This window comes from Cynocephalus volans, chromosome 5 (assembly GCF_027409185.1).
Source record: "Cynocephalus volans isolate mCynVol1 chromosome 5, mCynVol1.pri, whole genome shotgun sequence".
Classification (NCBI taxonomy): Eukaryota; Metazoa; Chordata; class Mammalia; order Dermoptera; family Cynocephalidae; genus Cynocephalus; species Cynocephalus volans.
The window spans coordinates 36550041-36610988 of record NC_084464.1 but is presented as its reverse complement, the minus strand read 5'-3'; the positions used below and the strand labels follow the sequence as shown (position 1 = coordinate 36610988).

The window sequence follows — 60948 nt, the reverse complement described above, 5'->3', positions numbered from 1 at the left end:
GGGTAAGTTCCAAGTAGGGGCTGCCTAAAGCAAAGGTGTAAAGACAGGAATGAGTTTAGTGTGTGTTAAGGGAACCCCTTTAAATTGAAGTTTTGTGCATCAGAGAAATGAAAGTAATCTTGGTTTAGTTCAAATTGTAGAAGGCCTTTGATGCCAGGCTGAAGAACTTAGGTGTATATTGCTTTCCCCTGGATTGTATATTCCCTTCTAGAGTGTTGCTAAGTGATGCATTCCAGAGTTCTTGTTGCTGCCAGTGGTGTACCTGAAGCACCACTGACCTTTTTACACAATGGCTAAGAGCCAGTCTTTCTGTATGCAAATTTGGGTTCAGATATATGGGTATTTCGTGGGGCTGGGTCAGCGCCTCCAGGACTTCTGGAATGCCACTGTTAAGAGTTATTTTGCTAAGAAGAAGGAGGAACCACAAGTCCCTTCAGCTGAGAGTATTTTTCACAAAGAAAAAATCATGGTACTTGGCCACATGTTGCAGGATGAATCTCTACCCATTGAAGAGAGAGCTCAAGCTGCCCAGAAAATTGGACTGTTAGCCTTCACAGGTACTGATTTAAACAGTTGTGCTAAATTAGATGTCCAATAATCTTGCTTGTTATAGAACTGTAATTTAGTGATTTTTCTTAGCTCTTGTCTTAAAATTCCAATAACATTTCTTTTGATTAAATTACTAGTTTTTTGTCTTTGCACCACCAGATATTTTTATTTTATCCTCAAGGATCTTATGTTTTAAAGGCATGTGTCCATCAAACAAATTACTAATTAAATGTTTCCCATTTTTATTAAAAATATTTATTCTGAAATGCCTATCAAAGTTCTCACTAACATAAAAAAATCAGAGTCCATACTGAGATGATGTAATTCCAACCTAGTAATATGATTCCAATACAGAGTAAAACTATCTGATATTTTACTTTTTATCTTGTAAAAATGCATTACACAGAAAATATCTTAGAAAAATCAGTAAGAGCTTAATGCTCCTAAGACAACTACTAGGAAAGCCAACAGGTGCATCCGTGAAAGGCAACAATTAATGCATATTTGGCTAGAAAATAAAGTGGTAAACCATTTAAACACACCCTGCTCTAGTGACTGTCAAATCCAAACTCACTTCACTTTTTTTTCCTAATAAATTTTAGGATACATAGTGAAATTTTATAGATAGTTCTTAGCAACACGTCTCCTAAGCAGCAGCTCTGGCTGGTGACTACGTGATTTTTTTTTTTTTAAGTGAGAAAATGCATTATTTTGATAGACTAAGTCTTTCAAAGAATGGTGTCCATGAAAGAAAACAGCAAAAGGAGTCCTTGGTGCCAAGAATGTTTGGGAACTGCTGGCATGGAGCTAGAGAGGAGACAAGAAACTCAGGAGATACTCACATGCAAACAAAAGTAAATGGCACCCACCACATGGGACAGGCTCACTTCCTTATAGCTGCATTCACTATGCAGGGGAAGTGCTAGCTAATTATACAAGGGTCAGAATTCTTTAGTTTAATATTATTTAGCCTTAGCTGTCCTGTTGGGAAGCAAGGGAGTGGGCTCATGCCCAAGCTTCAGCTAAAGCTTTAATGTTGAATAAAATAGTCTTAAGACCTTGGGACTGTGGTAGTGCAAGTAAGAGAATCCAAGCAGAATCTAAACTCCAGTGGCTAGAATCTGCCCAGCTATGTCAGCTATTCTTTACCATCTAAATAGTCTCCATCCAGTGCCTTCTTGGCTAGTACCTTGTTAGAGTTTGAGAGGTGAAATGGGAAGACCTGGGGCTCAGGTATATGGTGGAAATAGAGTCTAGGATCAGCCTGGGTCAGTAGCCAAAGCGAGAAAAATCTTGTAAAGTCACGTTGGTCCCAGATCTGCAAAAGAGTCAGGGCGAGAAATGTGTTAGAACAGGATAGCGATGGCCAACAACTCATGAAAACCTTTCTCCTAACAGTCAGATCCTAACTTTGGTGCTCAACCTTTGGATTTTCTCTTTGCTCTGATGGTCTGTTTCCTTCCATTTTTTTCCCAGTACTGAAGACAATCGGGAATGAGTCCATGAGGGAGATTAGCTAAATGAACACATCTGGGTTTTATTCACCTTGAAATACTCACTCCTAGGTCCTTGATTAAAGGAACCAGAGAGGAGCCTTAGGCAGGCAGTGACCTTCCCATGCTTTTCAACATACAGTCCTTGCTTATCAACACACACTTTCTCATCTTTCCAGAAGCACAGGAGGTGGGGAAAAAGAAAGACAGGAAAATTCAAAGTATCCAAAGTGTCGCCATATGGCAACAGGAATATGAACACATTTGAACACTCCCAAATGTTCCCAATATACCAAATACTTCTGGAAATGCAAATGCTTGTTTTACAGGAGGACCAACCGCTGGGAAATTTGCAACTGAGTATATGAAAGAAGTAGCTTACTTGTTGCAAGATCAAGAGATGGCACCAGAAATAAAGATCCTTCTGCTACAAAGTATAGCATGTTGGTGTCACTTAAACCCTGTCAGCCAGAAAAAAGCCAAACATCTGCGACTTGTTCCTATTCTCATTTGTTTTCTTGAAAGCAAACTTGAGTCTACCATCAAAAATGAAATAAACAGTGACCTCCTCGTTAAATTTTGGACTTGTTATGCTCTCTCTGTCATGACATGCAATAACGTGTCTTTCGTGAAAGAGCTTGAAGACCACACTATTCTAAAATATCACTTGCAAGTATTGGCTACTGAGAATTGGTCTGGATGGCCTGAGAATTTTGCGGAGGTGCTATATTTTCTAATTGGTTTTCACAGAAATTAATTTCTCTATGTCCAGTTACATGATGCAGCTATCTGTGCCGTTGTATTACCCTGGAAAACTGAAATAAATAATAAAAGTCAATATATTATTCGTCAGTGTTTTCTTTTGTAGTTGAAAAGTTCTAGATAAATTTTGTATACATAATTAATTCAATAACCAAACTTCTGAAAAGTACTGTTGTTTAAAATGACCTCATAAATAGAGCTCTTTGAGCTTGCTCATGTGTGTATCCTCTCCCATTAAGAAATAAAGGTGTGAAAGCCTGAAGTTAGAGATAATGGGAAGTATGAATCGTTGTAAAATTATAGAGCTGGAATACTACTTTACAAAGACCAGAGAGAATGTCTATCTCCAATGTCTACCATTAAATGATGCAACTTTTATTTTCTAATATCTGTGTCATTTTGTTTTTCTTTTGATTTTCTTTTTGTTTCTTTGCAGCTGTATGGTACGGGGATCCAAATATCTCTCATTTTGAATTTGATTAAAAACATGTATAATTGATTCCACACTGAAAAAAAGTCTATGCTGGGTTCTCATAATACCACATGGCTTTGTGTAGTAAAAAATGTATTGAAAATAAAAAAACAATGACCTCATAAAAATAAAGTTCATAAAATGGGAATTCATTGGAAGATGCATTATGTATATAACAGTTAAGAGCAGTGGTGTGCTTCGGGGGTTATTAGATAACATTAAGACAAGGCATTGAAAATGTCAAATCCTAGACCAACCCACAACCACTCCCTGTAGTGGTCGGTTGAGCATCCAAACCCTTTCAGCTCTGTTTCAGTACAGTTGCCATGGTTTTGATGAGCACAGGGCTGGCTGGAAGTGTGGGGAATTAACTCTGAATGGGAACAGCCCTCAACTCCATGGCACAGGTCTGGATGGAGGTGGAATGCCATGTGCTCAGACATCTAAAGACAGGCAAGTTAGGAAGGCCCTTAGGTTTCCATGAAAAGATTTTCATTCTATTTTACCTGTTAGAGAATATGTAACAGAATACCAGCACTTGATATGTGTGTTGACTAGCTTCATCAAAAGTTTTATTACAAAAAATAATATTGATGGAAAAGTGCCTAAAGGATATTTACCTGTTTGTTTCTCTGTGCTAACATCTGCCTCTAGCTGAAGTTCCAACCATCATAGATTGAGTTATGTACCTTTGTCTTTCACACACTTGCTTTGACTGAGTTGTGCGTTAGTGCTACGCTTCCACTTTTCACGGAGGAGGCTATTTTAAAAAGTAATGTATCCAGAGGTGGTGGCAGGGACAAAAAAAAAAGTAGTGTGGTGATCCTCACTTGTATGTATTGTAGCAAGGTTGTGAGGAATGATAATCACATCATCACATGGGGTCCCCTTCAGCAGGACCCTGGGGTAAATTTTCTGAGACCTCAGAACCAGGAACAGCTATGTTCTGCTGAGCAACCATGTGTTTTCATCCTTTGCGGATTTTGTGGATTGTGTAATGCAGAGTTTCTCAAATTGGAATAGTTTATAGGAATAGAGTAAGGGTTGGCCATCAGAGGTCCCATTTAGAGACTGGCTCAATGTCAGGAATTACTTTTTTTTAAGTGCTTTTTAGATTAAATTTTTTCTCCAAGTAATACATATATATAGTCTAAAAAGTCAAATTATGCAAGACCTCTAGTGAGAAACAGCAGTCCCCAGCCCTCTTTTCATTCATACTCCCAGATGTAACCCTTTGAATTCTTTCAGCTGTTTCCTCTATTTATTTTTTCTTTTTGTTTTTCTTTTTTCTTTTTGTTGTTTTTTTTGTTTTTTCCTCTGCTATTTATTTACCTCCATATTTCTAAATAATTCACATACATTGCTGATTCTTTACTTTTTTTTTTTTTTCAATTTTTCCTTTTGCTGCTTAATAGGACAGACGAGGACTTGGCATTCTAACATTCCCCTTGCCTACCTCTACTTGCCTTTCTCTTCCTCTCTCAATATAATCTTATCACAACTGCTGATTAAAACAATATGATTCTTTCAGTATTTTTCATGGCTAAGTCACATAGAATAATATGATTACCTTTCCTCCCTTGTACACTGTTTTCCCTGGAGTTTTGTTTCTCTGTTTTTGTTTCTTGCTTAGTTTTCTACATACCTAACACTAGTTTATTCCCATACCCTCTTTATGTTCGACATCTCTCCATACAATTACACACTGAGTAATTGTCAGCTGCAGTTTGTTCTTGAAGAAAGCCCACCATCCTCTTGCTCCAATCTGAGCCTACCATACAGCTAACAAATATTTTAGGGGTTCACTCCCACAACCAGGAACCCCCATCCTCTCAGGTTGGATCCTCTGTTTCCTGTACACTATCTCTTCCCTTTTCCTGTTTCATTCCCATATTTGAATTTACCAGTACTTTACTGAGAATGAATGGGAGGTAAATTTTTTGAGAATTTGCATGCCCAACAATGTCTTTATTCTTCACTTGATTGATAATTTGACTTCAGCTGGTCCCTGAACCAAGAGGAGCAGCAGAGAACTTCAATGCTCTATGTGAGCCCTCACTTCCCAGAGGAAGAAGAGAAGAGCTCAGCCAAGCATATGAAGTTTATTTTTCCCAAAGTCACCAATCAGGTAAGTCACTCACCTTGACTAAAACCAGGAGTATTACAGCTGTTGGAGCTTCTTACCCCTGGAAGAAAACATTAGATATGGAACAGAAGCATATATGCAATTAATTTAAAATGTATAAATTAATGTAAGGGGGGAAAAAAGGAAAAAAGAAAGGATGTCCATATCTTTCCAGAGGTATTCCATCTACATGCAAGAAAATATACACATATCCCTTCCTTAGTCCTTTTTGTTTTAACACAATGTAGTATTCTATGCACACTAATAACTTATCTCAGATTTGGTTCTACGAGAGTTTATTTATTCTTTTCTACTGTTTCAGAGTATTCCATGGTATGACTGTACCATAATTTATATAACCAGTTGTAGGGTAAATGTTGGACATAGCCCTATTCCCCCTCCCTGTGCATACCAGACACCCTTTCTCCCACCTGGGAATCAACCCCCAGCCAAGGTAATTACCCAAGGAAAGGCACGTCTCCTTTAAGACAAATGGAAGACTGGAGCAAGCTGGGACCCTAAGTAAATTAATTAGCACATGGGCACTAAAGCACTCTGGTGCCAGGAGAGTAGCGAATAGATTAACTTACCTACTCAGCCAGATCTTCCACACGCTTTGAGTTATGTGAGCTAGGTGAGGGTCTGTGTACAAGCATGCAAATGATTTACATCCCTACATTGATTTGTTCACTATATAACTGTTGTATGTACCCTGTGGCGGCACAGATATCCAGCTGACCAGCTGCCATCAGTAACTCTCATTAAGTCCAATAAACCAATGTCTCTACTCATTGGGCCACTGGGTGAGTTCTTTGGAATAGGCAAACGCTACATGAGTACCCTCTCAGATTTGAGGTTCCCGTGTTATACCAATCCTATAATGATGAACATTTAGGTCATTTGCAATCTTTTGATCATTCAAAGTTGTAATGAATAACCTTAAATATATGTCATTTCACACAGGGGTGAGTATATCTGTGGAATAAATATCTACAAATAGAATTGCTTGGCAATACTTATATTTTTTGTTATTTTATTCTGTTCCCTGCATTGTCACTTTTTCCTCATCTTCTGTTGACTCTTTGTCAGTGTGAAATTATGTCTTTTATAGTTTACTGTCATTTTAATGGGGTTTAAGGAGAGAAAGAAACTGTTCAATTAACATGTTTGTAGTGGATTGAAAATGTCCCCCCAAAACTCACTGAAGCTTGAATAATGTCCCCTAAGTTTTATGTATTAGAAACTTGGCCCCCACTCTGTTAAGAGGGTAGGAAATCCTATTATGGTAATTGAAAGGTGGAGACTTGAAGAGGTGATTGGATTGTAGGACCACGCAGTAGTGAATGGATTAAAAATGGTGGTGAGGGGTGTGATTCTGAGGGCTTTAAAAGAAGAGAGTCTGCTGCTCTCTCTGCCCTCTCTGCTCCCACCATCTTGCTCCCCTGGGTCACTGTCACCACCACCAGATGGACTTTGGACTTCCCAGCCTCAGAAACTGTAAGCAGTAAATTTCATTTTTCCTTATAAATCACCCAGTTTCAGGTATTTTATTATAAGCAACATGAATGGACTAATACAATGTTTAACCAGAAATTGCCGAAGGCCTCTCTTCCGACAATGCTTACAGAACCTTTGGTTAATATTTTATCTACAAAAGAGTAGCTTAATAATGCAGTATAGCCATAATTGTCCTATTCAAATTCCTTTTTGGTCTCTGGAGCCTCTTTAAGTTGAAGGAGTAAAATATAAGGTTCAGGTTTAAGCCCTGAGGCATTTTTAGGCTAAGCCTTGAATTGTGAATTGGCTTACCAAAGCTTTAACAACCCTTACTTTGTTTTCCCTTGCTGTCCCTTCTAGGTTCACCTCTACCTAAACATTTGGGTTTCCCCAGAAGCAAATCAGAGATACGGATTTGAGTGCAAGGACTTTACTTGGGAGGTAACCTCAGGAACTAGCAATAGGGAAAGGAAGGAAGCCAATAAAAGACGTGTTATCAAGAAAGTTACCACTGTAGAGATGGCTGGTTTGCTCAGTTGGTTAGAGTGTGGTGCTGACAAGGTTCTGGGGCTCAGCTAGCAAAAAAAAAAAAAAAGTTTCCACTGTAGGTAAATGAAACTTTTAATCCTGCTGGAGAACCATCCTGGTAAATATATAACACACACCAAAGTTATCCCATCCAGAGGTGCCAGGAGCTCATATATTTTATACACTGATAGCTATCCTTTCTGGTGGACCTAACTAGCTAAAACTTAAAAGTCAACTGAAATATCTTGAAGGGAATGGGGGAAGCAGGCAGCAGTTTTCTAAACAAAGCAAAGATCAAAGGGCCCTAAGGCAGTGTAGTGGACATTTGTTGCCTTTTGGCTCACTAGAATCTATTCTTTCTGGCAACACTTCCATTTTCTTCTGGGGGGATATCTTGCCCATGGTGTACAGTTTTAAGGGAACTGTCAATCGACCCTCTGCAAGAATGGTAACATAAGCCACGTTATGCCAATCTTACTGTCTCAGGAAACTGAATATGTTAAGCGATGAAATGAGAAAAAATCATTTCAGAGACAGCACCAAGAAAATGTTAATTAGCACCTGTCACAGGATCCCTAGAGTTGCCCTTCTCCCTCAGAGCCACCATGTTCTTTCAATTCCACTTTTGCTTATGTCAGCCAGAATCAGTTCCTGTTTCTTACAAAGAACTCTGAGAAAAGCAAGAAGAAAAATGTTTGAGAACTTCTTTTCAGAAAAATTTTTTTCCACATCTTTTAGTAAGGTTTTAGTTCTTTCTGTATATCCTCTCCCTATCCCCCACACCCATTGTTTTCAAACTTGTTTGTGCTGATATACAGAAATTAACTTGGGGTTATTACTCTTAAATCCAGCCACTTAGTTTCTAGGTGCTCTTGGATTTGTGTATGTAAATGAGTCTTTTCTCTTCCCTTCCTATAATTATCCTCTTTATTTGGTCTTATTGCACCAGCCTGAGACCTCCAAAAGAATATAGAATAATTGTAGTTTATCCTTCTTTAGTTCTTGACCTTGCAACTAATTTCAAAGCTTCACCATTAAGTGTTATGTTACCTATGCCTACATTGGTACGTAGCTTCCATTAGGTTAAAATTTTTTTCTTTTCCTCTTACTAAGGGTTTTTGTTTGAAACTAGGAGATGGTGTTGAATTTTATAAATGCCATTATACCATCTGTTAAGATGATGTGCTTTTTTCCTTTTAAAGAACTTCAAGTGTTTACTAATATTGAAACAGTCCTGCATACCTCGGATAAACCCCAATTTAGCCATCATATTTTCTTTTCAATACATAACTGGATTAGATTTGCCGTTTTACTTAGGACTTTTCAATCTGTACCAATAGCCCTATTAGGGCTCTAGATTGCTTCACTCTGACCTTATGGGCCATCCTGGTTATTTTGGTATCTGTAATGCTGACACCAAACATATTAACAAGTCAGTTCAGTCTAATCCAGGCTTCACACGTTTTTCCAACTGACTCTTTTGACATTTTCCTTAAGGAAGCTCAACTGCATTTTTTAAACCAACTTCAAAGAATTTATTCTAACTGGTCTGGGCTGACTGATCTTTGACCACATCTCCAAGGCATTTTCACTGAGATGTTACACTGACATTTGATACTTTATTGAGAATCAGACTCATCATCTGAAGAAAATTTTTCCAAGTTCTCCATCACTAGGGTCACAGTTCCCAGGAGCCAGAAGCTTAAAATCCATCATCCCAAGTTTCCTCTTAAAATTCATCCTCCAAATCACCATCCACACAATCCCTAGGCAACTACTAATCTTTCTCATTTGTGGGACTGTGAGCATAACTGACTCCCATCTTAGGCCCTTACTGCTCATTATGTCTTTGTGAAAGCTTTGTCCATAAAGTTATACAGTAATTAGGGGAAAGGTAGTTAGAATAGATAGGAACAACTTACTGACTGTAAGGAATGATTAAGTACCAGTGTGGCAATAAGCTGGCCTGGCTACCTACATCATTTGTAGTTAGTTACAGTAAACTTGTTTATGAACTACCTATATAAACCTGAGCTCAGCCTTAAGACAGTGCAGAGAATCTTGGAATATGCCTTCAGGTCACCACTTGCCTGACCCATTACTCTAAGTTACCCTCTGATAAAGTTTTTCACTTTATTGCATGGAATAGCCTATTCCATTGTTTGGCCTCAAGACACCTTTCCAGTTAAGTGGACAATCTTGGTTTACCTTCAGACACTCACTACGCTTTGCAGTTTTATAATTTTATATAAATGGAAAGATATATAGCATGTATTCTTACCTGGCTTTGTTCACTTGGCATAATTGAAATCCATCCATGTTGTGCACATTAATTATGTGTGCCTTTTTTATTGCTAAGTAGTATTCCAATGTATGGATATACCATAATTTTGTTACTTGCCAATGGACATTTAGGCTATTACAAGTAAAGCTATGAAACCCTGGCAATCCATTTCTGGCATTTTTCAGAATTCTGTCTTTAGGATAGTGGCCCATACCTAAAATATAGAGCTGCACTGTCTTAATACAGTAGTCCCTAACCTCACGTGGCTACTTAAATATAAATTAAAATTTCCATACCTCATCCACACTAGCTACACTTCAAGAACTCAACAGCCACAGTGGTAGGCTAATAGCTACCATACTGGACAGCACAGATAGTCCTATCATCACAGAAAGCTCTACGGGACAATGTTGCTATAGTTTAATAATAGCTTCCATTCTATTTTTTAAAGCACCTAGTTCAGGCAGTAAATGTTTTAATTCTCACAATAACACTATGAGGTAGGCTTTATCTCAATATTAGAGATTAAAAAATTAAGGTTCTGTAAGAATAAAAAACTCACCTATAGTACTCCTTTAACGCTTAACATTGCTCTGGTCAATTTATGCAAAATTACTCGTATGCTTCTCACAGAACTTATTCAATCCCAATGCTATATACTTTGCAAACAATGTCCCTTATTTTGTCCTTTTCTTTCTTCAAATACATGGGAAATCCCTAATTAATCTCACCCTACTCTTTTCATTCCTTCAATATTTACATACTTTGCACTATACCAGTATGTAAAATGTGTGAAGAAAAAAGTTTCATAACTTTCAGATACCTCTGTGTTTCTTCATTGGAGTTTCACCTGCCCCCACCACTTTGCTTCTCTAGAGGACTGTCATCATCATCCATCATTTTAAGATTCCAAGAAGAGTCCGATCAAACCAGCCAGTTGAATCTTTACCTGGCTAATCAGATTCACTTGGGGAGCTTTTGGAAAACAGATTTTCATAATCCATTCCAAAAACTACCCAGTAAGAATATCTGGGCATGAGGTCCAGAAATCGATAGCGCCTACAGTGAGCTTGAGGTACAACCAGGTTTGGGAGGTAAAACCTCAGATATCTCAGTCTAAATAAGGATAAATTCATTTTCCCCTTGTCTCCTCCAAGATAGCTGCAGAAGAATAGGAAGAAAACAATATAAAAAAATAGAAATAAGCCAAGTTTTAAAGATAGATTCCTTATACTTCATTCTTCTGATACACACAAAGATACACACAATGTTCAATAGGAGATTGAAGTTTATTTAATCATATACTCAAGTCATGTCTGACAACTGAGAAAATACTATTTACATAAAACATCATAGATTAAAAATACATAGTATTTGTATTTTAACATGATAGGGCCCCAGGATTCAAACAAGAAAATTTGATTCCAGAGTTTGCATTCTGTAGTTATGTACTCAGCTATGAAGATCTATAGTGGAGGTAAACTTTGGCAGTGTATTTCTCAAGAATTATATATCAATGAATGTCATATACATGGTTTTGCGTCCGTAGAGGAAGATACAATTTCTTCAGCATATGTGCCAATTTCTGAGTCTTCCACTTCAGAATCCTCACCAGTTTCTTCCTCAGAATCAAATTCCTGACTATCCGGTGATTCAAAGCTATCCAGAGGTTCATCACTTAGTCTCTTTTAAAGAATAAACCAATAATTTATTGTAAAAACTTTAAAATCCAAGCTCATTATCAGTATGCTGATATAGGTGGCCCTCAATGTTGTAATGAGATTCTTTTCATCTTGCCCCTCAATAAATTCACTTACAGTGTTATATCAAAGTCTCTACCATGCTAGATCATATTTTAGCAAAGTCACAGTGTTTAATAATTTGCCCATTTTTAAAAAGCACTAAAATGTTTTCAGAGTACAATTTGAATTGATACTTCTCCAGCTAGCTGTAGTGAAGAATCAGGTGTTCTAAATTTCCAATCAGCCATGAACCAATACTTTTAAAACAGTTAAGAGAGCTACCTCAAACCTCAGTACTTCCAAATGAAAATTTCAAACATTAATTCTATTATAGCTCTAAAATATAAGGCAGCAATTCAGTACATAAAAAAGCTTTGATTTGAAAAACTTTCTGTCGCCAAGATGGACTTTTTGCAAATATAAGTTTAAAGACCTATTTTAGGCCAAGCCTGGTAAAGTTAAACACTTATTAGGCTAACTCTTATAAACTCATTACTTCTAAATTTCAAATAAGTCAGATAAAACCACCAAACTTATTTGGGCACCAATTAACAATTTTATAAATGATAGCAATGTCACGCTGGTATTAAAATTAGAGTAAAAACTGCCTAAAAATGTTTGAACTAGGAAATGTAGTAATTTTCAATTTATTTTTGAGATAAAAGTTAATTCCTTTTAATAACTCTACAAGAAAACAGATGTTCTTTTGCTTCATAATAATACATAGTAGCTAACGGTTATTGGATACTTACTATGTGCAAATATTCCTCTCAACTGTCCATCTGTTATAACTCCTTTAACTCTCATAATAAGCCTATTAAGTAGGCATTATTATTCCCATTTTACAGATGAGGAAAATGAAGCCCTGACAGGATAAATAACCCACTCTACTCAACAAACTTAATGGTGCTAGGCAGGGAAATAAGACTCAAACCCAGGAAATCTGATTCTAGAGCCCAAACACTAATCACACTACTGCCACAACTTTATAAAAAATAGATGATTTTGAGTAAGGTGAACATTAAATTACCTACCTCTATTACCTCTGCCATATACTGTACGTGTTCCGCTACTTCTGCTAATTCTTTATTCTCCTTTTTCAGGCGGGCAATTTCATTGTCCTTCTGTTCAATTTCTTTATGAAGCTATATAACATAAATAAAGTTCAGTATTCCATAGATTTGCTATGCTATAAACCAAAGTATATGCCTCCAAGTATATAAGTGATTAAACACAGGTAGCACAAAGTTGGCTCTCAACACAACAGGATTCATTTTGTACAATAATTCTGGAAACAAAGTTACCGTTCTCTTTTAACTTTTCTTAGGCCAACATTAAAGCTAGTTTACATTGCTCTGACCAAACACGCTAAGCAGTAAAAGGAAAACAATCCTGGAATTTTAAAAAAATGGTACAAATTATATTCAGTACATACTTTCTCATTTTCCTTAAGCGCTTCATAGAGAGCCTTCCTCCGTTTTTCTGCCACTTCTTTCCAATATTGAGAGGATGGATTTTCTAGAATAAAGTAATGTTTTACATACAACTTAAAAAATCTTTACTATAAAAACCCAATAATTTTTTCTACTGGAAAAAAATTTCCAATCTTAGTCAGTACTTTTTTAAAAGATTAAAGTTACAAAATCAATTTTTTTTCTATTTTATTTTTCCCAATATTTGAAAATTTTTAGGCCTTCAGAAGAATTGCAACAGGGGCTGGCCAGTTAGTTCAGTTGGTTAGAGCACAGACTTGTAACACCAAGGCCAAGGGTTTAGATCACTGTACCAGGCAGCCAAAAAAAAAGAATTACAAGTACAATACACATACAAATATCTTTCACATAGATTGTTGAAGATTTTTGCAACGTTTGTTTTGTGAGTTTGTGCATTCTTATTTAACACTGACTATTTTGAAAAGCCCAGATCAGTTATTCTGTACAATGTCCTTAATTTTGGATTTCTCTGTTTCCATGATTAGATTCAAGCTAGACATTTTTGGCAGGAATATTGCATAAATATGTTGCATCCACAGTGTATCATCAGGAAGCACATGCCAATTTGTCACAACACTGGAGATGTTAAATTTGATCATATGGTTAAGATACTATCTATCAGATTTCTCCCTTGAAAAAATACATTTTACCCATAGTAATTAATAAATGATCTGTGGAGCAAAATTTTTGAGTGTGTTTTAATATTAATACCCTGTTCCCAACAACTTCTCTTCCTTAAATCTATTACTTCTACAGTGGATGAAAAACAGTGATTTTCTATTTATGTAATTCCTTCTACATGTAGTAGTTGGCATTATTCTGTAAGAACTTTCACTACTCCAATTTAAAAGAAAATTTATCAGTGTGAATTATATGGCTCTTTTTATTCAATGTATTTATAATCCATTCTTGTCACTGTTCATTTTGATGCTCAAATTTTCCCAAATTTAGTCAGTGTGAATTCCTTTTAGCTGACAACTGTATTCTTTTAACATACCCATCAATTTCTGACACAAGATATTCCAGGATCACTTGATAGTGATCCCTGCCCCTATCTGGGAATCAGCTATTTCTAAAAGGAGCAGAGAATAGTGTTTACAAACCAAGAACTGGATCCCTGATGTGTTCCTTGCTATGGGGGTGTCATGTGTTTCTAGGTTCTTAGGGGCAGGGTAAGAAATGTACTTGTTTAAAAATCAGTTTATGGGCCGAGCCCGTGGCGCACTTGGTAGAGTGCTGCGCTGGGAGCGCGGTGACGCTCCCGCCGCGGGTTCGGATCCCATATAGGACTGACCGGTGCACTCACTGGCTGAGTGCCGGTCACGAAAAAACGACAAAAAAAAAAATAAATAAAATAAAATAAAAATCAGTTTATACTGATACTCCCAATTCCAGTTCAACAACAGTTCTTCCTTTCTTTTCCTTTCCTATTCCATATTTGTATTTCCATTCACCATATTATGAAGCTGGCTCCCAACAACATCAACATATTACTCATTTACTCAATCCTAAAATATACACAAAATATTTTCAAAATTACCACACCAATACCACTGCCAACAAATTTAATAAAGTTCAAACAATGAATTTAATAAGGTTCAGGATTTCTTTGCAGTTCTTTTAATTCCTACAATATATCCCACTGAGGGTTTATAGTCACAGTTCAAGTTGTGTGGATAATATTTTTGCATCTGCGGTTATATTAGCAATATGATATAAGGTTGTTTATTTCAGTATTTAACTTTAGTGTTTTTTAAACCAATCCTTATTGATTTAACTTTAACTAAATCAGATGAGCGTCTATTGTTTATTTTACAGTATTATTAAAGTGCTCTTTATTTCTATCCAGTCAGTCTTTCCTAATTTTACCTAATAAAATCCTACTGTCTACTCATCTTCATCTTTACTGTCTTCCAGGCAACTCAGAATGAGCAGAAATGTCACTGTGACCTTGAGCTAGTCAATTAACTACTCTAGGCCTCAATTTTCTGTTCAGTAATAATATCCAATCACCTATGATTAGTACAGAAGTAACAATCTTCCATAATGCTTATAAAACATTAGCTTCCTCTTTTGATTTCCATTGCTATGCCATTAAAAACTACTATTTATTAGACATAATTCTTCTCTCCCTCTACCTCAGCCTTGTTTCTACTGGCTCCATTACTTCATATTCTCCTGAAATATTCAAATTCCTTTCTTCAAATTCATTCTTTAAATAATTTTCTTCTGAAAAGCCTATTTCCAAGTCATATAAACCCTTATAACGCAACCCAAAATCAGAGTTACCATATGCATCACTATCCTTTTCCTTAATATTTCATCCACATTTGGTTCTTGCCAAACAAATGGTCACACCTATCCAAATGTACAATGTTTGTATATTTACAATCATAAGAAATCTTAAATGATCAAAAACATACAAGTAAAATATCTAATAGTATCCCCAGATTAAGAGGGTATAGGCAGAATTCATAACAGTATTAACAAACAATATTTACTTTATATCATAATTTTAAGTTTTAAGACAAAAACTATGTATTTTTTCCTACCTTTAACCATAAGATCAAATGCTTCTTTAGTGACTCCTTCAAGATTTTTATTTTCACTACATTCTGGGACAATAACAACTTCAGAGCCGAAAGTCTTAGATGTTGACTGGTCATTCCAACGTTTCCTTTTGGATAAGCCTTTGGCCAACTACAATGAAAATACTTATCAATTTTATTTACTTTGATTTAATGAACAAGAAAACTAAATGGTTTTGTCATTCATTAATTTAAAAAAGAGAACTCACATACCCATATCTCTTTGAGATCTTTGATGCTTTTAAAAATTATTAATCAATTCAAAATCAATTATGAATCAATTCAAAACTCAACCAAAATGTATAGTAACATTTTAGGAATTTTATTTGCAGCAGCCATCTTGAATCAGACTTGTGCCTAAGGCTTAGCTGAAATTATTGTGTTTAAACACTGTATTCTGACTCAGTACCATGAGTAAAAATCTAGACATGTACATCAATGACTTCATCATTTACACACAGGAGTAAATGAAGAATATAACATTTTATTCTCAAAACATCAGACATTACTCTTGTAAAATAATTCATAAATTATTATATCATTCCAGTTCTACTGAAAGTATTCAAAGCAATTTTGAACTTCCTAAATTGAATAATAAAGCAAAAACCACTTCTTTGGAAAATATGTAATTGTTATTCTTAAATAATTCGTAAATTTCAACAATTTAGTTGTTTCTGACCAAGAAAATTTTGGAAATGTTTTAAATGTATCACCTGTACCCCTTTTTAGCCCTATAATACATACCTCATTTTCTCTCCCAACAAGAGATCCAGCTACAGAAGGCTGAATCATCTTCAGAGTTCTTCTTGGGACAGGACTATTCTAAAAGTCAAGATAATTCATTATCCAGTTACCAAGTTGCTATATGATCATTTAATTACAGAGTTTCTATATAGATTGTTAGTCTTAGCCCTACTATGACTTGTAAAGAAAAACACCAAGAACACTAATTTTTGATCTGTTTTATAATTTTACAATGCTACATATAAACAAGACACTGATTTAATCAGCTGGCAAACCTGTTATTTCCCAAAATTATAAAGTTGGAAAAAACTTTTAAGAATGGGTCATATCACCTAAACTAGACACAAACAAGTAACTTTTCTCCAGTCATTTCTATATATGCTCTTGCTGTATATCATTTTGTCAATTAATCATATCTAGTTAAAATGCTTAACAAAATTTCTAAGATCTAATTAATAATTCAAACCGTATCTGACAAAATTCCAGTACAACAGGAATTTCTGTATTCTCTCTGTAAAAAGATCTTCCAAAAACACTAGAAACTTACAGGTATTCTTCTTTTATAAAACCAAACATTACAACATTTATGGTATAAACTCACAAGAGGTAACTTGGGGGAAAAGGTTAATTATTTACACTGCAATACTTCTTCCTCAATCAAAAGGATTCATCTCAGACCTTCTTTAAATCATGAATACCCCTACACATTCATATGTATTCACCAAAGGAATATTATTTTCAAGAACATGTTTTATACAAAACCAGGATAACCCCCACCATTACCTGATTGCAGAAGCAATTCTGCTTCAAGCCCATTCATTAGAAGATAGCTAAATTGTCAGTGCCTGAGGCATACTAAAATACTCTAAAATGCCCAAGCTACTGTTTTGGAAAAAATATTGCCTTCCTTGTAATATGTAAATACCTTCCTGATCTGAAAGCTCCCTCTATTTTTGCAAAAAAATCATTAGTTATACTGCCACCACGGGATAGCAAACAATGGTGAATACTCAAACAAGGTTAGCAAGAACATGATACCATACCAGCGTGAGAAAGTAACTGATTCCACACTGTACTTCATATGACAAGAGTTCACCTTTCCCACGGTAAAGTTTCTACTGCTGATTATTATCTCACTATTTAACTGAAGGACAAAAGCTACTGTGAGAACAAATATTACACCAACATTTCAGATATAATTTAGATTATAGATTAGTCAACAGTCTACAGACAAATAGAAGAAAATATAACTTTGGAACCTTAGTAACAGGAAGTGTTAATTTATTTAAATGCTTGCTATAAATGTTATAATGGTCAAAGAAACGAGCTAAGTCACAAAAAAATGACCATTTCCAAGATTTAACTTTTATACATATAAGCTTTGTAGAATCTGACCTAAAAAAAAGTGTAACACTGCTATTATTATTTTCTGTATACAGATTATGCATTGGCATAACAGACTTTGAGAGCCAGAAAGTTTCTTATATATTAATGGGTCTTAATCTTTTCAGAAAACAATTTGCTATTCTGTGAACTCTCTCCCCCCAAAAGACACACAAGATCACACTCACACAGAATTTTGCAATCACTGGCAAGGAACCTATTCACCCTGAATTAAAATTCTCTCTTACAGATCTAGTTCTAGTCCGATTCCCTCATTTTAAAGATGAGTAAACTGAGGGTGAGATGCTAACTAACCATCCAAAGGTCTCAGTTTTGGAGGCAGAACCAAACAGAACCCAGGTCCCTTTATATCCAAGATAGTTTTATTGTAGCTAATAAATGTTAGACTTTTTTTAAATGTCAAGATCTGCTGCAATTATATAAATTATTTAGCTGGGATTTGTTTCAAAATAACCCAGTGGAGGAAAAGGGGAGTAAATGAGGATATTGATGAAACCAGATTGGCCATATATTGATAACTGCTGAAGTTGGTGAAGTAAATTAAGATTACTGTACTATTGACTGTACTTTTGAATATTTGAAATTTTTTATAATAAAAAGTTTAAATAAACATAAAATACAGTGGGAAGATGTCATAATACCAAATGGAAGCCGAGGGAACCAAATTCACAAACTATCAATGCAAAGTATTACTCAAGAAAAGTGATGTAAGAATCCTGAGAAAACCAAGGCAAACAAAAACAACCTATCAAAAGGCACTTGCTTTCACTTATCAATGGTTTTTATTTACTCTATTTAACTCTGAAAATTGATGGTCTAATTCTCAGAATCATCATACAGTTTAAGTTGTGTGGTAAGACCTAGCTAAACTGTAAATTCATTTAGAACCATACAAGCAGATTCATTCAAAATTACAAACTCAAAACTAAACAAACCCTGTCCCATTGTCATAAGAATAAATACTTGGGGTAAGATCTCCAGTTAAAATATCATACAGGGATTCAAAAAGTGTTGTAAACAGGTTGGATGATAATGAATACGATATACTCCGGAAAAATATGCAATGTTATGCCAAATGTGTCTCTGCAGTCAAAGACACTAATTCTGAAGATAAACACAAAGAATTTTAATAAAATCACATCATGAAACAAAGCAGTAATAATCTTGTATATAGAGAGTTCTAAATAATCTACTAAAAAGCTCTTAGAATAAACATATTCAGCAAGGTTGCAGGACACAAGACTAAGACAAAAAAATCTATCCCATTTCTACATGGTAGCAATGACCAACCCAAGAATGAAATTAAGGAAACAATTCCATTCACAATAGCAACAAAAAGAATAAAAAACGTAGGAAAAATTTTACAAAAGTAGTGTAAAACCCATACTCCAAAAACGACAAAACACTGCTGAAAGAAACTAAAGATGACCAAAATAAAAGGAAAGACATCCCATGCTCATAGGTCAGACTTAATATTCAACTATAATTTTTTAAAAGTTCTCTATTGTTACTTGTTCTCTGACTAAAAATTCAGTAATTCAAGATTTATAGAAATTATAGACAGGTTTAATTTGGCTAAATTATGTCAAAATTCTTTTAACCACATGCTTTCTACAACAGATTAAAGTGATTCTATCACATACCTTTACATTCTCTTTAATTACTTCTTGTTTCTGCTTCATGCTGGAATTCATTATACAGCTGGTTGAACCACAAAAGACTAGTGATTAAAAAACAGAATATGGTTTGCACTTGAAGGTGGAGTCTAGATTCTTTGTTAAAAGTACTTACAATCATAATGTAAGGTAGAGAACAACTTATCTTTTCTCACTCTACCCAAACTCAGCCCTGTCAATGACTAGGGTACTGAAGTTAATTACTATTGACATCTATATTTTACACATACACACACAATAATTCTGGCTAGAAAAATCTTGTTACAAAAGGAAAATGATGAATTCTAAGTAAATTTACAAAAGGTGATGGTGTCGTGGATTAAATACAAGGCTCTCAAAGATCTGAGAAACAGTCACCAGTAAAAGCAAAATAGATACTTGGGTATGCCCAAGTCTGTTCTAAAGAACAGCATCCTAACTTTGCTGTTTCAAAGGCAGATTTAAACTACAATAAACTCAGCTCTGGCAATAACTTAATAGTGATTTAATATCCGGTCAAATGAGATTATGCACTTACTTACATTTGTAGTGAACGTTTAACCACCAACATGAACTGAAGGGCTAACAAGCAAGGAAGGAGCAAGAGATAAAGGGATATGTAATGTGGTTAACTAGACCACTGGTCCAGACTCACTTCAAATTCAACATCTGAACCCCCAGCCATGTCTGTGCCTTGCTAGTAGAACCCCCTCATTTTTGTGGCCATGCTTTTACTCAACGCAGTGGCCTTCAAAATTTGACTAAGACCCATCTTTTACGTTAATACACCTTACACTGTGTCCTAGGCGCGCGCGTGCACACACACAAGCCATCAAAAAGACTTAGGAAACAAAAACGATCTAAATGTGTGTGGCCACCTTGATATTTTAAAATCTATTTTAACAAAATTCTGGTCGGGACTCACTAAACAGAGCCAGGACAATGTTTTTCAAACTGCGGGCCGCGACCCGAGATCCTGAAATGCGTAACACTGTTTAGAAAAAAATGTGACTGAATGGAATTGAAGAGGAGAAAATATATCAGAGCGCATGGCATGTGAGGAGTAAATACCGCTTCATCAAACGTCTGAATTAGATGGCTGCGTCCTAACTGTGACGTAAAATGTGCTTTTAGTACGAAAACAGTTGAAAGCCACTGATAAAGCAAGTCTAATCTTTCATGTTTCTCACACCCCTGTCATCAACCTTGCACCCTCACTTGCTCTTTATTCTCTTATTTTGAACTTGATTAAAAACCCTAACATAGGACACGGTCCACAGGAAGCGTTGATAAACAGGCGACACCACAGTATCACCAACACTGGAATCATTTTTCTTAATGGGAGAGACAGAATTCAGCGACCTTTTCCCGTGAGCCAACCTTCCGGACCCCGTCGCCTCACGGCTAGTTACTGAACTGGCGAGAGCGTGGATGTTCCGTCTCATCCCCACAGCCCGGCATGCCCAAGCCGAGTCCTACCTCAGGAGCACAGGCCCGCCCCCGGACCCTGCCAGCTCGTCCCGGGAGGATCCGCGCCAGCGAGGCGGCGAGCGTCCCGCCCCGCCCCGCATGCCCGAGCCCACCAACCACGGCACACGCCTCGGGGACGGCGCCGCCAGCCAATAGGGAGCGCGGATGCAAGAGCGCGCCAAAACCGACCCAGCCACTGGGACAGCCCCTCGCCTCGCCTCCCTCCCCCGCCCCGGCTCCCGCGACCGTTCAGCCACCCCTGAACCCTTCCCCCGGCCGCGGCCCCGCAACTATCAAAGGAGTACGCGGCTTCAGGCCGGCAGGAGCAAAAGCAGGTTATCGAGGAGCTGTACAACTTGCGCCCCTGCGTACCCACCTCCTCTTGTCACATCCCACACACTTACTGAGTGGAAACGCTTAATTTCTCAGCGAACCACGAGTAGCCGTGACAGCGGCGCCTCGCACAAGACCCACAGCCAGCCTCCGTCAGTCCCCACAGTCGATGAAGCAGCTTGCGCGCGCTGCGGAGACGCCTGAGTCCGCTCGTTCGCGCCCGGATGACCACGTGACAGCCAAGCGCGAGACGAGGGGCGGGGCCGCCGGAATCCGGCGAATCGTCTCTCGCCTCCGCCCGCTTTGGCCCCGCCCCTTCTCGCGCCTGCGCGGTCGGCGGCAGCGTGTATTTAGGCAGGGACGCCTAGGCTTTTCAGCAGGCTGAGTTCCTTGACCTCTGACCCTACCCTCCGACCCTGCCCTCTCGGAACTTACTTTCAGAGTGCAAAGCTTTCGCCCTTTACGAGCCGGAAAAAGATCTGCTCCCACAAGACGTAAACACCGGGAGAACAAAATAGTGTATATATGAGTATAGTAAGTGACTTATATTTGTGTAAAGCCCTGGTTCCGCGGACTCCTGGTTGTATTAAGAGTTTTTAAATCTCGGCTTTTTGTATTTTGACTAAGGGTCTGATGCGGCAGGAGTTCCGGAAGACCTAACTCGACAATTGTACAAGTATTCATTGAGTGCCTAATACGTACCAAGTACTATTCTAGGTGCTGGGAATAAGCTGTCATTGTAATTTGAAGAAACAGGAAAACCTTAGTAATAATTACGTCTGTGTTTTGAGGGTTTTTTAACTGTATAAAATTCTCAGTTAAGTGTCCTGTGATCGTATACATTTGGGCTCAGCGGATACTAGTCAAAGCTTTTAGTTACACCTACCATGTATATTAGTACAAGTCTGTTTTTCCATCTCTTAACTTTTCGTGGGAGTATTCTCAGAAATAAATACCGACTAACTGCAACAGCATTGCCTTTAAGAAATGCTTTCTCAGCTCTATACCCGGCAACTGTGAGTACCCACCTCCCACCGAATTTCTTTTTGTCAGAGCTCCCAATGTACAAGGCATACTTGTATGGTTCTAGCTTTCTTTTTGAGGGGGTGGGAGGGAATAAAACAAAATCTAAATTCGTAAGGCAAACAATCCGTTGAATGGAAAGCGGTCAGAAGACTGGTTTTCCAGAATAGGAATTCTGGTAACCAGTGGTAAATATAAATATTGTGTCAGTTTGACTTTGAAACACCACCCAGTCAAAATAGTGAATCTGATTTCCACAGTCTATTCATTCGTCCATATGATAGAGATCATTGACAAAGAATACCGAAGCAAACAGGTGGAAGCTGATTTCCACAGAGCAGAAATGGGTAAGGTATGGCCTCATTTAAAAATATATATAAAAAGTTATTTTTAGGTAAAACAAAAAGCAAATTACATAATGTTCATTCTTTACAGAACTAAAAAGCTAGGAAAGAAAAATATTTTCCATATGAAAATGGTAAGCAAACCAGAGGAATAGACTCTACAGCTTACCACAGTTAAAAGCCTACAGAGACAATAAGAGAGCTGGTAGTTTTCCAAGCATATTATGAAGCCCAGTTATCCAAATGTTATCCATAGTTGCTAATAGTGTTGGTTAGTTTTGGAATGGTGAGGAGAGACTTTTACTCTATACAAATCATTGTTGGAATTTTTTAAAAAAATTCTGTATACTAAAGGAGATGATGGCTACTTTAAGCATAATTGTAAAGCCCTTAAGAGTCTTAAACAACCACTTCAACACTTAGGTTAGGTAGGTCTCTTCTGCTTTACCTGCTCAATGATCTAGTTGACATGACAAATTAATTCAGATCTATACCTGTGTTGTCCAGTTGGGTAGCAACTAGCCACATAATGGCTACTGAGCACTTGAAATGTGGCTAGTCTTCATTGAGTTGTGTTGTAATGTAAAATACACACCAGATTTCAAAGATTTAGTACAAAAAAGGAATGTAAAATGTCTCCATAATTTTTTTGTGTTGATTACATGTTGAAATGATTTTATATATTGGGTTAAATACAAATATTGTTAAAATTAACATCACTTATTTCTTTTTCCTTTTTTAATTGTCAACCAGAAAATTTTAATTAAAGGTGTGACTCACATTTGTGTCTCACATTATATTTGTATGGTACACAGCTGCTCTAAACTATCATAATACTCATTATCCCACTGGATGCTCTCACTAGCCCTGTGTGGTAGATATTTTTAATTCCTTTTCTACAAGGCTAAAAGACTAAATCAGTTCCAAGATCTCACAGAACTAGGCAGAGACAGACTGAGGTTTCAGATCTTCTGACTCAAAGTGCACATGTGGACAGAGAGGTGTTCTGAAAATATTCCTTTCTCAAGAGACATGGGATCCTCAGGCCTCCACACTACTGGGGGATATCTCCAAAACCTGTGCTTTCCTATTGGTTTTAAAAAACAAATTTATAGGGAAAACAATTTTGTTGGGATCTGGAAAAAAGTTATAAGTAGTTATCGTACGATCAGAATCTTTCTCTAGGCATCCAGATATGCTGTAGTCCTATCTGCAGTAGAGAAACCATGGGTATTGATAGGCTTACGTTTATTTAGTAACACTAGCTTGTGTATATTCTTTTAATTTAGTGCAGTCTTACACTATACAACTTTTTTAAAGTTTCATATTTTTCTATAATCTTTTTATTAGCCACTTCTAGCTAAGAACAAACGCTATTGCTGTGCATTATTGGGCTATTTCTTATCTTGCCCAACAATATTTATAATCAGCTTGTGAAAAGAGAAGGGAGGAAATAAATCACAATAATGTAAGATAATAGAAAAATAAAACCAAATAATTCAGCATACTATAAAGTATATTGATAAATTGAATTGTTAATGAAAAGCAAGAGAATCAATTGAGATGACAGACGATAAATGCACCATTTTAAAATTTGGTATTTAAAGCAAGAGAATCAATTGAAATGACAGACGATAAATGCACCATTTTAAAATTTGGTATTTATTGAGGCTAAACAAAATTCCCAAGGGTTTCAGCCAGATTGCAGAAATTGCCTATTTCATGATAATCTCTGTTCTTCTGAAAAGTGTCCTGGGAGAACAAATAACAATTCATTACATTCTTATGCAAAAGGCTCAATTAGGGTCATTTGTAGAGCCATCCATTTTACCCAATTCCCCAGCTCTGAATGTATTCAAATAGTTGAACCTAGGTTTTAGGTTACCTGTGACACTCTCATGCCTGGGGGAAAAAATAGAGCAGAAAAAAGTCCAAATTCAAATGATATCAGAATTAGGGCTTTTGTTTTTAAAGTAACATTTTGATAATAGGTAATAGGAGACACTAATTTTAAAGATGGTAAGCCTGCTCTAAGAAGAAAGATAGTAAACACGATCATAAAATACAAGGAAATAAAAATACAATGAATGTAGTTCATGATGATCATAAACCTATTACTTAAGCCATTATAGTTTCTCTTCTCTTTCAATGTCCTTTTACAAAACAAGAGCATTCCAAGCAGACGTTTTCTTCTTAATCTCTTACATTTGACATTTATTTACACCTTATTTTTTAAACCCAGGCTATTTCTGAAAGAATTTGGGCATGGAGAAAAATTTCACAAAATTCACAGTAGTAATTATACAAAAGTTAATTGCTAAGTAAATTTATACGATGAAAATAAATTGCTAGCTTTAGGAAGGAGGATGAGTGTATTAGGGTTCTACAGAGAAACAGAACCAGTAGGAAATACACACACACACACACACACAAAATTTATTATTTATTAATTATAAAGAATTGGCTCGGGCCGGCCCGTGGCTCACTCGGGAGAGTGTGGTGCTGATAACACCAAGGCCACGGGTTCGGATCCTATATAGGGATGGCCGGTTGGCTCACTGGCTGAGCGTGGTGCTGACAACACCAAGCCAAGGGTTGAGATCCCCTTACCGGTCATCTTTAAAAAAAAAAAAAAAAAAAAAGAATTGGCTCATGTGATTACAGAAGCTGGCAAGTCCAAAATCTGTAGAGCCAATGCTTCAGTTTGAGTATGAAGACCAGAAGCTGCTGTAGAACCAGAAAGAGCTGATGTCTGAGTTTGAAGGTCATCACGTAGGAAGAGCCGATGTTCCAGATCAAAACCCATCAGGTATAGAATGAGAATGCCTAGGAGTACACTACAGTCCATGCTCAGCTGATAGGTTAGTAGGAACATTTTGTCTTATGTCCTATCTCTGTCAAAAGAACCCAAAATTGTTAAGCTTTATATTTAGGTGAATGACTGCAGCTCTGTTTTTTAATAGCAGTCATTGTTAGATGGAAACAGAAAACTTTTTGTGATAATCCAGAAATTCACACAAAGGCTTAGATAGCAAATACACTACAATTAATTTGATCTGTGTTCTGGAATATCATCTTCTTTTTGGCAGGGTAGAAGAGAGTAGCTGGCCTGTATGAGGATCCAAACCCTTGATGTTGGTGTTGTAACACAGCACTCTAACCAACTGAGCTAACCAGCCAGCGCCACAATGGAAAATCTTTTTGTGCTAGTGTTTTGATGTGGGTAAACTTGGCATTCTGATAATTCACAACATTTCAAGAAAAACAAAGGAGCTACCCTGTCAAGATCTTATTTCACAGAGAGGGAACATGTATATTAGTTTGCTAGGGCGCTATAATAAGTACCACAGATTGGGTGAATTAACAGAAATTTATTGACTCACCAAAAAAAAAAAAGAAAAGAAAAAAATTTGTTGCCTCGGTTCTGGAGGCTGGAAGTCTAAAAGGAAGGTGTTGGTAGGGCTGGTTCCTTCTGAGGGTGAGGGAAGGATCTGTTCCTGTCCTCTCTGCTTGGCTTTTAGATGGCTGGCTGTCTTCTCCCCATGTCTGTTCAGATCTTCCCTCTACGTATGTCTCTGTGTTCAAATTGCCCCCTTTTATAAGGACACCACTCAGACTGGATTAGATCCACCATAGTGAGTGAGCTCATTTTAACTTGATTACCTCTGGAGAGTTAGGATCAACATATGAATTTGGTAACACAATTCAGCCCAGAACAGAAAAGTTTTCAGCTTTCCCATTCTACCTTTCTCAACTTGCTCCTCCCTTCAGAGTAGGAGAGGATAGCATAAGCTCTAAGACTGATTCAAAGCTCCTGCCATTTGTATCATCTTTTCCTTCTTATGGTTATTACATTTCAACTTTATTGTATTTGAAGCATGCTAAGCAGCTCCTATTTTTTAAAAGGGCTTTGAAGAGGACAAAAACCTCTTTATTTTAAAATGTGTTAATCATGTTCTTAATGATATGTAAGAATAATTTCTGGGAAAGTGTTAATATGTGAGATCCAGAATTTAAACTTTTGACGTTATACACCCCCAGTCTCAGGAAGGTCTGTCCTCTGTAGTTATGTTCATGAACACACAGAAACTTTTTGAGTGCTGATATGATGCTCAAATGAAATGTTCTTTGGAGCATTTCAGATTTCGGATTTTCAGATTACGGATGCTCAACCAGTATATATTCTTCAAATATTCCAAAATCAAAAAAAAATCTGAAATCCAAAATTCTTACTCCCAAACATTTCACATAAGGGATATTCAACCTACACAGGATGTGTTCCAAAAACAAATTTGTCAGAAAATGTTTTGAATAATGTAGAATTACTACAGGAGACACAGGGCTTTCTTCATAGACATTAGGAAAAGCAGGGAGGTTTGTAAAATATGAATGAAAATAATTGCATATATCTAAGAAATCAATAAAAATCTTGAGGTAGAGGAAAGGCTTAAGATTTGCCAAAAGGAAAGTGTTCAGACTTGTGTTTTGTTTGGGAAGGAAAGGAGGACTTCTGGGCATATGGCTTCCCAACACAGGAAGAAGCTCAGTCATGTAAGCTATATTACTTTTTCCACTCTCAATAGCTCTTGGGAATAGGCTTCCAGCAGCCAGTAAAAGAATGATTCTATTTTACCTTTTGGGAGAAATAATAATCAGTTATTACAGGGTTTCACTTGGCAAAGTATCTCAAGTTACACACAACAGGCATATACTTTGACTAACTTAAGAAAAGGGAAAGTTCATGGGATGGGAAGGAAAGAAACCATGGGGACAACTCTATCTCCAGGATCCTGCCGTTAGTGTAATGCAGTTGTAATGATAGTCTCTGTGCCCCTATGGCCCACATTTCAGTCCTGGGGAAGAGAGTCTGATTGTCTCACCTTGGATCCAGTGGTTCAATAAGCTGTGGCTGAAATGTGTACACACGGGGAGGGACGGGCACTGTCTAACAGATGTGCTATCACCCCCACCTTTACCCCTGTTCCTAAAGAAGAGTGGATGGCTGCTATTCTAAGAGGGTTTTTTTATGCCTGAGAGGACATTAAAAAAATATAATGAGATTACCACACTTGGAGGGTAAAGGTAAAATGACTTAGGAAAAACTCAAAAGAGAGTGTACATTTTAACTTGAGCCAAGAAGATTCTTTGGTTTTTGAGCTCTAAACCTGTCAGTTACCTCTACTCTGCAAAGCATATGAAAATGGAGATATTCCTCACAACAATGAAACTTGGTGCCTAGCCAAGAAAGTGAGCCTCGATATTGAAACTGGAAAATACAAGAACCAGCTTAAGGTAGCAAAAACAGTTGAGACCAAGGAAATTTTCAGGAGGTCATGGAAATGTTCTATATCTTGATTGTGGTGGTGATTACAAGACTGTATACAATTGCCAAATTTCATTAAACTGTACACTTAAAATAGATGAATTTTATTGTATGTAAATTGTACCTCAATAAAGCTGGAAAATAAAGGAGCTGAGGTAATATAGAGAAGTCTCTGGGCAGGACTGCCTGGATGCTAAAGGACAATATAGATAGAGCTGCCTAACTTCTGGAAGGCTGTCATTTGCCTTATCAGCCACCAAATGAATGGGCCCCAGCAAGTAACAAATCGGAGAGAAACAGAACCTGGGCTAAGGAAAAACTTTAAGTGCCCGAGAGCCTGAGAAAAGTCGACAAGGTTAGCATCAGAGTGCCTGAAACCAGGGAAAGGCATCCCTAAAGGCAAATAATTTTTAATCCTATCTTAACATTTGTGTCTTTTATAAAACATATGTTGTTTCACTTTAATCAGCACAAAAACTCTGCTAAGCGAACAATGTAAATGTTATCTCTATTTTCCATAGACAAAGAAACTGTGGGTTGTAGGGCTGTGTCAAGACATGTGCCAGTTATAGATTCATTGCCTCTCGGCTCCAAATTCACTCTCAAGTTCCAGGGAGAAGATTTCTTACAAGTTCCACCGGCACAGCACCATAACGACTTCTCTGCCAGTCTTGCCCTCTCTGGTGATGTCTTGATCTCAGACCTGGGGGAGGAGGAGATTTCCTAGGGTACTCTATCTCAACACCCTATAAAGTAAATGCTAAAGAATGTAATATAAGGAACAGCCACTACCCCTCCACTCGAGACACAGCATCCAAGGAAGACTCCACCCCCCAGCTGAGATCCAGACGTTGTTGGAGAGGACACAGCAGTGGCAGAGAAGTCCATGTGGTCCTACACTCACAGAACTTTCTGGAAATCCTCCCTCTGTAATTTACCAGAAATCCACCCTCAGAGGAAGCTGTTCACTGGGAGGTGTCTGACCAGAGGCATTCTATACCAAATTGCCTGAAGAGAGGGTGCCTGAGAAGCTGCTGGCTGCTGGGAGTTGGTGGCTGATGTGAGTGAAGGAACCTGGTGCTGGAAATGCCACCTATACTACAAAAGCCTAGCTAGGGAGCGCACCAGAACCAGGAAGCAAAACCCTTCTGCTCCTGCGGTGTCTCTCCAGAGCCCTCTACTGTACAAAGCTTCAGTGCAAACAGCAAAGGAAAAATATTCAGAGTTCCACTTTCTTTTATTTATTTATTTTTTATTGTTTTATTTTATAAATATACAATATAGATGATTTTCGTGTCCCTTTATCAATGCAAAGAGCAAGCAAAATGGGTGAATTTGGATCTGAGAGACCACAGTTTGATAACTTGGCACAGGTGTCATTGATATCCAGGTTCAAATCTTAACTCCACCACTTACTTGTGTGTCCTTGGACAAGTGTGTTATTCACTTTGACCTCAGTTTTCTCTCTAAAATAAGAATTAACAAAGTATGAATACAGTTCACAAAAAATAAATACACATGCCTCTCAAACATATGAAAAGATGTTTAATCTCACTTAAAAAAATTTATGTAACAGCTAGCTGCTGTTACAAAAAAAAAAAAATTACAAGTCAAAACAATATTGAGATATCATTTCTCACCTATGAGATTGGCAAAAATTCCTAAGTTTGTAGCAAGCAACTTCAAGAGATGAGGTAACATCTTCCTCCAGACAGAAAAGTTGCTTCAATTTACAATAAAAGTGGTGAATCTTCAAGCTCAGTATTCTTCTCCTGTAGCATAACCCACAGCATGGGCAGGCTCCTATGTAGGCTCATCTCTATTACCCAGGGACTAGAAGGATATGGGGAACTGGCACAACCATGAAGCTCTGTCTACTGATTTTTCTGTGTGTAATAAAGTCCTTAGTCTCCGGGCCAGAAATCTCATGTCTTCTTCTGTCAGTACCCATGAAATAGTAACAGAATAGCTTTCTCACCTGTAAGGTAAAATCCCAGATCATTCAGTTTCTGACTGGTCTCATCTTTAGGGAATTTTCCCCAACAGATTTGTGACAGACTTGTGTCACTATGAACACAGGAGATAACAACATGGATAACTATGACTGCCAGGATGATTCTGATGAACTTCTTTTGTTAAGATCCACTGCTTTAAATAATCTCGAGATGCCTTGCCTTTTAAATTCTTAAATCTCCTTTTTACAGCTTTTGTATCTTTCCTTTCAATTTGGTTGTCAGATGGGTTTTTTTTTTTTTTTTTTTTTTTTTTTTGGCTGCTGGCCCGTGCGGGGATCTGAACCCTTGACTTTGGTACTGTAACACCTCGCTCTAACCAATTGAGCTAACCTACCTGCCCCCACCACACTTCTTAAAATAATTCCTCAACTGAGAATAAATATTGAGGCAGTTTTTTCTTATTATCTAATTATCAGTTATGTCCCAGATAGTCAAGGTCAATTGATGAGACCTACAGTGAGGTTTTTATTATTAAGTAATGAATTTTTAAAACAAAATATGAACTTATTTATAAAATAATTAATTATTAGCAAAGACAAAATATGTTTAATTTTTTTTACTGTGAAATGTCATAATGATGAAGTTGATTTCTATTTTCAAAGCAAATGAAGGGCTGACCAGTTAGCTCACTTGGGACAGTGTGGTGCTCACACCAAACTCAAGGGTTCAGATTCCCTTTCTGGCCAGCCACCAAAACAAAAAAGCAAATGGAGAAGAGCTTCAGTTTATTTTGTTTGTTTCTTTAATACCAGGGCTGGGTAATTCTAATGGAGTAAGACTAATTAATCAGTTCAGTTGACTGTCTTTCAATTGCTTGTTGGCAGTTGAAATTTTTAAATTTCAGATCCTCTAATTTTTGCCTTTGACACAAAGGCCTGCTTTGAAGCATTTATCTGTGATTTGAAACTTACCAAAAAAGAGGCCCAAGGCAAAAAGTACCCTCCCCTCCTTATCTATTTTGGGTAAAATTATGGATTGCATAAATATAATTGTGAAGAAAAGATCTTGGCATGAAGAAATGCCACATCTTTTGGTTAAATGCCCTTAATAGAAACCAGGAAGGATCCTAAAGTACAGAGGCCACAGTACAAGCTAGAAGGAATTTTATGGAAAGAATTCCAACTCTTAGGTATTACACTCAGGCAGATTACAATCGTCAAACTTCCCTCTTATCTCCCAGTGAAAGTTCTTCAGTGTTGCATTCTCCACGATGGAGCTACGCTCCTCTGCCCACACATTTCTGAAGCAAATACAGCATAGTCCTCAGGTGTCTTTGAGTCCCAGTGATCTGGTCCTGGGTCTAACTTAGGAGTCTGACTGCTTGGCCTTTTCCTTAAGCTTCCAGACTGGCCTCTGTCTGCACACTTACTTTACAAGCACCACTCAGTATTAACAGGAGAGTTTGGGAAAAGCTTACCCAGCAAAGTCTTCTGCATATTAACCTGCAGGACAGCAGTTTTTCTAACTGGTTGCAGTTCCAATGACTTCATGTGTGTTGATCTCTGTGCACCTGTGCACTCACACAGGAAGACACTTTTACTCCTTTAGACTTGTCCTCCCTTGTTGTCCATCTTAGTTGCACCTACTTAAACAATGAACACATTGTTTTAAATCAGATTGTCCTTTCAGTCTCCCTAGAGTGGTTTTAATATTTAATATCCTAGAGACTAGATCCAAATTGTTCAGAGGTTTTCAGGAAATTAGAAGTCATTCATCTTAGTCTCAGGTTATCTCATTTAGGCACTGGGCTGTAAGTAGGAAAATTACAAGGGACTCTCTAGGCTAAGATAAGCATCAAGAAGGGCCATCGTCCCAGGTGAAGCTGCCATCTGAGAAAACTGCTTGAGGGTATAAACTCTGAAATCTTTCCCTGCTCCTAAGTCCTCTAATAGGAGAATGTCAGAGTTCAGAATTTATTTTCTAGATCACCAAAGTTTAGACTTAGAAATAAAGATTCCCTGGATTTTACCTGGAAATATCTCTTTAAAGACAAATGCACAAGTTATTAAGAATTCTTGCCCCAAAATTTAATCTGAATTGGAGATTTACTGCCAGTCTAAAGAAATACTGGGGACAGAGACATTATTAAACTACACCATGGAGATGCCATCAGCTAAATCCAAAGTGTAGGGAATCCTACAGGACAAATAGCCTGGTTCTCCAACAAATAAATGGCAAGATGGGTGTGGGGGGTTGGGAGCGGGGACAGGGCAGAAGGAAGGATTCATAGAGTACAAAAAGAAACATTACTAAATTCAGTGTATGGATCTTATTTGAACTAACCAACTGTGTGGAGTGCGGAGAAACAAGGAAAATCTGAACACTGGATATTTTATCATGTTAAGATATTAGGTGTATATTGTAACTGGCTACTTCAAGACCAAGAGTCTCGTGCTTTATAGATCTTTGTATACCCAATGCCTGCCACATAGTAGGTACTCAGTAAATGTTTTGAGTGAAAGAAAAAAAAGATATTAGGTGTAATAATGGTATTGTGGATTTTACTGTAATGGTTTTTACCTGTAAGTAGTATTCACAGATGAAATGATATATTTGATGTTCTCTTTGAAATAATCATTGAGGGAAGGAAGAGGAAAGGTGTAAATCAGGCTCTCTCAACATTGGCACTATTGACATTTTGAACTGGATAATTCTGGGGGCTGTCCTGTGCATTGTATGCTGTTTAGTAACATCTCTGGCCTCTAACCACTAGCTACCAGGAGCACCTCCCAGTCGTGAAGACCAAAAATGTCTGCAAACATTGCCAAATATGCTCTATGGGGCAAAAAAAATCACTCCTGGTTGAGAGCCATTGATTTAAATAAAACAAGACTGGCCTTATGTTGATAACTGTTGAGGGTAGTGCATATGAGTACATGAGGACTTGCTATTTCATTCCCTCTACTCTTATATATGTTTGAAGCTTTCAATAATAAAGTTTTTAAAATATTAATTTAAAAAGGATTCAATGATGGGATAAGAGGGTGGAAATACTGGGAAATGTTTGGCCATAAAAATCTTAGCAATCATAAATATTTGCACCAATTTATACTTTGACAAACCGCTTGTTTGAGGTAATATAAACACAGCTAAGAGGCTGGACAGTTAGCTCAGCTGGTTAGAGAATGGTGTTATAACACTAAGGCCAAGGGTTTGGATACGATACTGGCCAGCCATCAAAAACCAAACAAACGAAAATACAGTAAATTTAATAAATTTAAAAAATAAAATAAACACAGCTAAGAGATGTGAGATGGTGAAACACATTACTAATAGAAGTTTTGAGATTTATAACTCAAATGATGTTAAAGATAATATAGTCAGGAGACAATTTTGGTGAAGAATTATTTGTGAATTGAGGATGGTCTAAAAGGTGACCAGTGGACTATACATTCAGCCTTTAGATATGTTTTCTTTAACATACACAGTGGTGGCCTACACATTGTCCTAAAATTGAATTTGTTGTCAACATTTTAAAAATCAGATAATTTCCATAAGCAAAGACAAAAGACAAGTGACAAGCTAAGAGAAAATATATTCAACTTATTTCACAAATAAGTAAAGGACTAAATTCCCTGATTTATAAAGAGCTCTAAAACATTGAGAGGAAGAAAAAAAAGCCAACAACCCAATAAAAACTGGGCAAAAGACAGGAATAGACACTTCAGAGGGCTGGCCGGTAGCTGAGATGGTTAGAGTGTGGTGCTGATAACACCAAGGTCAAGGCTTTAGATCCCTGTACTGGCCAGCTGCCAAAAAGAAAAAAGAAAAAAAGACAGTTCACAGCAAAAGATAGACAAATGGTCCTTAAACATATGAAACCACACTCAACTTTACTGAGAATAAAATATATGAAACTTAAAACACTGAGAAAACATTTCTCACCTATCAAATTAGTGAATATTCAAAAACTTGACAACATACTTGTGGCAAGGAGAATTCTAAAATGCTCTCCATTATCTCTGACTCCTGGTATTATGCCTGTAATTAAGTTATGTAATAAGGCAAAGGTGATGGGATTTGATAAATGTAATTAAGGACCCAAATCAGTTGATTTTAAATTAATAAAAAGGGAGATTATCCCAGTGACTCTAATTTAATCAGCAGGGTGTCCTTAAATAGAAGACTTAGACTTTTCCTGAGGTCAGAGACATTCTTACTGGCATTGTAGAAATAAGCTGCCATGAGTGCTACAACCCTAAAGAAATGAATTCTCCCAACAATCCGAATGTGTTTGGAAGCAGTTCCTTCTCCAATGGAGCGTTCAGATGACAATGCAACCTGGCCAACACCTTGTTTACAGCCAGCCATGTAAGACTCTGAGCACAGGGCCCACTTAAACTGTGCTCAGATTGTTCTCCATGCACAGAAACTATGAGATAAAGAATGTGTTTTGTTTTAAAGCCACTAAGATTGTGGCAATTTCTACACAGCAATGGAAAACTAAGAAAACACTCTATCAGTGAGGCTGGGAGAAAACAAGCACTCTCATACAAGGTTAATGGGAATGCAAAAGTCCTAAGGAAGGGAATTTGGCTATATCTAACAAGGCATTTCTACAATTAAATGTGCATTGACTTTTGACCTAGCAACTCCACTTCTAGGGATTTACTCTGAAGATATACCTCCATAAATTCAAAATAATGTGCTTAGGGCTTTTCACTATAGCATAATTTATAATTCCTGAATACTGTATTGGAAACAACCTACTTGCACATCCATAAAAGATGGGTTGAATAAATTATGGTATATTTGCGCAATGTAGTACTATGGAGTCATGAAAAAAGAATTAAGATCTCTGAGATGGAGAAAGCCCTAGGATATATCAGAGAATGAAAAAAAGCAGAGTGAGACAGTATATGTATATAGTATTTCACTATTTGTAAAAGAAAGAAATAAGAATGTGTATGTATTTGCTTTAAAAAAAATAAAAGAAGCACAGAAAGACTAAATCAGAAACTAATGAAAATAGAAAATAGGGGAGTGGGGGACAGGATGGGAGGCAGGAATGGGAGTGAGACTTTTGAGTGTATAATTTTTAACTTCTGAACTATTAAATATTTTACAAAAGCAAAAAAATTCTATTACTGTTATGGATGTTGAAGTATTTAGGGGGAAATGTACCAATATCTGCAGTTTATTTTGAAATGTTTAAAAAAGAAAGATGGGTGGATGGATAAAGAGATGTTTAGATGGATGTGATAAAGCAAATATAGTAAAATGTTTAATGGCAGAATCTAGGTGGTGGTTATACAGGTGTTTCCTGTAAAATTTTTTTAGCTTCACTCTACATTTGGAAATTTTAAAATAAAGTGTTGGAAAAATTAAATGAAAATGGATGAAAAAAGCGAACCGTAGAGCAATACTTACTGTGTATAAAATTGATAATGTAATCACATAGAGAAAATAATTTATTCAGATATATTTTGAACACAGTACTCTGTACACCCTTAGTGGGATGTATTGGAAGACCAAAAAATTTTGAAGACATATTTAACTTTTCTCATTAGAAATCTCTGCTGACTTCATGATAAGTAGTCAGCCAGAACTCCTGAGTTACAGTAAACATTAGGCCAGATTTTTTCCTGAAATAATCTGTTTAGATTCAGTTTCAGAATGTTAGTAAACTTATTCATAATATTTTACCAAGAAATATTCACTGCATAGGAATAATTTTTTATGAATAATTTTTTTATGAATAATTTTTTATTCGGTTCCATGAATAATTTTTTTACAACCCACTAGGTGGCAATGCTTCCTAATCTAATTAAAAGCACAACTTGAATCTGAAAGTTCATTCCTCTAACAACCTATATTGATCTTTCTCACTTATTGAGAAAACTAGACTTTTGTTAATATCTATTTAATGCTCTTTAGAATTTTGAGAACAAAGAAAAATGGATCCCATTTCCCTACACAAGGACTGTATTAATTTAAATTCAGAATTACTGGATGGTAGGGACTTCCAGAAGTCAGCTAGCCCCCTTGTCTACCTCCGAACAGAATAACCCTCCTCCTCTATTATTTTTTCCCTGCCTGGGAAAGATGACATTTCTCAAAGTTCCATTCCAACATTTAGCATAATGTCAAATTGTTCAATCATTCATTCTCCATAAAGCAAACAATTTCTGAATAATTACCATATGCCAGGTATTGGGCTAGGTATTAAGGATATGATGGTGCCTCAGACTTACATTAAACAGAAGGAACTAATTCTGACCCTCGCTCTGATGCTATCACACCATGTGACCTTGGACAAATTTGCACTTCTTTGAGCCTAGCTGTCCTCACTCTGAAGGTGAGTGAGATCACTCAGGGAGATTGTGGAGAAAGAGATAAGAGGGCTCAGGTCCTAACCCTGAGGACCATTGATACTTAAGAAACGGGAAGAAAAAACAGCTAGCAATGGAGGCTGGGAAGCCCCAAGAGGGAAGAGAACCAGGGGAGCACGGCATCTCGGAGGTGAGCCTTTTAAGAACTAAGCGTTGATCAACTGTCAAAAGTCAAGTCATTTAATAAATATGGTAGAGTCCGTCACTGTTGGGACTTGGTAAGGTAAGATTCAGGTGTGTGGTGGGTGCAGGGGTCACACTGCAGTGAGGTGGGGATAGAGTCGCAGGTGAACCTGTGCAGTTAGCAAGAACAGAAAACTCTTTCAAGAAACCTGGCAGTGAAGGGAAGGTCAAGATAGAAAAACATGCTTGAGCATGTTTAAATGCTGCTGGAAAGGGGCCAGTAGATATGGGGACGGAGAGGTGGTGAAGGCTGTGGAGCAAGTGTAGCCTTGGAGAAGGTGGTGGACTGGATGAGGGACGCCCAGAAGTGCACTGAGCTTAGATACCCAGAGCAGATTTTTTTTTTTTTTTTTTGTCTTTTTTTTGTGACCGGCCGCACCGCGCTCAGCCAGTAAGCGCACTGGCCATCCCTATATAGGATCCGAACCTGCGGCGGGGGCGCTCCTGCGCTCCCAGCGCTGCACTCTCCCGAGTGGCCACAGGGTCGGCCCTAAAATATGTCTCTTTTTTTTTTTTTTTTTGACTGGTAAGGGGATCACAACCCTTGGCAAGGTGTGGTCTGCACCACGCTCAGCCAGTGAGCGCACTGGCCATCCCTATATAAGATCTGAACCCATGATCTCGGCGCTACCAGTACTGCACTCTCCTGAGTGATTCACAGGGCCGGCCCTCAGAGCAGATCATTTCTGATACACACACAACCACAACATGACAAAATCATTTTCAGAAATAATCATGAAATAAAGCAAATAATAAAATTCCAGAATGTAAATGCAGAAAGTGACATTTTTCTGTTATTTTGTACATATGGGAGTAAACATTTTTAAATAAAAAATTACACTACAAAAAAAGAAAAATGTAATTCACTAATACTTCCGTATTGCATGCAAAAGATACAATTTAGAGAAAAATACTAAATCATACCACTGATGTGGATATGGTCTTGAGTCATTACTTAGTTTTTAAACAATTAACAATGAAAAAAGAAGACACTCGATGCTATAGATTTTATTCAAATTCAGTAAAATATTTCAAGTATGGGTTGGCTGGTTAGCTCAGTTATTTACAGGGCAGCCTTGTAACAACAAGGTCACGGGTTCCAATCCCCACACCAAACAGCTGCCAAAATATATATATATATATATTTCAAGTATGAACTAAAATTTGTACTTACCAAATGAAATATTATACCTCTCAGTTTGCACTGTTTCACTGCTTTAAATTTTAGACACGAATAAAAATTCCAAATGGTCACACATACGATGACAGAATTAAAGTAACTCAAGTTCTGTTTCTCCACCTTTACACTATGCCATCATTGTCTATTTTGCATCCAGTGTTTAACAGCTGAAATATAGTACCTTGGGAAGTGGATACGGGAACTTCACCCAGATTGAACTCAAAAGATTCCATTAGAAACTTATTTTCTAGACCAACTGTGTGTGTCTGTGGGTGTGTTGGGTGTCAACTATATAACTAAGAGTTCCCTGAATTACCTTCCATGTAGGATACAATGTGTATTAAAGAAGGAGTAATAGAGATTTGACAATTTCAGACTTACACATATACTATGGTACAAATATACAATAGGAAGTGGTGTAAGTGTGTAGAACTGATCAGCAAAAGACTGTTTTCAGGAAGGAGTATATATTTTATTTGTCATTGTTTAGCATTGCCAGAGATGGTTTTTATTACGGTTTAATTATGGTGATGGTTAAAAGTGGACCAATTAGGGCCGAGCCCATGGCGCACTTGGGAGAGTGCAGCGCTGGGAGTGCAGCGACACTTCCCCCGCGGATTCGGATCCTATATAGGAATGGCCGGTGCGCTCACTGGCTGAGTACCGGTTACGAAAAAGACAAAAAAAAAAAAAGTGGACCAATTAATTGGTTTTGTTTTCAAATCTCTACAGACGACACACCTTCATTGCCTGCACTTGGGGCAGACTGCTGTGTCTACTCTTCCTGGGCAGGCCACTCAGGCTCCCATTGTGGCAGAAAGAGGCTGAAAGGAAGCTTAGCAAAGGTAAGCTCGAAGTTGAAGCAGGTGGTAGGTGCAATGTCATCTGCTATAAGAAGGAGAATTGGGGGTTTGGCTCAGGGTCAGGACTCAGCTGAGAGTGCACTTATTAAGTCTTCTGCAGACTGCAAAAAAGGGACGCATGTGGGATTATATTGCAAGCATACAGGGCCCAGAAATAGCACAGGAGACCACCTTAGCAACTGACCAGTCACTCTGGGCTCTAGGACTTCTAAAGCTGAGACTAACAGGCCTCAGAGAAGTGGGTAAATAACATGAGTTTTGGAGAGCTCTCCTTTTGAGTTCACCTGTGGAACCCTCTCTAATGGGGACCTCCTCTTAAGCCTGGTTGCCTTAACTTCTGGCCAGGGCAGTGGGGTTGGCTTCTGGCAAACTGCACAAATGACAACCGTTTCACCTAGAAAGCGTTGTCAGTGTGGCTACTTTCCTCAGAAGGGTCTAGGGCTTGCCAAGAGTATAGAGCTCAATGCAGCTCTTACGTGCAGTAGACATGGTTTCAAACAGCTGCTGTGGAGAGGGAGAAAGAACCAAAGGAACAATGGGATTAAGGGCCCACTGGAGGTTGAAAACTATGATAAAAGAAAAACTTCAGACAGAATAAATTTAAGAGTTTACTTGAGCAAAGAAGAGTTCGCAAATGGAACAGCCCTTAGAACTACAAGAGGTTCAGAGAACTGAGCTCTGTAATCTGGGAAGTGAATATTTTTAGACAGAAAAGGTCTGAAGAAAGCAAAAACAAGGAGAAGGCAGCAGATTGGTCTTTTCAAAGTTACTTTCCTTGTAAAGGTTAAAGCAGACAGGACTTCCTTATCATGCCAGCTAAAACTGGCCAGTTTGGAGCTACTCTCTCTTTCTCTCTCTCCCTCTTTCCTGATAGACAACTTAGTTTTGGCCTAGTGGCCTGGAACTTTAGCATAACTGACTCCATTTTGGTTTGGTCTGTTGGGGCCTAGTGCAGGAGCTCAGTTGAAATCAATGGCCTCCTATAAATTTAAAGACCACAACTTTCTTTTACTACTGCTTACAGTAATTTTTTCTATTATGACTCCAGTGGAGAGGGAAGGCAAATTGTTACTGTTCCGCAGATCAAGAGTTGGCAAACTTCTTTCTGAAAAGGGCCAGATGATAACTATTTTATGCTTTCTGTACTGTATAAATACCCTTTGTTCATTTGTTTGTTACAACCCGTTTAAAAATATAAAAACCATCCTTAGCTCCCAAGCAGCACATAAACGGGCCTTGGGACAGAATTGGCCTGAGGGCCATATTTTGCTGACCTTTACTCTAGATAGTTAACACATTATTAAAACGAAGAGAAATCACAAGGAGTCTGTTAGAGATAGTGAAGTCACTTTCTACCATTCCAAGAAAGGGAGCAGGCAGCCAGATCCATGCCAGTAACATAGTCTGAATTGTGAACAATCTTAATGAGAATGAAAAGAGAAGCATCTAAAGAACCAATGTGAGTACAGAGAGTATTCTTAGGAGCTCAGAATTTTAAAAGGTTTATACAAAAGATGAAAGGGGGAGTACCTTCCCCAAAAGCCTACATGAACAGCATTGGAAAAGCTAAAACCAAGAAGAAACTAAAAATTAGAACCTCCTTCTTAAAAACTGAAAATTATTGTTAGAAGTAATGGTGGGATTGAGCGCAGTTGGTTATTATGGCTGGGTCAAGACTGGCTGCCCAATTCGTGGGGCCCAGTGCAAAATGATAAATTTGAGTCCCCTCATTTAAAACAGTATTAATAATTTCAAGATGGCAACAGTCAGGCGTAAAACCAAATGTGGGGCCTGCTGAGAGACTGCTCAGGTTGCATGCTCATGAAACAAGCCTGGGCTGAAGACTCAAAGATGCCCAAATCTTGCCTTAGTCCAGCCATCTCTGCTTCAAAGTTCTAAAGAGAGAAGGGCAAGATACAGCAGCACACAGGATACCATGGCAGGGACTCCTTTATATCTGAGTGGGCTCCTGTACCTGCCTCTTCAGGGCTCACTGGTAAACTACGATGCAACACACAATTTAGGCTCAGGACATACTTAGTCTTTCTGTCAAGCAGGAACTGAGAATGCCCGAAGGTTTCTGTAAATAGAGGAGAGAAAAAGAGCATGGCAGCCCTGTCCTGGGCACCAACCTTATAGAAGAAGTAGAAAAGTACACTCTAGTTATCTCTCCCCTGAGCAGAAGTATCCCATTCACTATCTTAGATTCCAATCAGTTTAGTAGCACCTCCTCTAGCAGGGGAACAAGATGGAGATGAGAAAAGAAAACTTTGTCCTGTCCCCTCATCCCATCACGAGGGAAAGGGCTTTTAAAACTATATGGGAATTTTAAAAGAAACAGGAAGAGCAATATTCTCTACGGCTTTGATGGAGTTAGCATAAATACTAACAGAGAACAATGAGCAAGAAAAATAACCAATTTTTTTTCTTCATCCTTTTTGTAAAGCAGTATTTAGTAACCTGCAAAGTTTTAAAAATAAAGAAACTAAAACCCAATAAAAGTGTGTAAGAGTATCAGATAACAGTGCAGATGTTTTAAATAAATTTTAGTGTCTAGAACTAGACAAAACACATCCCTAGGATACTGAAGGAATGGGTTCATGTGCTCTGAGACACTGTAATTACTCTTTGAGAAATCATAGGACACATGAGGATAAAACAAAAGACTGGGGGGAAAATTCAAATTTCTAAAAAAAAGAGGAGAAAGTTTAATTCTCAAAATAGGGACTAGTAAGCTTGAAATTGACTATTGGTAAAATTGGGAACAAACACCACTATACAAGTAGTTTGAAAACACTTATGTAAGAATGAGAGGATATTAGAAGCCACCATATATGTGTTCTCTAAACAAGGCCTTTCAATCCAGTCTCACTTTGAAAAAAAAGGGTGTGGGTGGGGCATGGTTATGGTGTTAAATCGATGGAGTACAACAGAAATAATTCCAGCAAAATGATGAGCAAAACCTATTATGTTGTCCTTGGGGACAGATGAAGAAATAGTGATAGATGACTCAGAGATAGGAACAATCCAAACAGTGCTTATGAATTAATACATCAGATCCAACTTGTCCTGGAGTCTCTGTGGCATCTCACAAAGCTCTACCTATCACTGTCCTGTTTGGCAACTTTATCAGAAACTTACGTGTTGGCACAGAAGGTGTGCTTCTTATCAAGTTTAAAGGTTACCCAATATTAGGAGGGGTGGTTAACACAATAGCTTCACTAAAGATTCTTAACTACATCCACAGGCTGGAATCCCAATCTCGACCAACAGGTGGACATTTTGACTAGAATAAATCTAAAGAAATGTTTCAGATTAAAAACAAAATATTTTTTTATAAAAACATAAAGGTAGTGACCGGGCGGGGTAACACATTATAAGACAAAACAAACAAAAAACTTAGAAGTTTTGATTGACGATGCATTAAAATGAACCAACTCTACAATGTAGCTGTGGAGAAAGATAATACTGCTTTGGACAAATGATCAGAAACAACAGTAATCATTTATTGAGAGGGAGTTATGAGTCCTGGCTCTGGAGCTAGGCTGTCAGTGTCCAAATGCTGGCTCTGCTACCTTCTGTTTGGGTGGAAAAATTCCTTAATCTCTTTGTGACCGCATTCCTCCATTTTTAAAATGGGGATAAGAGTAATACCTACTTAATAGGGTTCTTTTTTTTTACTTTCCAACTTTATGTATATTTGAGTTCCTCTGTAGGGTGAATTCTTAGAATTGCTAGATCCAAGGGTGTAAAAGTGACTGATAATGTTAAATTGTCCTGTGTTGGATGGTCTGTTTGCACCTTGAGATGTACGTTCTACGTGTCCCAACTCTGCTCTGTAGCCCAGGAGGCGGACCTCCATGAAACTGTATCACCCAGTGCCTTTACCCACTGTCTTCCCATCAGATTCCCCGTGAGAGATGTGAAGGGGGAGGAAGGAAACCCCGGCCTCTGTTTGGCAGTGGCTACATTTTTTTCACCAGAAGCTGGCTCCAGTTGGGCAGCTCCTCCCCAGTGGCTACTGCTCCCATCGTATTTCAGGAGAAGCTCCCTCCCTTTCTCGGTCAGGTCTGGTGGTAACTACTTCCTGTAGTTGCTTGTCTTTGGCAGCTTCACCAACCCTTGTAGGTTCCCTTAACCCTGAGCACATCTCTATAATCCTCTGTTATAATCCTTTGTTCCTTCAGTTACCCTTTTAACAAGCTGTTTGACTGGTATATTATCCAATTTACACTCCCACTAATTCACTATGAGCTCACTTGTTTTCCCATACTTTTGTCAATACTGTCATGTCAAATGTTTTTAAGATTTTATCTAAAATTCTCCCTTAATTATTTTTTCTGGGCACTGGTGCCATTATGTATCTTTTGTCACAGATATTGTTTTCTGTTGAACTTCAATTTCTTAAAGGCCCTCGCACAAGTACAGATATGTATTATTTCCTCAGTATTGTCTTAGTTCAATTAAGAATATTGGAAAATTCAGCCAAAATGATGTTAAAAATTATTGGAAACGTTCAAAACTTTACCCCCAAACATTTTATGCTATTAAGGAATCATCAATTTTTTTAGGTGTGATGATGACATGCCATGTTTTTTTTAAAAAAGAAAAAACCTTTATCTTTAGGGATATCTTCTAAAATACTTATATGTGAAATGGTATGTTATCTTAGATATACTTCCACATAGTTCAGAAAAAATAAAAAATAGAGTATGGGGAATACCTGGAACAAGATTGGGAAAATATTAATAAGTGCTAAAAGTAGGTGACGGGTATATGGTGTCTCATTATACCCACTCTTTTCTGTTCTATACCCATTTATTATCTCTATTCTTGTGTTTTGAAAGTTCCATAATAAGAAGTAAACAAACAAATAAAACCAGTGGTAACAACAAAGAAATAAAAAGACAAGTAAGAAATTCAAGTGGGGAGGTGGGGTGGAGGATGACCTGTGAGATCCCCAGGCGGGGCACCTGCCCCAGCTCTGGCCCAGCAATCCTCCTCTTCAGCAGCCCTGGAAGCCACTGCTGTCCAAGTTCTACCAGCCCTACTAAGACACACAACAGCAAATTATCAGGGAGACTTCCCAGTTGGTATCTAAGAGAGATGAAAATGTTTGTAAGTTCATAGAAGGAGGATTATTAACTGGAGGATCTGACAGCAAACATTTCTAGACATGATGCAACATCATATTTTGTCTTCTGTATGGATACTTCAGAAAGTGGACTTGGCCAGCTGCCAAAAAAAGCGGGGGGGACCGGTGTTTTAGATCTAATTTAAGTATTCATGGAAACATTAGAAAAGTGTTTTTGAAAATGTCTGTGAACTGGATGAAGTTTTCCAAGTAGACAAGGCTCACAATATTCTTGCAGAAATGGTGATGGAAGAATGGTTTTGGAGACCAACAAGAATGAAATTATTACAAGGTAATACACAAAATGAACTAGAGAAACCTGAGGCTGGCTTTGCAGGAACTCCAGTCTGAGCTGTATCAGCTGTAAAGAATATGTATCTTACTGAGATCCCAAGAAATATTAACATTGGTGACATCAGTATAAGTGTCAAACCTATCCTCTTTTAGATAAAATATTTAAAAGGCTATTTATTCCCAGTAAAATCCAGGGGAAAAAGTCATCTAAGTTTACCCTGCAGTTGTTTACCAAAAATAGGGGAAAGTCTTAACTTTTGCTCTCACACTGAAGGTGAGGCACTGTAGAGAAGTTTTGTAATAATAGTATCTGAAGTTCGATGTTGCTTTTCTCGCTCAGTGATTTTGAAGAAACTGATTTGTTCCAGTGTAATTTTTTTTTTTCCATTTCTACTCTGTTTTCCTGTGCCCACCAAAGGCACACTTCTGTGTATTAGCAACTACAGTATTTTCAAAAGTGTTTGAGACATTTCTTTAATTATGTACAACCCAAAATGTGGGTGTTTTGTATGGATTACAAGTGCAGCATTCCTTAATTCTTTCTGCTATTTGTCATAGTTGCCATTTGAAGAACCAAGAGTGTATTGCATGAAAATATTGTGACCTTTTTCTCTCAGTTTAAATACACTCAAGGTAACTAGGGAAAAAAATTCAAGTGGAACAATTTCTATAGGTCCATACCACAATATAATCTGCATTCTATTACATATGACTATGAACATTTAATCATAACTTTTCAGTTGCAATATTATGTTTATATTATATTTGGATATCTCCCAATATTTTTAAAAGAAAAATTTCAAATATATATGACCAGTCCACAGTTTTATCACATCCTTTTTATCTTGACAAATTTCAAATATTCTTGAAAATGGAAAGACTAGTACTATGAAAGCCTACATACCCTCTACCTAGATTCAACCACTGCCAACTTCTTATCATATTTGTTTATCTCTGCACATACTTTTTTTTTTTGCTGAACCATTCAAAAGTCAACATGACACTTCTACTCTTTCTAGTTCTTCCCCTTCCTCTTGAGTTTTTAATTTTGTTTTCAGTCTTCCTACATGCTGGTTTCTTTTCCTAACAACCTTATATAGCCTTCTTAGGAAAAAAAAAATTCCTTTCACTTTATGTTCACCTCTGGCTACCACCATCTCTCTCCCTCTCTTTTTCACCAGCTACTTTTCTCAAAAGAGAAGTCCACACTCCTGGTTTCTACCTCCTATCTCCCAGTCAGTGGAGAGACTGGATTGCAATGATTGCAATGTGCCCTCCACACAACCTCACCTCAGCACCACCAGGAGCCCCATGACCGGGAAACCCAGTACACGCCTGGCCCTCTTCTTGGCATTCCATACTGTTGAGCTCCTTCTTGAAATCTGCTCCTGCCTCCAGGGCATCATTCACTCCTGACTCTCCTCCTCCAGCTGTCTCTGCTCAGAACCCTTAGCCAGCTCCGCTTTCTGCTTGCTCCTTGAACCTGGGCATTCTAAATGGCTTCATCTCCATCCTTTATCTCAAGATAAGAGCTAAAACGTTTTGTCCTGTGTTTTTTGGTTTTTTTGGTGGCTGGCCAGTACAGGGATCCAAACCCGTGACCTTGGTGTTATAAGACTGCCCTCTAACGTCCTTTAGTAAAGGCATCAGTAAGAAGATGGAGAGAAACTCTTTATGTGAGAGAACCCACAAGAATGTCTGGGTCATGAACCATGCCTTCTTTTTGATCCTTCAGTTGTATGTCTTCTGGTCTTTGCAGGTTTACTAAAAAAAAAAAAAAAAAACCACCATATCTAGAGGCTATTCAGAGGAAAAAAAGGTAGGTAAAAAGCAAAAATGATCTTGCCTGTTAGTGGCTTAGTGAAAAAATTTGATGGAGAATGAAGCAGAATGCCATCTGGCTCAGTTATGAAGTTATGAGATGTCATTTATCCCTGATAAAGTCCTGTCTCCCTTGTCTCCACAAATAATTTAAAGTTGACCATTACAAATGTCATTCACACATCAAATGCACACAGCACATATTGATTTCTGGTCTTAATGCTTCACAAAGCTAATCAACTTGTTTTGCTTGCTTGAAAGGTCTGCATTGAATCTTTTAAGCATCAGAAGAAAAAAGTGTGTTCAACTCTGTATTACCAGAATGACAGGTGAATATTCCCTCCAGGAATCTGTCGCTACTGAGGACACAACCACGATGCTGAGAATTAAACCTAGGCTGAAGGGCAGAAGAAAAGAAATCTTGAGACTAGGAGAAAAAAAGAATCAGTAAGCCATGCTGATGCATCAGAAAGGGAACAAGAAGGGAGGCAGAGTCCTTTAGTAAGGACTTCTGTTTTTAGTAAGGTTTTCTGTTGTTTTTTAAGTGGAGTAAGAAAATTGGATATTTATTTATTTATTTATCATTAATTTTTTTTTAAAAAAAAGATGACCGGTAAGGGAATCTTAACCCTTAACTTGGTGTTGTCAGCACCATACTCTGCTAAGTGAGCTAACCAGCCATCCCTTATAGGGATCTGAACCCATGGCCTTGGTGTTATCAGCACCGCACTCTCCCAAGTGAGCCATGGGCTGGCCCTAAAAAATTGGATATTTAAATCAACAAAATGCAGAAAATAAATTAGCTCACAAAATGAGCATTAATAAGCAATATGTTTCTTACTGAAAAATATAAGTTCTTTAAAAAGGAAGTAGTTTAAAGTGAGACGCTTTCCTTTTAAATTTTCTTTTATTTTCCAAATATGGTAAAACTGTAGCAGCTACAAATTTTACAGAAGTAAAAGGACTGATGTTATTAGGAAGTCAGAAATGTATTGGCTTTGGTCTTTGTTGGCTTCTTAAAATAAAAGTTGCCTTTTTTTCTTTCCATTCCATATTACATATTGAATACCTAAAATATTAATATTTTTTAATAATAAAATAATCTTGAAGGGCCTTCTTATGAGTTCAGTAAAATAGTTTTTTTAAAAAGATAAAGGAAAGAATAGTTTTAAAAGATATCTTGGGTTTATAATCTATTTTTAATCTAACTAGAGACTAAATTAATTATGGATCTTTTATGCCTGCTTTATTATAAAATGCCAGCCCAGTTGTAACAACTTACTCTGATTTTATCACCAAAAGCCTACTATAGGTGAAATACAAATGAAGCCTAGAGTTTAGTTAATAGTAAGGTATCAATGTTGGTTTTTATTTTGGCAGCTGTACCATAATAATGTAAAATATTAACATTAGGGGAAACTGGGTGAGGTTTATATGGGAACTCTGTAATATCTTTGCAACTTTTCTGTAAATGCAAAATTATTTTAAAATAGAAAGTTTATTTTAAAAACTAAGAGCAGCACGTGGTAATGATTATAACAAGGGATGTTTGGATAATGATCTGCTCAGTATTATCTAAGTGGTTACTATAATAATTAAAATTATACATAGGAAAAGCTTAGTTAATCACAATTTTGACATTTTTCAAGTAAAATCCACAGCTCAGGCTCTATCCATTGGAGCTGGGATACATTGTCCTCTCCTATTCGTGGACATCAGAACTCAAGACTCTTCAGTTTTTGGGTTCAAGGATTTAAACCAAGGACTCTATTGGCTTCCCTAGTTCTGAGGCCTTCAGACTTGGACTGACTGAGCCAAGCTACTGGCATCCAATCTGCAGACAGCCTATCATGGGACTCCTCTTTGCAATCATGTGAGCCAATTGCCCTCTTAAATCCCCTCTCATATATTTACAAACATAAAAAAAAGAAAAAAAATTCAGCTCAGGTTAACAATTCCAAACTAACAAGTAACTGATAAAGCATAATCAGACTAAGAACAGTTCTCTAATATTTTGTAGAATATCTGGAAATACTGTCTTTCTTGAGCTTAAAATAAGTTGGATGAGACCATTTGACCAAAAGACAACTATTATCTGCTGGTTTCTCCTGCATTTCTGGTTAATTTGGAAATAAAGACAACGAATCTGAGGGGATAAGATACCCACATGTTCCTTCTTTTTCCATTTTCTGGCATTCCAATATTTCCCAAACTAGGACAACTGTAAGATCCCAAAACCCATGAGATAGGGCTCTTAAAATATATAATTTTGTAGACCTCATTAAGGATATCACATGCCTTTTTACTAAACAAATAAACAAACAAAACTAAAGAACTTGTGTCCATTATGATTCTCATTGATCCACCAGTTTTTGACGTTTATTCTTACAGACCAGTCATTGGCAAACAATGGCCCATGGGCAATTTCTGGCCCATCTTCTCTTTTGTTACACCTTGTGAGTTAAGAACAGTTTTTACATTTTTAAATGATTGAAGAAAAAAGACCAAAAGGAGAATAATTTTCATGACACGTGAAATGAAATTCAAATTGCAGCATCCATAAATAGTTTTATTGGGACACAACCAGGCTCATTTATGTATTGTCTGTGGCTGCTTTCCTGCTACCATGGCAGAGTTGAGGAGTTGTGACAGAGACTATATAGCTCACAAAGTCTAAATTATTTACTATCTTACCCTTTACAGAAAAAGTTTACCAGTCCTGTTATAGACAACTTCCCTTTTTATACACGCTCACCTCCTCTTGGTTTTCAGAGCAATGTTTTCATTTGGCTTTCCACTTAAGTGCCTCTCTGATATTTAAGCAGTGATAGGGCAGGGGTAACTGATGAGGACAGGATGGGGAGTGTGGCTAGCTAGGAGGGGTCTGGAAGACATTAATAGAAAGGGAAGGCATTGAGTACCAGAAGAGCTAATAAATGGCTGAAGAGGCTAGGCAGGTCTTATAAATCTGGTAGAAAAGAAGCCCATTTTAAAAAGTCAGGTGAGGAACAGGACACATGAGGCATGACTGGTCCAGGCAGACAGAGTCTAGAAGGTCAGAGTTTGCAAAAGCTACATGAACAAGCAGAGTGAAACCAAACCCATGTTCTAAACTTAGGGCAAAGGTGACTGCCCCATTTGACACTGTGCTCTACAGTTAAGACAGCCTTAGGTTCAAATGTCCTAATCTCCTAATGACATTCAGAAGAAAATCAAGATAGGTGAACCCCACCTTCTCAACAGATTTAACTCCTGTGATGGATGCTGGAGAAATCCACATATCTCTCCCCAGCCAGACTTTCCTCAATATTCAGTTCCATACAGAAGTGATACAAAGTATTTTTACTTTTATATCTCATCAAAATAACCTTGGGTGAGAAGTTTGTTCTTCCTTCATGACCAGGCCATATATCCAGTTTCATTATCAAAGTGAAAAGCCATATTCTTTCCAACCTCCCAAGCAAGACAATCTCCCTTGTATGTCATTAAAAGTCCCAAGCACCTTCATTGATTCCAATTCCCACCTGACTATACAGAAAGTATATAATGAACAATAGTGGAGAGAGGAAAAATGACAAAAAGAGGTAGATTAAGTTATGCTGATTAAATCATTTTTAATGGTCAGGGATAAAAATAGATCATCTAAACCAGATAAATAAAGTACCAAGAGAATATAAGTACATCTTAAAATGTAGAGATGACAATACCAAGGTCAAGGGTTTGGATCCCCATACCAGCCAGCTGCAAAAAAAAAAAGTGAAAATAATACTAAGAAGAGCAGAGAGAGAGGGAAGAAGTGGTAATATTCTAATTTCATCACTGTTCATAGCATAAAGTCAATGGGTTCTGTTTAAAGAAATAGAGGATTAAATACATTAAATAAATTTGTAATTATAAAGATGACCACTAGAACCAAATTATAAAAATATATTTCCTTATAAATTATTAAGAAACACAGTACGCACACACACACGTATGCACGCACACATATGCAAAAATAAAATATGGTTCGTGTAATGAAATATTCAAAAAGTAACAAAAATTAAAGAAAAGGATAACATCATACAAAATGTGTTACAGAAGTAAGGCCAAACATATGTATATATATGGGCCAGACTCACAGTGACAGACATTTTTGCCTACCCAAAAGCCATTCCCATTTTTCCCCTGCTGCTGGCTTCTTTCTTTTGTTTGGGGGAATGTACCCAGCCTTAGAGAATAATCACTATTGGCTAAGCCAGACATAGCTATTCTGTGTCATTTTATCAACCTTTATTACATCTAAGAGTAGCCAGTTATACGGTCAATGAGATTTGAGGGGAGTTCTACTTCAGGGCTACTGAGAAAGATAATCCCCTGATAAGAGTAGCCCCAGGAGGGTAAAGAATTTTACACTGATTACCCTCCAATTTCTTCTTTGAACTGTGACGTTGGGAGCTTTGGCAGCCATTTTGGATTCATAAATCAACAAGAATAAAAACTGGCAGAGCAGAAGGAAGGAGCCTGAGATCTGATGACATTGCTGAGCTGCTGAGTGAATGCCAGTGACCAAGTTGCAGTGTGACTCATCTTTACTTCCAACTTACATTTCTTTCTTCAGGCCTATGCTACAAAGAGGTCATGATTAATCTTCCTGAGGAAAATATTACTCTCCAAAGCTTTTAACCATTTGCCTTTGTAGACTGTTTAGATAGTTCACTTGGAGCAGAGAATAGTTGATTTGGTGCTAAAAATCTTCCTAGTAGAGAATCTTTCTGGCTTTGGATTATTTAAATGACTTTAATGTTCAGCCTGTGGCATAGAATTCCAGAACACTGGACATGGCAATGCAGTACCAGAAAATGATTCAGGAGGGAGCTTCTGCAACGTCACACACGCGGGTTCTATGAATTGCTCTGGACTGTCCTTAATTTTTGTTCTTATAGATGCTTAAGCTTTTATTAATGATTGGGTATTACAACTGCTTAGTATCTTTTACTGATTTTTTTTTTTATGGACTTCTAAGAAATTCACACTCTCCCTAATGGACTGTTTCTCTCCTCAAGCCTCCCTTCCATTCTCCTACCCTCACATTCATTGACTTTCTTGTGTGTGTCACTCCCAAGTCTCAAGATTCTCTGCTAGGAAGATTTTTTTTAGTACAAAATCAACTATTTTCTGCTCCAAGTGAAATATCTAAACAGTCTGCAAAGGCAAATGGTTAAAAGCTTTGGAGAGGAATATTTCGCTCAGCAAGATTAATCATGACCTCTTTGTAGTGCAGACATGAAGAAAGAAATGTAAGTCTCGATTATTCTAAAATCTAAATTTAGACTTCTTCATGCCGTCTTCTCCACCTTCCCTCCTAGCTCTCTGGGAGTCTTATCCCTCCTCTTTTCTAAAATAAATTCATCCACGATGCTCCCTTCCATCTGATGCAACCCTTAGAGGACGTGACTTCCGCGTGGACTTCTCTCTTTCTCCCACTTCATTGATTCCTTTCCCATTTGTCCTCAACTCTGCCACGGTCTCTGTGGATAGCCCCGCCCTGCCCCCACTATACTGTTTCTCTCTAGGACTACCTAACCTCTGAAATGAGCAGCATATGCTCTGGGGTTCTGTTCCCTCTCTATCCAAACTCTCATCTACGGCATACTTGGCAATCCAGTTTCCATCCCCACAGCAACACCGAAACTGTTCTCTAAAAGAACAATGACCTCTTTTTAGTTCAATCCATTTATTCTTTTCTGGTTTCCCATTCTCTTGATCTCTCTACAGCATTAACAAAGTTTTTTCTCCTACCTCGGTGCTTTCTTCCTTGGCTTCCATCCTATGTGCTAGCAGTCCTTGCTGTTTTCACGGCCTTCTGTTCCTCTACTGCATGTTCCTTGGTCCCTATTCTCTCTTTATTCTTTCACTGCAAGGTCACATGATCTTCCTTACAGCTGTTACCTCTGTGGTAAAAAAAAAAAAAAAGTCCCCGTACTATTTTCCCACTTAAGCTCTAGTTGCTCTTTACCAGCTTCCTCCCGTTTTTATACTCTCGCCTATTTCACGGGCACTGCAGTCTAAATGCATCCCCTTCTCCAGCTGGCTCTCCTTCCCACTCTCCTGCCTCTGGTCATGGCATGGTCATTTTCTTGGTCACCGTATTAGTCTCCTGGGGCTGTCCTAAGAATACACCTCAGACTGAGTAAGCCAAAATAACAGAAATTGATTTTCTCACAGTTCTGAAGGTTAGAAGTCCAAGACTAAGGTGTTGGCAGGTTCGGTTTCTCCTGAGGCCTCTCTCCTTGGCTTGCAGATGGCGCCTTTTTGCTGTGTCCTCACATGGCCTTTCCTCTGTGTGTATATCCTTGGTGTTTCTGTGTCTTCTTATAAGGACACCAGTCATATTACATTAGGCCTGACCCTAATAAATTCATTTAACCTTAGTTACCATTTTGAAGGTCTTATCTCCAAACACAGTCACATTCCGAGGTGTACTGTGGTCTAGGACTTCAATGTATGAGTGCTGGGGAGGAACAACTCGGTCTCTAACAGTCACCAGGCCAAAAACTTGGTTGTCCTCTTCACTCACCTCCATCACCTTCTATCCAGACATTTCATTGTCTAGATATTTCCTCCTTAATGTCTAAATCCATCTCTTTACCATCAATCTCAGTGCTATTTTCAGGCCTTAATCAAGTCTAACTTTCCCTGCCTGGTCTTTTATAAGGCCCTCTATCATCTGACTTACCTTATTTATTTATTTATTTATTATTATTTTTATCAAAGCACCTCATGTGCATTGTAAAAAATATAAACACTAATAATAAAAAGCAACAGTCTTCCTCCTTATCCCAAGCCCATTTGCCAGATGCAGCCTTTAGATAGTTGAAAATTCAAAAGGTACCAAGGTCTATACTGGGAAAAGTCTCCCTCCAGTTCCTGTCTCCCTGTCACCCAAGTCCTCTCCCATGGGCAACCAGTGTCATTGGTTTCTTGTGTATCTTGATCCCATAGATAGTTTGTATGGGTATGTCTATTCATTTTTCTCACAAATGGTAGCATACTGTAGACACAGTTTTACAAATACATATTGCAATTTTTACTTAATATAATGAAAATAACAAACATCTCCTGACCACTTTATATTTTTTGTTATTATTCTGAATGCTTTGCATGTGTTAACTCATTTAATACTCAGGACAAACCCATGGGGTAAGGGCCTTTGTAGTTCCCATTTTACAAATGAGTAAACTGAGGCACAAAGCTAAGAACTGGCAGAACCAGATTCAAACCCAGGCAGGCCAACCCCAAGAAGTCATATATTGAACCATGGATAACATGTTACTATGTTTTAGAGATTGTTCTATACCATGACATAAAGACATTTTGCATTCTTACACTTTTATTGAGGTAAAACATATATGTTTAGGAAAGTGCACAAATCATAAGTGTGCAGATCAAGGAATTATCAGAAAGTAAAGACACCTGTATAATCACCACCTAGCTCAATAAAACAGAACCCCGGAAGCACCTTCTCATGTCCTCCTAATTAAAGTTTATAGTGCTTTTAAAATATGGCCCCCAAATTCTTTTACACCAGTTCTCCCATCAAAGAACTGAGTTTCTATCCCCTGCTCTTGAATCTAGGCTCAATAGAGAGCTTAACCCATAGAATACCACACAAGTAACACTGTGCCAGTTTCAGGCCAGCCCTTAAGAAACCAACAGCTTTCTCTGCCTGTCTCTTGGGATGTTTGCTCTTGGAATCTAGCCACCGTGATAGGGGAAGCCATGCAGCCAAGGACAGGACACATGTAGGTGCTCTGGCCAACAATTCCTGAGGTCTCAGCCAAAATCAGTGTCCACTGCCAGAAATGTAAGTGAACAAGCCCTCCCATGATTTCAGCCTCCAGCTGTCAAGGCCCTCAGCCCCCCAGCCTTTGAGCTGTCTCAGCTGATGCTGTGTGGAACAGAGATGAGCTGTCCCCTCCAAGCCCAGCCCAAATTGCAGGTGTGTTAGGAAAACAAATGGCTTTTGTTGCTTGAAGCTACTAAGATTGGGGTGGTTTTTTATGAAGCTATAGATAACTAGGGCACTATTTTCTTCTCCCTTCCCAAGGGTAATCACTATCCTCACTTCTGCTACCTTAGATTAGTTTTCCTTATTTTCAATTTTATATAAATGGAGTCATACAGTTTGTATTACTTTGTGTCTGGCTACTTTCACTCATGTTTATAGGATTCGTCCATGTTGTTGCATGTAGCTGTTGTGTGTACATTTTATTACCGTAAAGCATTTCTTCGCATGTCTACATCATATCACTATTTATTTATTTGTTTTACTGTTGATGAACATTTAGATTGTGTTTAATTTGGAGCTACTTTGAATAATGATGCTATGAATATTCTTGATTCCTTACAAAATAAAATGAGTCATTTGTCCCTTTACTCTTCCTTTCATTTCTCCTTCCCCTCCCACTTGTCAACTTCTGTCAAATAGGTCTTTAGTTTTGCATTGTCAAGGATGATAGCATTCACAATCTGTGCATGGCAATATTTAAAAACTGAATTTTATTTCTATAAGTTTATTCTAAAAGTGTAATGCCAATATATAGGGTTGTATTATTGTGACTACATAAATACTGTTCACTGTAGAGCAAAATACTGTGCCAGGAATAATTTTTTCCCCTAAGTTCCATCGTTAACAATCCCTGGGCCATTCAAGATAAAGTGTTCTTAACATCCATACAAACAGATCCTCTTTCATTCCACCAGTTGCTCAAAAATTGTACCACATTTTAGTTTGCTTCATATTTGGACTTTTTTTCTTAGAGCTTCTAATTATTGTTCTGTTCCTTATTGAGAGGTATATTAGTTTCCTAGGGCTGCCATAACAAATGACCACAAATTAGGTGGCTTAAAACAACAGAAATTTATTCTCTTATAGTTCTTGAAGCTAGAAATCTGAAATCAAAGTGTCCACAGGGCCATGCCTTCTGTGGCCTCTTGGAAAGAATCCTCCCTAGTTTCTGGTGGCTCCAGGCAATTCTTGGCATTCCTTGGCTTTCATCACTCCAATCTCTGCCTCTGTCTTCATATGATCATCTCCCTGTGTTTCTCTGTGTCCTCTTCTCTTCTTTCTTTCTTTCTTTTTTTTTTTGGCAGCTGGCCAGTACAAGGATCCGATCACTTGACCTTGGTGTTATAACACTGCGTTCTAACCAGCTGAGCTAACCAGCCAGGCTCCTCTTATAAGAACAACAGTTGTGGGATTTAGGGACCACCCTAAATTCAGAATCATTACACCTTGAAATCCTTAACTAATTACATCTACAAAGACCCTATCTCCAAATATGGTCACATTCTGAGGTTTCAGATGGACATGAATTTTGGGGAGACACTATTCAACCTACTCCAAGGGGAAAAATATGACTTGTCACTATATCATTAATGTCTTCCCCACTGCCATTTAAATAAAAAGAATTTATAGGCCAGATAACTAGAAAGCCCAAAGATGAATCCAGGACTGCAAACAATGTCATCATTACATTCTTTCTTTCCTCCATATTCTGGCTTTGTTTTCCTCTGTACTGACTTGATTCTCAAGCAAGTTCACTTCATGTGCTGGCAAAGGTATGTACCAGCATCTCTCTAGGCTTATGTCCTCTTCAAAGATAGTGATCCTAGTGAAAATAAAAACTACTTTCCTTATAGTTCCAGCAAAATACCTGAGGAAGGCTCTAATAGACCTTGCTTGGTACATCTCCGAACCAATCACTGTGGCCAGGGACATGAAATACCTTACTTGGCCAAACCTGGTCATAAGCCTGCCCCTAATGTGGAGGGAATATCCCACCTGAACCTCAGGAACTAAAAATGGGGTAGGGATGGTGCCCTAAGGGATTCTTGGGAGGCAAAAACACATGTCCATTATACCCTGCAAAATTGGAAATAGTTATTTTGCCCTCACATGATGTATTAGTCCATTTTCTGTAGCTTTTAACAGAATACTGGAAATTGAGTAATTCATAAAGAAATGAAATTTCTTTCTTACAGTTTTGGAGGCTGGGGAGTCCACAGTCCAGGGGGCGCATCTGGTAAGGGCTTTCTTCTTAGTGGAAACTCTACAGAGTCCCGAGGTGAAAATGGCACGAGGAAGAGCTCTTTCATGTGCTCTCTTTTTAAAGCCACCAGTCCATGCCCATGACAACCCATTAATCCATAACTCCATGGATGGATTAATCCATTCACAAGGGCACGGCTGTCATGATCCAATCACTTGTTATAATTGGATTTCGCACACTCTTAATACTGTTACAATGGGTGTCAAGTTTCATTGAGTTTTGGAGGGACATTCAATCCACAGCACACTGGATTGATAATTTAGCTGTACATCAAATTCTAGGTTTATGATAATTCTCTTTTGAAAAGTGAGATCAATATTTCATTGTTTTCTTTTTCCCAACATTTACTATGAAAAATTTCAAGAGAATAGAAATTAATTTTATAGTGAACGTCCATATATCTACCACCTAGATTCTACAATTAATATATTTATTTTATCAAATGTCTATCCATCTCTCTGTCCCTCTATTCATCTGTTGACCCATCTTATTTTTTATGCATTTTGAAATAAGTTATTGTCATCACCACAATTTATTCACACAATTCAGCATGCCTATTATTACCTAGAGATCAATATTTGTTTATAATTCTTTCTATTTAGGGTAAAATTTATACACAACAAAATGTAAAAATATTAAGTTCTGACACTGCAACCCAAATCCATACCAAGACACAGTACATTAGATATTCCCTCATATCTTTTTGCAATAAATTCCTGCATCTAACCCCTCCAGACGTAACCATTGTTCTGCTTCTTTTTCCACCATAGATTAATTATGTCTATTTTGTGACTTCATGTAGATGAGTTAATATAATACTCACTCCTTTTTGTAAGCATTCTTTTATTCATCATAATGTATTGAGATTTATCCATGTTGTAGTCTGTATCTATTCCATTGTATGAATATATCACAGTTTATTTATCCATTTTCCAACTGATGGACACTTGGGCTGTTTACAGTTTTAAGCTATTATGAATAAAGCTGCTGTACACATGTTTTTATAGACAAAGTTTTCATTTCTCTTGAATAAATACTGAGTAGTGGAGTTGCTGAGTCACAGGGTACGTGTAAATTTAATTTTATAAGGAACTGCAAGGTCTTTTTCCAAGTGGTTGTACCATTTTATAGTCCATCAGCAATATATGAGGGTTTTGGTTGCTCCACATCCTTGCCAATGTCCGGTGTTGTCAGTCTTTTTAATTTTAGCCATATCAGTAAGTATATAGTGGTATTTCATTTTTATTTCAGTTTTCATTTCCCTGATGATCAATGATCTTGAGTACTTTTTTATGTCACATTTGTCTATTTTCTTTTGGCTAGTGTCTGTCTTAGTCCGTTTAGTGTTTGGATAATTTACAAAGAAAAGAGGTTTGGATAATTTACAAAGAAAAGAGGTTTATTTGGCTTCATGATTCTGGTGGCTGGGAAGTCCCAAGAGCATGGTGCTGGCGACTGCTTGGCTCCTGGTGAGGGCCACGTGCTGTGTTGCAACATGGCAGAGAAGCAAAAGGGCTATTGGGTATGTGCAAAGAGATGTGCATGAGAGGCTGGACTTGCTTATACCATCCCACTCTTGTGGGAACTAAATTCATTCCAGTGAGAGCGAAAATTCACTCACCCCCCTGAGACTGCATAAATCTATTTATGAGGGTGCGTCCCCATGATCCAAGCACATGATCCAAGCACCTCCCATCAGGCCTCACCTCCTCACTTCCATATTGGGAATCAAATTGTAACATGAGTTTTGGAGCGGACAAACTCAAACCGTAGCAGTGTCAGATCAAATCTTTGTCTCAACTGCAAAAATGGATTGGGATGCTTATCTTTCTATAAGTAAGATGTAGGAATTCTTTATATTTTCTGGATTCTAGTCTTTTGTCAAATATATGTTTTGGAAATTTTTACACCCAATTTGTGGCTTGCCTATTTATTTTGTTAAGGTTTTTGATGAGTAATAGTTTTAAAATTTGATGAATTTAATTTGTCAATTCTTTCCGTTATGGCGTTTGCTTTCTGTGTTCTAAGAAACTTTGCTGACCCCCAAGTCATGAAGATATTTTCCTGTGTTTTCTTCTACGTTTTGTTTTAGCTGCTACCTTTAGGTCCAAGATTCATCGCAATTTTTTGTATGGTTTGAAGTAGGGGGTTGAGGTTCCCCTACCCCCATATAGATACACAATTGTTCCATCACTGTTGTTGAAAAGATACTGTTGTTTTCTGATATCTGAAAATTGCAGATATTTAGCCTGTTGCCAGTCTAATTTTTATTCCTTTATAGGTGACCTATTTTCCCTAGGTGCTTGCTGGGTCTTTTCTTTTTCCTTATTGTGTCTATTATTATCTTGCTTGTCTTTCAGTACATCTTTTCAATGTGAGTATTCATGGCTATCTCGGCTTTGGCATGTTTTCCTCAATGATTTCTGCAGAACTTCCATTCTTGCATTTTCTCTGGGCTCTTTTTCTGAAACTCCTATTGGTTAGATCTTGGACCAGGATTGGACTTTTAAGTCTTTTTATATGAAAAAATTTTTTTTCTTTTTCTTTTTTTCTAATGTTTTATTTCTGTCCTTCTAGTGAATTTTTAAGTGGCGGACTTATTTTTAATTTCCAAGCACTCTTTCCTGTTCTTTAATGGTGCTTTATTTGTAGCATCTCATTTTGATTTTATATATTTAGTCTTCTAAAATATCTCTGAGATTACTAATTAGAGGTTTGAAAAATTCTTTTTCTGTTCCCAAAATTGTTTCCTGTGCTGTCAGCTTTTATTTTTGCTTCTGGGTTTTAAAATTTTTTGTAGCAAATTTCCTTCATGTGCCTGGTGATTTGGGGTGCCTTTTTTTTATGTTAAAAAAAAAAAGAGGAAATAAGCTGAATTTTCTGTGTGTTCCTTTTCTTCTATTATTATATACAGGACTGTTTTCCTTCTAGTTAATCGTCGGAAAACAGAAGAGGCTGACAGGAAGCTCTGTGTTCTCAAGTAGAGCTTGCTAACAGGGAAGCTTCTCTTTAGGATAAAAGGACAGAGAGCCAGAGAGGCAGGTTCTGACTGGGCTGTCAGCACTCACCTTAGCATCAGTTTATCAGCATTTAGTTAAAAGCTATTGTCTGCTGATTGTTTTCCTCCCATTCTTTAGCTGTTATGGCTTTGTTAATTTAAATATTACTTTACTACTCTTTTTAATTGTATATTGTAAGAGAGGGGAGATAACTCTGAGCGTGGCAATCTTGAATTAATTTCATTCTATCTTTCCTTTTTCTTTTTTTTGGTAGCTGGCCAGTACTGGGATCCAAACTCTTGACCTTGGTGTTCTCGTCTATCTTTTCTAAATTATTTCCTACTCTTTCTAAATGTGCATCTTCCATTGTATTTAGGTTAATATATTTATTGTCTCACCAGGCTAATAACCACCTTCATGCCCTCAGTTACTGTTTCCTTTTCCAGAAATTTCATTCTTCTCTTCCATCTCTTTTCCCACCTAAATCTAGCAAAACTTTTCTTAATTTTCAAAGCTTAACTTGAGCATACTTCTTCCATGAATTCCATCTATTTAACCCAGATTTCTTTGACTTTCTACTTATCTTACTATTATCCACAATTTAGTTCTTAAGTATACAGTCTAGTATTACTCACTCTTTGTCAGACGCTTATTATTAGTTTGTTAACTACTTAAAACTCTTTGGGAGCAAGTATTTTTTCTCTAGCCTTCAAAATACACAGCACAGTGTGTAGGTATAGTAGATATTCAATAAATATTTGTAATTGATTAACTTCTCTACTGTTTGCAGGAAAGGAGGTAAATAACTGTTTATATTTCTTTTTTTTTTTTTGTAAACAGTAGGAAGCTCATCTTTGAATTGGAAGCTGAGTTGGGGAAGCTTCATTTCAGGTGGGAAAAAAATGCTAATTCTTTTACACTAAAAAAAAACCTTAAGTTATATAGCAAAAATATTGCTTGCTGAAAGCAATGGCAATAGATAGATTCACTAGAGTTGAAGCAAGTGGGGTAAGAGTGGTTTGCAATAAAGCAAGGTAGCAAAATGTGACTTAAAAATAGACTTTAAATTCTTGTGTTTCCACAGTGAGTGAGTTCTCCCAACATTGCTAACAGTGTTATCTTTAATTAAAAGAAAAAGAGGCAGAACAAGAGTAAAAGAATTGGAAACAATATGCTTCTGGTAGTCATTAGTGCTGTTCACCAAATATATCTGCTTCCCACCCTCCTGGGCACATGGTAGGTTTGTACTTTCTTGATCCCATGAAGATACGGGTAACCATGTGACTTGCTTTGGCTAAAGAAATGAGAGGGAGTGATGTCACTTCCATGTGGAAGTTTTAAATGCCAGCATAGGATTTATTTTCTGCTTCATGTTTCTGTTCTCTGCTCAGTGACCATAGAAGTGTGTGATTCTCCATAAATCTGAATTCCTAAAAGTCTATAATGAGCAGTTTCGTTGCAGACCTGTGTGAGTGAGTGATAAACCTTTGTTTTTAAGCTGCTGAGATTGGGGTTTTTTATTTCAGTATAATCTAGTCCACGGGTCACCAAACTACAACCTGAAGGCCAGTTGCCTGTTTTTGTAAAGTTTTGTTGGAATGCAGCCACACACATTTGTTTATGTATTATCTATGTATAATCTATGTTTATGTATTATTTATGTATTATCTGTTTTCATGCTACCACTGAATTTAGTTGAAACAGAGATCATATAGGCTACAAGCCTAAAGTATTTACTACTACCTTTTAAGAAAAAGTTTGCTGACCTCTGACCTAATCTATCCTGACCAAAATCAACTGGAGGTCTTTGGTAAATGTTCTTATATGGCTACTTCTATAGTTTTTACACAACACAAAAGATGCTTATAAGTAGCCAGCCTTTAAGATGACCCCAGTGATCCTCTTCTCTTGGTATGCACACCCTGTGCAGTCCCTTCCCACACTGAATAGGGATGACTTGTATAACCAATATGGATATGATGTTCTGAGCCCAGGACATAAAAGATATTCTGACTTCTATCTCTCTCTCTCTGAGATCACTTACTCTGGAGGAAGCCAGTTACCATGTTGTGAGGATACTTAAGAAGCTGTATGGAGAAGCCCACATAGTGAGAAACAGAGGCCTCTGGCCAATAGTTATATGAGTCATGCCTTCAGATGACTGCAGCCTTGCCCAACATCTTGACTGCAACCTCTTGAGTGAC

The 60948-nt window shown here is 37.5% G+C and overlaps 2 protein-coding genes and 1 pseudogene across 5 annotated transcripts; 2 read left to right on the top strand and 1 right to left on the bottom strand.

Annotated features, from left to right (window-relative positions):
• The first annotated feature begins 289 nt into the window (after positions 1 to 289).
• ARMH2 (armadillo like helical domain containing 2) lies at positions 290 to 2799 on the top strand. The gene is made up of 2 exons (XM_063096292.1): positions 290 to 557; positions 2372 to 2799. Exons 1-2 carry the CDS (start codon positions 290 to 292, stop codon positions 2797 to 2799), a joined length of 696 nt encoding a protein of 231 aa, XP_062952362.1.
• An 8281-nt stretch (positions 2800 to 11080) lies between these two features.
• On the bottom strand, positions 11081 to 51569 carry GMNN (geminin DNA replication inhibitor). Of its 4 annotated transcripts, none has more exons than XM_063097655.1 (7): positions 51433 to 51569; positions 19325 to 19401; positions 16278 to 16355; positions 15498 to 15645; positions 12888 to 12970; positions 12487 to 12597; positions 11081 to 11395 (listed from the first exon to the last, which is right to left on the bottom strand). In XM_063097655.1, exons 2-7 carry the CDS (start codon positions 19373 to 19375, stop codon positions 11234 to 11236), a joined length of 633 nt encoding a protein of 210 aa, XP_062953725.1. In that variant the 5' UTR covers positions 19376 to 19401; positions 51433 to 51569; the 3' UTR covers positions 11081 to 11233. The 4 variants fall into 4 exon arrangements, with proteins under 4 accessions (XP_062953725.1, XP_062953726.1, XP_062953723.1 ...); XM_063097656.1 differs by lacking the exon at positions 51433 to 51569 and adding an exon at positions 21183 to 21334; XM_063097653.1 differs by lacking the exon at positions 51433 to 51569 and adding an exon at positions 21211 to 21333.
• LOC134378933 (AP-3 complex subunit sigma-1-like) lies at positions 20972 to 43983 on the top strand (annotated as a pseudogene).
• Positions 51570 to 60948: the final 9379 nt, after the last annotated feature.

What these genes read in the sequence shown, in the direction of transcription:
- ARMH2 (XM_063096292.1), top strand. Translation starts at nt 290, where the DNA reads ATGGCTAAGAGCCAGTCTTTCTGTATGCAAATTTGGGTTCAGATATAT. An exon ending in TGGACTGTTAGCCTTCACAG is followed by an intron (nt 558 to 2,371) that starts GTACTGATTTAA and finishes CTTGTTTTACAG; the next exon opens with GAGGACCAACCGCTGGGAAA.
- GMNN (XM_063097655.1), bottom strand. Translation starts at nt 19,375, where the DNA reads ATGAATTCCAGCATGAAGCAGAAACAAGAAGTAATTAAAGAGAATGTA. An exon ending in TAATTAAAGAGAATGTAAAG is followed by an intron (nt 16,356 to 19,324) that starts GTATGTGATAGA and finishes CTTGACTTTTAG; the next exon opens with AATAGTCCTGTCCCAAGAAG. An exon ending in ATATGGCAGAGGTAATAGAG is followed by an intron (nt 11,396 to 12,486) that starts GTAGGTAATTTA and finishes ATTCTTTAAAAG; the next exon opens with AGACTAAGTGATGAACCTCT.